This window comes from Nicotiana tomentosiformis, chromosome 1, assembly GCF_000390325.3.
Source record: "Nicotiana tomentosiformis chromosome 1, ASM39032v3, whole genome shotgun sequence".
Classification (NCBI taxonomy): Eukaryota; Viridiplantae; Streptophyta; class Magnoliopsida; order Solanales; family Solanaceae; genus Nicotiana; species Nicotiana tomentosiformis.
This window is the reverse complement of record NC_090812.1, coordinates 20,914,510-20,986,598: the sequence shown is the minus strand read 5'-3', so window position 1 is coordinate 20,986,598 and position 72,089 is coordinate 20,914,510. Positions and strand designations below refer to the sequence as shown.

General features: G+C 35.7%; 4 protein-coding genes across 4 annotated transcripts; 3 read left to right on the top strand and 1 right to left on the bottom strand.

Annotated features, from left to right (window-relative positions):
• The first annotated feature begins 9,394 nt into the window (after nt 1–9,394).
• LOC104110624 (NADPH-dependent pterin aldehyde reductase) lies at nt 9,395–14,616 on the top strand. The gene is made up of 5 exons (XM_009620151.4): nt 9,395–9,713; nt 11,510–11,579; nt 13,132–13,325; nt 13,885–14,057; nt 14,276–14,616. Exons 1-5 carry the CDS (start codon nt 9,459–9,461, stop codon nt 14,343–14,345), a joined length of 762 nt encoding a protein of 253 aa, XP_009618446.1. The 5' UTR covers nt 9,395–9,458; the 3' UTR covers nt 14,346–14,616.
• Nucleotides 14,617–21,859: 7,243 nt separating this feature from the next.
• On the top strand, nt 21,860–22,189 carry LOC138904220 (uncharacterized). Its single transcript, XM_070192728.1, has one exon. It carries the CDS (start codon nt 21,860–21,862, stop codon nt 22,187–22,189), a length of 330 nt encoding a protein of 109 aa, XP_070048829.1.
• A 12,283-nt stretch (nt 22,190–34,472) lies between these two features.
• On the top strand, nt 34,473–40,960 carry LOC104110625 (uncharacterized). Its single transcript, XM_009620152.3, has 12 exons — nt 34,473–34,609; nt 34,695–34,850; nt 35,363–35,536; nt 35,986–36,068; nt 36,188–36,386; nt 36,697–36,818; nt 37,478–37,544; nt 38,184–38,234; nt 38,824–38,876; nt 39,025–39,235; nt 39,502–39,672; nt 40,525–40,960. Exons 1-12 carry the CDS (start codon nt 34,547–34,549, stop codon nt 40,585–40,587), a joined length of 1,413 nt encoding a protein of 470 aa, XP_009618447.1. The 5' UTR covers nt 34,473–34,546; the 3' UTR covers nt 40,588–40,960.
• A 263-nt stretch (nt 40,961–41,223) lies between these two features.
• On the bottom strand, nt 41,224–58,613 carry LOC104110626 (dynamin-2A). Its single transcript, XM_009620153.4, has 22 exons — nt 58,127–58,613; nt 57,309–57,359; nt 57,067–57,187; nt 56,863–56,952; nt 56,362–56,423; nt 56,161–56,275; nt 55,726–56,068; nt 55,285–55,432; nt 52,192–52,293; nt 51,988–52,107; nt 51,043–51,126; nt 50,835–50,962; nt 49,151–49,235; nt 48,851–48,983; nt 48,650–48,726; nt 47,230–47,286; nt 44,033–44,180; nt 43,802–43,950; nt 43,368–43,481; nt 43,227–43,294; nt 42,774–42,946; nt 41,224–41,907 (listed from the first exon to the last, which is right to left on the bottom strand). The coding sequence occupies exons 1-22, from the start codon at nt 58,268–58,270 to the stop codon at nt 41,750–41,752; spliced, it is 2,670 nt and encodes an 889-aa protein (XP_009618448.1). The 5' UTR covers nt 58,271–58,613; the 3' UTR covers nt 41,224–41,749.
• Nucleotides 58,614–72,089: the final 13,476 nt, after the last annotated feature.

Genomic DNA, 72,089 nt, shown 5'->3' with positions numbered 1-72,089 from the left:
ACAGGACATCAACGACTATTTTTTGAAATAAGATATTAAATAGATTATTCTAGTGAATATTCTTTGCACTTGTACTATTAGAGTTTATTAGGGATATGTGTCAAATATATAAGGGGAAAGGAAAAAGAATAAGGGCATGTAATATTCATTTGATAAGAACACTTTTTAGAAGAAGATTCTCTCTCTTGTAAAAATACAAAGATTGCCTTTTTATCAAAATTCTTATTCATACTATTCCACACCTTTCCACCAGATCCGAGGATTGATCAAGCAAGTCTTAGATCTATTTGTCACTCCTCATTGTCAGGAGGAACATTCGTCCAATCCATCAATTATTAGATGAATCATTCCGCCTATTTACTTAAATGTCATTTGTTGTTATTTATTGCTAGTTGCACTTCCATTATTGCTCACACTTTAAGAATATTTTGTATTTATTGTTACCAACCTTTTACAGAATTTGTTTCCATCTTCCACACATTTTTAAGATTTGCATTTAGAGTTATTATCCTTAACTAAATTTAATCTATTATTATACAAATTTAATAGTTTAGCCGAAAGTTACACTTTTTGGTCAAACACCTTTTACCCTTTGGCACATTTGGTTAGCTCGCAACAATAATATTTTTAATCATCTCCATACACTTACTTCCGTGCACAATATTTGCTTTCATCTCATTGAATTCCTCTAGCTCTCTCTTGTGCCCCCCACCCCCTTCCCACACTCAATATATCAAGTGATACCCCTCATCACTACTCATTTTAAGCTTAATATTGATGGTGCATTCCATAGTCTTAACAATCAAGCGGCTGCAGCTGGCATTTTTCGTAGTACTCATGGTCATTGGGTTTGTGGTTACACATTGCCTCTACTTTCCTTTTCCGCTATTGAAGTTGAACTTATGACATTACTATCAGGCTTGCAGCTTGCTCTCTTTTATAATTTTCGTCCGTTAATTATTGAAACTGACTTGCAGGTTCTACTCTCGATGATTCGACATGATAATGCTCTCTACTCACACCTTATTTTGGACTGCAAGTCATTACTGCGACAACTGCAACATGTGAACTTAGGCATATCTATCGGGAGGCAAATTTTGTAGCTGATTCCATGGCAAAGTTTGGCATGACCTTAGCTCCTGTTGATGGCCAACAGTCGTGGCATCCCCCATATTTTATGTTTCCCCCACCCTTTGTTTTACCTGCTTTCAATAAGGACTGCTTTTAGGCTGTTACAATTCGAACAGCCCCCTTTGTACTTCTCCTACTCTTTCTGTTTAATCTAATATAACTATCTTTATTAGCAAAAAAAAGAGAAGAGAAAAAACATCGACTGGGTAAGAAAGGTTGCCAGTAATGGAAATTACTAGTTTACCTTTTCATTTCCTTTAGTTTTTTTGCCGAAATCATACTTCACGGCTCCATCTAAAGGTGGAATAATTTTTCTTCTCAATTCTTTTGCCAATGAAATATCATTAGGTCTAGAAGTTAATAAACTAACATAGAAAAATTAATCTCATCATTTGAGCAATTTCTGGATTCTAGTTGTAGTAGTAAATTCAGTTCATGAGATATATCCATTTCCAATTGGTAAGTCAATAGTTTGAATTTGCAGTTTAGATAAGTGGAAAATCATTATTAATCTTCTTGAAAAAAACAATGGTAAAGAAAAAAAAATTACAAATCTTTTGAAACATTCTTCATTACTGTCCTAACTTGTTGAGGGCAAGAATAGGAGTACACATTCTTAAATTCGAGGCCTAAATTCAAATAACATACATAATCCTCTAGAGCAATACATTTGCTGTTTGTCTACTTTTTCATAATTATCATTATTTAATCTATTTTAAGAATTCATCAACAAAAAGAAATTAGCGTAACTTCTAACCTTTTAGTTTGCGAGAACTCTCAACGTATGTACCTTGCGTTACGAGAAAAGCATTATTTGGTAATGCATGGACGTATATGAAAGTTAAGTTGCAAGAGAACAACTACCGTAACAATCTTGTTTGAGTGCTTCAAGTCACTGACTGTTTAGTTAATTCTTTGATCCACAAAATATTATTTAAAGTAAAATTAAAAAATGTGGATTAAAAAATCAAGATGAAAGAAAAAATAATCGAGGTGAATATTTTATTTTAATAATTAATTTTTTTGAAATAAAATATTGAATGGGAGCCTGTTAGATAAAATTATTAAAATCAACTTATTATGACAAGTATTTGTTATCAAAAGTATTTAAAAATTGTAATAAGTTGTGTTTGACTAAATCATATGGGATGTTAATTCATTAGTAACCTGTATTTGACTAATTCTTTTAAAGAGTAATTGTAGGTTGTCAAATTACGAAAAAATATATACATTTACATTGTCACCTATATATCAATTAGCAAGATAACTCCCAAAAGTTTGTTAAACAATTATATTTATTAGTAAATTAATATTATATTTCATAACATAAAATTTTAATATGTAAATAAAAACGAGTCTGAATGTAGTGATTTGTAATTTCTTATTTACTCTAACCACTCTAACTCTCAAGTCGATCATGCATACTAAATAACAGCTTGTTTGGATGGTTGTTATACATCGTTTCATAATGTATCGTATTGTATTGTATTATATTGTACTGTATTATTGTTTGATGAATACAATATTTGGATAGATTGTATTGTTTGCTGTTGTTTCAGGATATCCTACACCAGCAATATGAAGAATAAACTTACAATATTATAAAGAAAAATTATGATACAGGGTAAATTTATTATATAAAAAGGTAGGATAAATGATAAAATAAAATTATTTAATAATAATGAAGGGTGAGATGAGAGAAAAAGACAAGATAACGATACAACCATACCAAATTGGTCGTTACATAAAGTGACACATTTAGTCGTTACGTAACGACGGATTTAACGATACGATACAATAAAATTTAAGTAACAACCAAAACAAATATCGTATTTAAAGTAACAATACGATACAATACAATAGGTAACAACCATCCAAACAAGCTATAAGAAGCCAAGTAAAACTAGACAAAAAAGAACTTTAAAATTACAAAAAGAAAACCAATTAAAATATATTAGTATATTATTGACACTCTCATTACAGTGATGTCAAAGAAAAAATAACAAAATGTGTTTGAACACTATAATCGGTCGAAAAATAAAATAAAACTTCGTTTGCTTTTGACTAAAGACTATTACTTCAAAATACCGATTTCTTCGCTAAAAACCCGGCCAAATACAATAATAATTCTTTAAAATAATTATTTTTTAAAATAAGTACTTTTCATCTTTCAAAATTTTGCCCAAACAAGCTGGAAATAAAGTAGGTTGAAAAGAAGGACGACTGTTTGGTTTGTTAAGTAACACTTCATTATATTGTGCGGATCATAAAATGAGATTAAATAATAACGAGATTATTTAGTAAATATACTATTATTAATAGATATTTAATTTATCGGAATATAATGGATATATGAGGTATAAATATTAATTATGTACATTTGGTTTAATAAACTTGGATAGAATTTTGAGTTTCAATATTAACCTTAATTTTATTAAAACATTTCGGGGAAGAGATTTGAAAAGGGTAATTGGTAGATATGTTATTTTGATATTTTACCTCGAGATTAATAATACATAATTAGAATGGATATATGAGGTATAAATATTAATTATTGTAATATGCCTATATTGAAATAAAAAAATTAATCGAACCATGTTATAAAATAAAAACTGTAAAGTAAAGACAAGTATAGAGAGAAACTGATATATTATTCAAATTTCAAACTTCTGTACATAATGAACTGAAAACTCCTCTATTTATAGAAGAAAGGAAGCAGCTGCGAGGTTTTTCAGGAAGCACCTGCAAGGCTTTTCTTTAGCTGTTGTAGGAGTGCCAATGGATATTTAAAAACCGACTAAACCGACCAAACCGTACCAAACCGATTTTTAGGTTTATTTTAATAAAATTATTTATTTTTATATAAATCTACAATCGTACCGATAATTAGGGTAGATTTTTTATTTTATGATAATAAACCGAAAAAATACCGAACCGTACCGAATAAATTTACATATGAAAAATATATTTATATATTAAGTTAAAAAATAATAAAGTACTAAATTTTTTCTTGGGTCATGGAATTATGAAAATTGTTACAAGCCAACAAGTAATTAAGATCAAAATCCTAATTCTCAAACCTATTATGCTACTCCTACTGAAACTAAATTATTTCTAGCATATTCACTAGCAAGACACAAAGTATTCTAATGATTATGAGTAGCAAACTACAATGTATTGAATATGTTTCCTTTTGTATGATTTAGATTTACTATCTTTTGAGTATTTAATCTTCTATAGACTTTATTTTTGAATCCCGACTTGGTTAATATCTTTCTACTTGTGCGATTTATCTTTTCTTTGTCTTTGCGTAATTTCTTTTACGCAACAGCAGAGTAGTTGATGGATTTATACTTTGGCCATCTTTTATGTTTTCATAATTCATCACCATTTAAACAGTAAAACTGTCTAGACAGTTTTGCTAAGTCCTATAAAAGTATATGCGTTATTGCATTCTACTTTTACTAGTGACTTTTACATGACATTTAAAAATATATCGAAAATTAACCGAACCGTACCGATAACGAAGAGAAACCGATATGATTGAGACGATTTCAAAAAGTTTAATTTTGGTTATACATAATTGAATAACCGAAAAATTGGTATGGTACAAATTTTATAAAATAACCGACCAAACCGAACCATTGACACCCCTAGCTGCTTGTAAGCTGTCTGCATGAGCTGCTTGCAACCTGCCTGTTTAATAAGAAGTTGTCGCAAATCATTTCATTGAGCTGCTTGTAACCTGCCTGCATCAGCTGCTTGTAGATAAATTTCAAACAGAGTACTAAATGGATAATCTTCTTCAGGAAGATTATCTATAGCGGAGTAATGAATGGACATCCTCAATATAATATTTTCATAACACTCCCCCTTGGATGTTCATTAAAAGATAATGTACCTCGTTAAAACCTTACTAGGGAAAACCCAGTGAAAAAAATCCTAGTGAAGGAAAAAGAGTACACATATTTAGTAATATGTATTTTTAGATGCCTCGTTAAAAACCTTACAAGAAAAACCTTATGGAAAAAAGTTTAGTAAGGAAAAAAGAGTACAGTGCGTATTTCACTCCCCCTGATGAAAACCTTATTTCAAATATTTGAGTCTCCGCATTCCAATCTTGTATACCATCTTCTCAAAAGTCAAAGTTGGTAAAGATTTAGTGAACAAATCTGTTGGATTGTTACTTGAACGGATTTGTTGCACATCGATGTCACCATTTTTCTGAAGATCATGTGTGTAGAATAACTTTGGTGAAATATGCTTTGTTCTATCTCCTTTTATAAATCCCCCCTTTAATTGGGCTATGTATGCAGCATTGTCTTCGTATAAAATTGTGGATCTTTTATCACACTCCAAACCATATTTTTCTTGAATAAAATGAATCATTGATCTCAACCATACGCATTCCATACTTGCTTCATGCATAGCTATTATCTCAGCATGATTTGAAGAAGTAGCAACAATTGACTGCTTTATGGAGCGCCATAATATGACAGTACCTCCACATGTAAACACGTACCCGGTTTGAGATCGAGCTTTATGGGAATCAGATAAATAACCTGCACCTGCATAACCAACAAGATTTGCACTACCTTTGTTAGCATAAAACAAACCCATATCAAGAGTTCCCTTTAAATATCGCAAAATATGCTTAATCTCATTCCAATGTCTCTGTGTAGGAGAAGAGCTATATCTTCCTAGTAAATTAATTGAAAATACTATGTCATGCCTTATAGCATTAGCAAGATATATAAGTGCACCAATTGCACTGAGATAGGGTGTTTCAAGACCAAGGAGTTCCTCATCCTCTTCTGGAGGTCGGAACGGGTCCTTATTCACTTCAAATGATCGGACAACCATTGGTGTACTCAATGGGTGCGCTTTGTCCATGTAAAAGCGTTTTAAGACCTTTTCTGTATAGGCAGATTGATACATAAAGATCCCGTTTGCTAAAGGTTCAATTTGCAGTCAAAGACAAAGTTTTGTCTTTCCAAGATCTTTCATCTCAAATTATTTTTTAAGATATTCAATTGCCTTTTGGAGCTCTTCTGGAGTTCCAACAAGATTTATATCATCAACACAAATAGCAAGTATAACGAATTCTGATGTTATTTTCTTTATAAAAATACATGGACAAATAACATCATTTATGTAACCCTCTTTTAGCAAATATTCACTAAGACGATTATACCACATGCACCCAGATTGCTTTAAACCGTACAAATATCTTTGTAATCTGAATGGATACATTTCCCGAGATTTTGAATATGCTTCAGGCATTTTAAATCCTTCAGAGATTTTCATGTAAATCTCATTATCAAGTGACTCGTACAGATAAGCTGTAACCACATCCATCATATGTATTTCAAGCCTTTCACGTAAAGCTAAACTGATGAGATATCGAAATGTTATGGAATTCATAACGGGTGAATATGTTTCTTCATAATCAACTCCAGGTCGTTGTGAGAATCTTTGTGCGACAAGGAGAGCCTTGTATCTTTCAACTTCATTTTGGTCATTCATTTTCCGCACAAAACCCCTTTTATGACCAACTGGTTTTATACCAGCAGGTGTTTGGACTACTGGTCCAAAGACCTCTCTTTTAGCAAGTGCGTTCAATTCTGATTGAATTGCCCCTTGCCATTTTAGCCAATCAGATCTTTGTCGACATTATTCGACAGATCGGGGTTCAAAATCCTCACTATCTTGCATAATGTTAAGTGCAACATTATAAGCAAAAATATTATCCACCACTATTTCAGATCGATTTAAATTAATCCCATCACCAGTAGAACTTATTAAAAGTTCCTCGCTCACTTGAGTCTCGGGTTCAGTGATTTCTTCAGGAATCTCAGAACTAATCAGATTTTGGGTCTCTTCAGGAGATCCCTTTATAGTATCGTTTTAATCATTTGTCGATTTTCTTTTTCTAGGATTTTGATCCTTAGAACCCAAAGGTCTACCACGCTTCAGGCGTGCTTTAGGTTCACTAGATCTCTTGCTAGTAGATAGTCATGTTGGGACATCAATTCGGATAGGCATATTCTCTGCAGGGATATGTGACTTAGTTATCCTTTTCAAATCAGTAAACGCGTTTGGCATTTGATTTGCTATATTTTGTAAATGAATGATCTTCTGGACCTTATGGTTACATATAGGGGTACGTGGATCAAAATGGGATAATGATAAAACTTTTCATACAATTTCTCTTTTGATTTTCTTTTTTTCTCCCCCTAATTGTGGGAAATTTATTTCATCAAACCGACAATTTGCAAATCGAGCAGTAAATAAATCTCCCGTCAATGGTTCAAGATAGCGAATAATAGAGCGTCCAACATATATTCATAATCTTCTCTGCGAGCTCATCTTACTGCGTTGTGGTGGTGCTACTGGCACATATACAACACATCCAAAAATTCGTAGATGGGCAATATTTGGTTCATGACCAAAAACTAATTGTGACGGAGAATATTTATTATAATGTGTCGGTCTGAGACGGATAAGTGATGTTGCATGCAAGATAGCATGGCCCCAAACAGTAGCGGGCAATTTTATTTTCATAAGTGGTAGTCTTGCTATCAATTGTAGGCGTTTAATAAATGACTCTGCAAGGCCATTTTGAGTATGAACATAAGCTACAGGATATTCGACTTTTATCCCAAATGATAGACAATAATCATCAAAAGCTTGAGATGAGAATTCTCTAGCATTATCAAGGCGAATAGCCTTTATAGGATAATCTGGGAACTGTGCCCTTAATCAAATTATTTGGGCTAATAGCTTTGCAAATGCCAGGTTGCGAGATGATAGTAGGCACACATGAGACCATCTTGAAGATGCATCTATTAGGACCATAAAATATCTAAACAACCCACTTGGTGGGTGAATAGGTTCACATATATCCACATGTATACGTTCTAAAAAGACAGGGGATTCAATGCCAACCTTTATTGGTGATGGTCTAATGATCATTTTGCCTTGATAACAAGCATCACAAGAAAATTCATTATTTGTAAGGATCGTCAGGTTCTTTAATGGATGCCCACTCGAATTTTCAGTAATTCGTCTCATCATTATTGATCCAGGATGGCCCAAACGACCATGCCAAAGCATAAAAATATTTGAATCAGTAAACTTCTGGTTTACGTTAGAGTGTGCTTCAACTGTACTAATCTCCGAATAGTATAAGCCAGAAGATAAAGTTGGTAACTTTTCTACAATGCACTTCTGGCCAGAAATATTCTTTGTAATATAAAGATATTCCATATTCATTTCATTTATCATCTCAACATGATAACCATTTCGGCGAATATCCACAAAACTCAACAAGTTTCTTCGGGGCTTGGAGGAGAATAATACATTGTCTATTATAAGTTTTGTTTCCTTAGACAGAAATATAGTGGCTCTTCCGGAGCCTTCAATTAAACTTATATTACCAGAAATTGTTGAAACATTTGCTTTTTCCTTATGCGAATAAGAAAAGTATTTCTGATATTTGAATATGGCATAAGTTGTTCCACTATCAATTACAAAAATATCTTCATGATTGGTTTTTTATCCAAACATAATTTGAGGATTATCCATATTCTTCAAAATGACATAAATAAAATAAATATGATAGTAAACATCATTATCAAAGCATAACTTTTATTTATGTACAACAATTACATAACCATACTATCTACTACAAATAACAAAAATTAAAATATTTACATCTCTACAGAATCATCACCGATCACATGACTTATTTATTTATATTTTATTTAGCTGTTTGTAAGCTGTCTGCATGAGCTGCTTGCAACCTGCCTGTTTAATAAGAAGCTACTGCAAATCATTTCATTGAGCTGCTTGCAACCTGCCTTCATCACCTGCTTGTAGATAAATTTTAATAGAGTACTAAATGGATAATTTTCTTCAGGAAGATTATCTATAGCAGAGTAATGAATAGACATCCACAATATAATATTTTTATAACAAACCCAAAATAGTTGTATTTCTTTAATCTTTATTACCAAATGACCCCCAAAGAGTAAAGTACTGGCATTCTATCGGTTGAAGATTAATTATTCTACTATTATTTTTTATGAACAGTTTGATATATTGTATTAACCCTGAAATTGTCTATCTTACTACTTTATCCTGAGATTACTATTTTTTTCTGATAAATATAAGTTATCATGATATAATGAGATAATTTATTTTAAAATTAGTAACCAAATAAGATAAGGCCATACGAAATTTCTATCCAAGTATTATTTTTGCTACTGAATATAAGCCGGGAAAGGAAAGTTATTTCAATTCTGCCGCTTTCCTTATCATAAGACATGACACTACCGCCAATGCCGACGACGGCAGGAATTTCCAGTATGCGATTAGCCGGAGGAGAGATTCGTACGGTGTTAATCACAGGCGTGAGCCGAGGATTAGGCAAAGCCCTAGCCCTAGAAATGGCGAAGAGAGGCCACTGCGTCATCGGCTGCGCTCGTTCTCAGGACAAGCTCAATGCCCTCCAACCCGAGCTCGCTTCCGTTACCAATCCTCCTTCTGAGAACAAACACCTCCTCATGAATGTCGACGTGGTAATCCCTAATTTCACATTTTTCTCTTTGCCCCGCCCTTTTTGTATAACTGTATTTGCGTCCAGAATCTTCTGATGGAGTTGCATTTGTATACCTTAATTTTTTTTGTGTCAGTTTAGTTCACTTAGGAAAATTGGTTAAACAATTCAATTAGAGAGCTTACTCAAGATAGTAATTGTCTATGGATTGACATTTGTTCGGAGAACTGGTCTTTTGAAAGTGACATAGTTTGACTCTGGCACGGAATTTAAGAAATAAATAAAACACTTTTGAAATTTGTAATAGCTTCTCATTAACGTTAAAATGATAAGTTCAAAGTAATTGGTTCCATTTATAGAAATATGTCTTTTTGGAACGGATTAATAAGGAAATATTACCACATAAGCTGGTGACATAAGCTGGTGACAGAGAAATACTTTTTCTTCCTCCACATCATTCCACATTTTACCTACTATTATTTTTGCTTTTTTGATTTTGTGAAACTGAAACATGAATTTGTAATGTTGTTAGTTTTGCTGCTTGTTTCGTTGTAGCTACTGTGGTACGAGTGATTGTTGTGGGCTTTCTGGAATATGGCTCCATTTATGTATTAGAAAACTCGGCAATAGTTGCAGAAATTAGAATTTATTTATTCGTCTGGAGTAGGGTGTATACTATCCTGCATGTAGTTTTAGTTTAAGCAACGAGGAGGCATGAATAGAAGAAGATTGAGTCATTGAGAAGACACAAGAAGTTTTTTTTTCTATGAACTGGATACTATAATAGCTTCAAAGCATTATTTTAACTTCTTCATCTGAACAAGACATCATGGGGAATATAATTGGATAAAATCAAGTTCCAAAGTATGCGCAAGTGAATAGGCTGAAAATAAGGGCTGGAGACTAAGGGGAGGAAAAGCTAAAAATACCAAATACTTGAGTCAAAGTGGGGTTTTGGCTGTTCTGAGTGTGGTTAGTTTATAAATAATGAGGATGAATTGAGTGAAGACTGGTAGAATGAGTTGAGTAGAAGACATGGAAAATGTAAAAGCCTATGTCTCTCAGGTGGAATAGAGTGTTGCGGTTACTTATTCGATTTGACGAAGTTCATGGAGAATATAGTTCGATAGAAACTGAGTCTCGAAGCTCAATTGAAGGCACAGATTGATTGACTTCTGCGCTATACCCAGGATTGGACAAAAATGATGTGGGATAGGTAGGAACAAGTTTCTAAGAGAACAAGAATATAAATGACCCGATGTATACTGAAGATATGGAAATTCCTTTAATTTGTTTTTATGTCCATTATCAAGGAAGGGCTTTTATGGGTGTGCTCAACTCTAAAGACCCTTTTATATTTTCTCTTTTTTATGTAAATTTCTTTTTTAATTTTTTATCTAGTGTTTCCATCCACTAGTTTTGCTAAAAAATGAGTGATAAAAGTGTCTCAACATATCAAAAAAGAAAAGAATGGCTTGTAGGATACTACGACTAATATTAAAAGCCTTGTTGGTTAAGGAGAGATAGAATACATGTTTGAAGTTCAGTACAAGCTTTTCTGCACCTCCTCAATCAATACTTTGTACCCTGTTTATATTTCTGAGTACTTGCTTTCCCTATTGCTTGCATCTAAAGCTCAGGTGTTTGTCATAGTTGAATGTTGCTGTGATGAATAAACATATTGGCTGACTGCAAGAATGAATATATCTGTGTTTTTGTGTATATTTATATAGTTTAATTTTTTTTTTCTTCACAAAATCGCTGGTCCGCCTACATGCATCCATTGACATAGTTTGTGTTTCTTCCTTGGCATTTCAGAGTTTAAATAGCAGTGTTGAGGAGTTAGCACGTGCTGTTATGGAGAAAAAGGGCGTTCCTGATATTATTGGTACTTGGTTGTATACAACCTTGCTGCTGCTGTACATTTTGTTCTTTTTATAAAGGATATAGTGATCTTAATAACTTTGCTCCCATTACCAATATTAAAGTGCAATCCTACCCAGCCTCTCTAACAACAGCACTCAATTGACTTATTTACTATTTAATAATTCAGATGAGTTTTTCCTGAATCTTGGGATTTTTTTTAAATTTAAACGAAGAATATCTCGAAGGAGAAAGCATTTCTGCGATGGTTCGACTAGAAATTGGAGAAAGTTTCTCCCATTAATCTTATTTAAGGCTGTTATTTCTGAGTTTCCTGTCATGTCTCACAGTGATAGATGAAAGCATATTTGTCCTTGAGGATCTGAAATTAATCCTCACATACATACTAATTTAGGTACTGGACTTGATTATACATCACTAACTGATGACATCTTTACTTTGAGAATAGCCAAATTATTCTGAAGATAATCAATTTTTCTTGGCATAGATGGAGCATATTGGTTTTGGTTTCTACTTAGAGAAGAGGGTAAAACAAGTGCTTCTCATTTTACAAGTGGCTTATATTCTCTATTTGTATTTCCTGAGCTGTTTCAAGACTGCACAGTGTAGCCTAGGCTTTGTGCTGTTCATCAGTCTGTATTATGCCATATTGTGTCATCATTCTTTTGCCATCATTAAGCATTCGGTGCATTATTTAGTATGGTATTGTACACTCCTGCACTTATAGTTAAATCGCAGCTTCCAGCTGTATGTGCATGCACCGCTAGTTGATATGTCTGTTGACACTTGCTTTAGAAATTTGTGTTATCATTATAAGGTCTCAAGTCTAGTTACTGGGATTGGTGAGCTAATTTCGTGTTTTATAATAAATTGAGAATTTATAAATAACTGGGGTCACTTGCAAGATTCTGATGGAGATGTAGTTGATTGATTGACTGTAAGTTTTTTTGGGTCAAGATGGCTGTAAGTTTGTAGCAATAAAATAAAGGTAGGAAATCCAGATGGATATTTACTCTTAACTAGGAGTGTCAATTACGTATAATGGGTCGATATGGGTAGAAAAATTGATTGAATCATTAAATGGGTCAATGATCCTATTTGTTCAAAGTCTGTTTGGGTCGAAATGAGTAAGATCAAGATGGGTTGACCAGCGGCTCATGACCCAAACCGCCCAACTCAACACTACTTTCCCATTTGTTTATGTTTTTCTAGATTATATTGTAATGTTGAGTTGCTTAAAAATGCTTCATTGTGCAATAAAGTAAAATTATATCATTCATCAAAACCATTTGTTTGTCTTTTTCTTTTGGGTGACAGTGTGCGCAGCTCCATGTTTGTATGGGCTGGTATGTAGCCCAAGTTGACCCAGTCTTTTCAATGGGTTAATTTGGGGTTAACCTAATTTAATCCTTGAATGGTTATGCCACTTACCCAACCTGTTGAAGTTTGCTGAATTGGCAGGTTACACTTTTATGGTTTTAAATTGACACCCTATAGTTTGTACTGGTCTTTGTTATCTCGCATTCAGAAAGACCTAAAATATGAACCTCGTTCAGTGAACAGCGCAGGAACTATTAATAGGAACAACAAACTATGGGAAGTGCCAGCTGAAGAGTTTGATTCTGTCATTGATACCAACATAAAAGGAACTGCAAATGTTCTGCGTCACTTTATTCCCCTAATGCTTGAGAAGAAGCAAGGAGTGATAATAAATATGTCTTCTTCTTGGGGAAGATCTGCCGCTGCACAGGTAAAACTCAGTTTCTACTGAAATTACCAGAACTTTATCCATAAGTTCTCATAGTTCTACTCTAGTCTGTTAATCATATTGCTGATGATTTGCAAAAATGTTGGTTCTTCTATGCCAGCTGTGCATCGGATCTCATATTTTATGTCCCTAGAGTTCCCCGTAATAAATTCTTGGATCTTTTCCTCAATAACTGAGGGATTTCAAAATATGCAAAGAGCCAATATGCTTGATGAGCTTCATTTTGCTAGGTTAATTTGGTGACAGTTGAGAACATTTGCCCTAGAAGACATGTAGGGACCATGGAACTCAAACATTGATCATTTAAGCATTGAAGAACCTAAGTTGCTTTTTTTTTGGGGGGTCTCAAATGTGAACTTTTAAACTGACTTCAAATTTGGAAGTTAATGAGGAAGGAACTCTATGAATGCGAATCATCACCAGATTAATTATACAAATGGGTGATGAAAAAGCCAATTTATTTGGATTTCCAACTAGCTTAAATAACTTCTGGGGGTTCGAGTTTGGCCAATATTGTTGTGACCTGATTAGATCTTCACAGGTGGCACCATATTGTACTTCAAAATGGGCAATAGAGGGTCTGACAAGGTCAGTTGCGAAGGAGTTGCCCCCTGGAATGGCAGCTGTTGCACTTAATCCTGGTGTCATTTACACGGACATGCTTCAGTCGTGCTTTGGCAGTTCAGCTTCCCTCTACCAGACACCTGAGTCATGGTACTTAATACCTTCCACTTCACCCTCATCTCCTCAAACTGACTAAGAACTACTTACGATTTCTTTGGCTGTCTAGATGCAACTTTGACATCTTTATTCAATTGGTATTTGGGGCTTTTGTAGGAATGCTACAGTTATGTTTCAAATTACACATTTGCTTCAAGATGAGTTTCATACTCTAGAAGCTTGCTAATGTTTAAAAATTTCTACCTTGTCAGGGCTCCAAAGGCAGCTAATATGATACTGAATCTAACTGCAGCTGATAATGGGGCATCTCTTTCGGTGTGAATTTATGCAGCCGAGTGACATACTACCTTTTGTAGACAGCAGAATGACGGATATTACCAGTTTTTAACTCCAGCGATTATGATAACATCCCCCCCCCCCCCAACCCCAACCCCACCCCCAAACCCCCCAAGAGTTGTCTTATGTTTTTGTGAGTTTAGGAGGTTTGAAACAATTGGAATGCTTTGAGCAACTAAGACAGAGTCAGAAGGGAGTTTAGGCTTCTGTAAATTTTGTCTATTTGTTTGATAAAGTAGATCCTATTTTCCGAGCATTTTTCTTGTTTTCATTGCTAATCATCTTCAATTAAGTACAAGATAAGATAAGATCATTTCAAACTATTTGTTTGAGGAATTTTTTTGTGATCAATATCTGAAACCTTGTACTTCTGATATTTCTGCAAATTTTTTAAAAAGACGAGTTAATTCTGTACAAAAATTAGTAAAATCAATCCTTGAGAAACAAAAAAGTAAAGTCTTGAATGCGCTAATCTTGTAGTCGTGTATAAGGCTGGCAAGTGGGCCTGTCCAGGGGCGGTCTGTGTATAAGGCTGGCAAGTGGGCCGGTCTAGGCCCGGGACCGCGGGCCAAACGGATCAAACGGCTAAACGTGCCAGGACCGTTTGGTCCGGTTTTAGCGGGCCTGGTCCGGTCTCGTGGGCCGGTCCTATGTTTGGGCCCGTCAAGCTCGGGACTGTTTGGCCCGCCAGGGCCCAAGACCGGCCCGGTCCTGGGCGGGCCCAACGGCTATTTTTTACAAAAAAAAAATAATTTTTTTTTATAGCCATTTAACCCCCCAACTTTGTTTTAATCCCAAACTTTTTATAATTACACTTTTTTTCTATTTTCAACTATAAAGATATTGCCATGATTTTTAATGCTATAATAAAAATATAACGCATTGATTTGAATATCTCTTTACAATATTTTTGTCTTTTTATATATCTTAAGCTATACATATAGTATAATATAGTATAGTATATATATATATATATATATATATATATATATATATATATATATATATATATATATATACATCTCATAAGATATATAAGCTATATTCGATATACATATATATATAAGCCTATATATATTCTATCGAATACGGCTTATATACTATACTATAGTATATATACATCTTACTATATATATATATATAGCTTATATATCTTAAGATGTATATATATCTTAAGATCTACTATACTATACTATATATATATAGTATATCTTAAGATGTATATATAGTATATTTTAAGATGTATACTATGTATATATAATATAGTATATATATATTTTAAGATGTATATATAGTATATAAATCGAATATAGCTTATATATCTTTATTACTATTTTTTTCTCTAACTTCTATAAAAAAAAAATTAAAAATAGAAAGTTTCTGTTGGGCCCGTTTAGGCCCGTTTAGGCCCGGGACCGGCCCACTTAACCCGGAACCGTTAGTTCGTGGTCCTGGTCCCGAGCCGGTTCCAACAATAAGCCAGCGAAACCCGGGACCATTTAGGACCGGACCGCATAGGACCGGCCCACTTAGGACCGGGCCCGCAAAGTCCACTTAGGACCGGGCCCGGCCCACTTACCACCCCTAGTCGTGTATAAAAGAATAAGCGACCTTCGTTCTCCTTAATCGTATGATTACTCTCCTAAGTTAAAGGTTTATTCTTTTTTCTTTCCCCGAATTTTTCTGACAATAATAATAACATGAAAATAAAATAATTTTAAAAAAAAATGGACGATCAGAAATTGGTATTTACTGTTTACGTTCAACATCATTCGAATTCGTTAAATTACTCAAATATTAAACTTTTATAGGAGAACTAAACTTTCAACTATTTTTATTAGTATTAGTAATATAAGTCTGATAAATATTTTAAGCTTCGAATCACGTATTACGAAGGACTATTCTGAATTTAGTTATTTTTATCCTGTTTACTCTTTACATTTACTTTGACCCTTACATATAGCGACGGTTTTCTTCGTTCAATTTCTCGATTGTGCACCACGCCGGCCCCTTTCCCTCCCTCTCTCCAACACTATGGCTGAAGTTCTGAAGGTTGTGGAAGAAGTAACAGCTGAATCAAAAAAATTGACGACCAAACTGTTATCTCTAAACGAAGACGAAAGTCTGGTACAACGTGAACTTCTCAATCCCTTGAAATTCTCTCTAAAAGCTGTTGCTTTTTTCTTTGCGATGAATTATTTTTTGGTGTTTGCCCTAACTTCAAACAAAACTCTACAATGTCCCGTATTTTACGTTACGGTTGTGAGTGGTTTGGTCCAAATAAGTGGGACTTTTGTTTGCTGCTATCTTGCCTTTATGAAAATAAAATATGTGAAAGAAGTTGAGGTGAAATATCTAGCTGAAAAGCTATCAGCTTTCGGGGATGAAATCAATGCTGAGATACTTAAGTTGAGCGGGCTGGAGCAGGAAATGGATGCTGATACAAGGAAGAAAGTGGAGAAGGTCAGAGAGAATCTCGATATGATGGAGAAGAGGGTGGTGCAAATGCCAATTTCTGCATCTGTTCCTATTTTCCATCAGTTCTTCATAGTTTATTTCGCATTTAATTCTCTTGTGGCTGCCGCCTTTTTATCAGGTGTCTCCCACGCGGTTTTTTGCTCCAAGTGAGCTAATGAAGACCCCTGCCAAGTAACTAGCTTCGTAACTTCAGTGTGTAGTTGACCTGACTAGTGGATGTTAGTAGTTATTGTGTTTAGTGACTGTGTACTTAGCCAATTGACTAGTATTTAGTGCTTTGTGTGTAGTTAGCCAAGTATCTAGTATCTGTTACTACTTTGTAGTAATGGTGTAATGACTAACTTTGTCTGTTACTTTTTACTATTCAGTTCTTTTAAAACCTTTCGATGGCTTGTTTCGCGCTTAAAAGTCTTTTCAATTCTGTTTTTAATATATATTTTATAGCAATTCTTGAATGCAGTGACTGCATCATGGATTTGGCAAGTATTATGGATTGGAAAATTGATGTTTATCCCTTGGTTTAAATGGGGCTTCCTTTAGGGACAAATATAATAATCAGGGGGTGTGTGGCAAGGTGTGATTGATTAATGTGTTACGAAGCTGGTCCATTGGAAGAAACAGTTTCGATCTTTTGGTGGTAGACTTGCACCGGTGAATAGTGTGTTCTGAATGGGATGCCCACTTATCTGATTCACTTGTTCTTATTCCCAGTAAAGCTGAAAAGAGGATAAATTCTCTAAGGAGCAAATTCTTATGGGAAGGAAGTGCTGATAGGAGAAATTTCATATGGTGAAATGGCAAACAGTAATGTTGGATAAAAAAAGGAGGGGGCTGGGGGGTTAAAAATCCAAAGATACATAACAAGAGCTTGCTTTTCAGGTTGTTATGGAGGTTAAATGGTAATGGTAGGGAGTTATGGAAGGAGGTTGTTAAGCAAAGATGATAATTGGTGCCCAATCCTTTGTTAATACCTGACAGATTAGCAATTTGGAAGCAAATATGCGGATTATGGTTTTAAATTGACACCCCTATAGTTTGTGGTCTTTGTTATTTCACATTCAAAAAAACCTAAAATATGAACCTCGTTCAGTGAACAGCGCAAGAACTATTAATAGGAACAACAAACTATGGGAAGTGCCACCTGAAGTGTTTGATTCAGTCGTTGACACTAACATAAAAGGAACTGCAAATGTTCTGCATCACTTTATTCCCCTAATGCTTGAGAAGAAGCAAGGAGTGATCCTAAATATGTCTTCTTTTTGGGGAAGATCTGCCGCTGCACAGGTAAAACTCAGTTTCTATTGAAATTACCAGAACTTTATATTTCTACTCTAAATCTGTTAATCATATTGCTGATGATTTGCAAAAATATTGGTTCTTGTACGCCAGTTGTGCATCGGATCTCATATTTTATGTCCCTAGAGTTCCACGTCATAAATTCTTGGATCTTTTCCTAATAACTAAGGGATTTCAAAATATGCAAAGAGCCAATATGCTTGATGAGCTTCATTTTGCTAGGTTAATTTGGTGACAGTTGAGAACATTTGCCCTAGATGATTTGTAGTGACCATGGAACTCAAACATTGATCCTTTAAGCATTTAAGAACCTAAGTTGCATTTTGTTTTTTTGGGTCTCGAATATGAACTTTTAAACTGAAACTTCAAAATTTGGAAGTGAATCATCACCAGATTAACAATTCAAATGGGTGATGAAAATGCCAATTTATTTCGATTCCAATTAGCTTAAATCACTTCTGGGGGTTGGAGTCTGGCCAAAATTGTTGTGACCTGATAAGATCTTCACAGGTGGCACCATATTGTACTTCAAGGTCAGTTGCGAAGGAGTTGCCTCCTAGAATGGCAGCTTTTGCACATAATCCTGGTGTCATTTACACGGACATGCTTCAATCGTGCTTTGGCAATTCAGCATCCCTCTACCAGACACCTGCCCTTCTCTCCTCAAACTCGTCATGAACTAAGAACTACTTATATACGATTTCTGTGGCTGTTTGAATGCAGTTTTAACATCTTTATTCAATCGGTAATTGGGGCTTGTCTAGGAATGCTACAGTTATGTTTCAAGTTATGCATTTGCCTCAAGATGAGTTTCATACTCTAGAAGTTTGCTGATGTTTAGAGCCTTCTACCTTGTCAGGGCTCCAAAGGCAGCTAATATGATACTGAATCTAACTGCGGCTGATAATGGGGCGTCTCTATCGGTGTAAATTTATGCAGCTGAGGGACATACTTCCTTTTGTAGGCAGCAGAACGACGGATACTACCAGTTTTTGGCTCCATTGAGTATGATGATATCAGTTTTGTCTCCAGAGGGCCAAAGTTTTCTTATGATTTTGTTAGTTTAGGAGATTTGAAACGTTTGGAATGTTTTGAGCAACTAAGATAGAGTCAGAAAGGAGTTTAGGCTTACGTAAATTTTGTTTCTTTGTTTGTTAAAGTAGTTCACATTTTCCGAGCATTTTTTTTTTGTTTTCATTGCTAATCATTTTGAGAAATTTTCAGAAATCACTATTGTTTAGTGGCTATTAACTTTCTATAGCTACCATATACTTAATTACTTCCTATAGTCCTTTTCAGTTGTTATGGTAATGTATTCAATGTATTCAAGCTACTGTATTCATGAATACCGTAGCAAAACTCGGCGAAAAACAGGGCAATCCAGCTATACGGCGATGTATTCATATGTATTCTCGCACTGTATTTATGAATACAATAACGACAATCTGCGTAAAAATAGGTCTCTCCAGCTGTTTAAAAACGGAAAGTGTATCAATTAACGTGATACACTTCTAATATAACTCAACAAACACAATTATAACACGCAACATTATCAATCAATAATGAGAAGATTTATCAGACGACAAACACCAAAAAACAGAGCCTTCTTCAGAGTTTCAATTCCTTTTTTTTTCCTGGTATCGTTCAAGGTTTTTTTTTCACTGATATTGTTCGAGGTTATGCTAGGAAGTGATACAAGTATCTACTGAAATAGTTTGAAATTCGATTTTCTAGATGGCAAGTTTAACTGTGCTACTTCGTCATTCTGGCAAGTGGAACATTGAGAATAGTTATGTCGATTATTCGATTGATGGGATACTGTTAAAGGAGTATGTGTCGTACAATGATTTGGTTGCTTCAATTTCGAAGCAACTTGCCATAGATTTGAGCTCAAAGTCAATTAAAATTGAAAACAAAGTGGAAGGAAATTGCACGCCTATGGAAATACACAACGACATGGGTTACAGGATGTATGTATAGTTGAAAAAGGAGAACAGAGAATTCGGGATGTATCTATTGTGTATAACTACAATGGATAAAGAAATTATAGCTGGAGGAAGTTTAATTCAAAGTGACCTAATGCAACTAGACGAAACAGATGGGGTGAGTAAATTTGATACAATTGATATACTTGCGCTTGAGTCTTTAAACTCAAGTGAACCAATTGAGGTTTTCGAATCAGAAAGGAATTTGATTATTTCAAAAACTAATCAAAGAGAGGTCATGGCTGGACAAGTATATAAGGATAAGGTGACATTGAAGGCGGTGATGAAGCAATATGCAATTGCTGAAAGGTTTCAATTCCGGGTTGATAGGTCTAATGCAATCAAGTTTGAATGTTATTACTTACAACCTCTTTACCAATATGTTGTATTCAACTATATAGATATGTATCCGTAATAGTTTTATAAAATATTCATGGCAGAATTTTATAAATACAACAAGTATAATATTGTATTCATAATATATGCTTTCCTTCATGCTAAGTTTCTGTATCAGTGTTCTTGTAATTGAATGTTGTGAAACAGTATATTAATGTATGTTTAAACAATATATTTTATAAATAGGAGAATTGAACTATTTCTATTAATGTATGTTTATACATTGTTTCATGCAATGTATTCAAAAAAAGTTGTATAGTATATTCATGTAATATACATTGTATTTCGTTGTATGTTTATATATTCAAAACTTTATTGGCAAATGAAAATATTGTGTCTGTAGCCGAATCAACTGTAGGATCTGTATATGTTTTATCCATACATAACCAGTCGTATTTATAACATAAATATATTTGCAGCTATACATTGTTATGTATTTCTGAGGATTGTGAATGGAGATTTAAGGCTTCTAGTATTAGCAAATCACAAATGTTCACAGTGAGGGAGTTCAATGATAAGCATACATGTTCGTTGAAGGATAAAGTGTATGAGCAATGTCAAGCAACCAGTATGTTGATTGGGGGAATGATTAGGTCCAACTTTACTAATCATAAAAGGAAATACACGCCAAAGGATATAATTGATGATGTGAAATCGGACTTTGGTGTAGATGTTAGTTATATGTTGGCGTGGTGCGCTAAAGATAAGGCAATAAATTTTTTGATAGGTGAACCAGCTGATTCATACAATAAATTACCAGGGTACTTATATACATTGGATATGACATATCCCGGTTCACATATTAGAATGGAAAAACTACCTAAAAATGAGTTCTTGTATTTGTATATATTGTTGTATGCTTTTATAAAGCGGTTCAATTACTGTAGACCCATAGTGGTTGTGGATGACAGCCACCTAAAATCGACATACACAGGGACATTCGTCTCTGCTAGCACGTTGGATGGTGCAGGCTAATCAGTTAAAAAAAATACATACAAGTTTGATTAACATAAAATATGGTATTTTGACTTTTTAATACATCTTGAATGATATTTTTTTTATCTGTATGCAATTGTATTTACAGGACATATATTGCCACTAGCATATGGTGTTATTGATTCAGAGAATGATGTTGCTTGGCTGTGGTTCTTTGAGCAATTTAAGGTAGCTTAGGGCGAGCGGGAAAACATGTACATTGTTTCAGATAGGAATGAGAGCATCATCAAATCTCTATCGATAGTGTATCCTACGGTACCCCATTTTGCTTGTATATGGCATCTATGGAACAACGTATATAAGAAATTCAAAAGGAGCCATGCAAAGTTGAGCGAGGTATACTTTTCGATGGCAAAAGCATACACTCAGGATGAATTTGACAGTCTAGTGGAAAAAGTGAAGAAGGTAGATATTCGGGTGAAAGAATACTTGGAATTAGCTGGATACGATAAGTGGGTTAGGTTGTATGAACCTGTTAACCAGGGATGGACTATGACGTCAAATATTGTCGAGTCAATTAATTCTGCACTTGTATCTGCAAGAGAATTGCCAATATACGACTTCCTAGAAGAAGTTAGGAAGATGTTTGGATGTTGGAATTGCAGCAATCGAAAAGAAGCTTCACACATGTACACAACGCTTGGAAAAAAAATACCAGGAGATCCTTACATTGAATAAGACATTGTCTACACGTATGACTGTAAGTTTTTTTTTGTTGCTATAAGTACTTGCATTGACAAAATTAAAATATATGAATACATCATGTATTTATGCCTGATACAACCTCTATTATTAACCTGTTGCCTGCCTTTTTTATAATAACACTAGTGCATGTATTCTGTTGTGTAAAAATATTGTATTAATTGCATATTATATGTTGATAATACATGTTACTACAACTGTATTTCATTGGTTGTATTTAGTGGTTTTATTTTTGTATTGACAATATTTTACTGTATTTCACAAATAAAAGTATTCACTTTAATATTCTGTCAGATAAATAGTGTTTGTATTCAGTGTATTTTAAATATTTTTTCTTATATACATGTATACGGTATTTAATACGTTTAATCATTGACAGATACACGACTTGTACAAATATCCACAACTCATATTTCTCCGTTTAATGTAGGTTGTACCATCGACTGAACACTTGCACATGGTGAATGATGAAGGAAGGCATTACAACATTTTTCTCCTAGAGAAAACTTGCAGTTGTGGGCGGTTCTAAGTTGACGAATTACCATGCTCACATGCTTGGGCTGTCTTGAAAAGCAAGTTTCTAATGCCGGAAGATTATTACTCGGACTATTACAAACCAAAGTCTGTTGTAATGACATACGAGGTGCCCGTATATCCACTGTCTGACCGAAGTGAATGGAATATACCAACACATATATCAGAGGAAGTTGTCTTACCACCCAAATGGAAAAAACCTCCTGGAAGGCCAAAGAAGAAGCGCGATAAGCCGTTAAGTGAATTGTTTCAGAAGAAAAATCAACATTCGTGTAGTATATGTGGGCAGAGAGGACATAATAAGCGTACTTGTAGAAATGTTCTACGTAGGAATTAGTTCATATTCTGATTTTAATTACTGCAATAACTATATGTCATAGATTTGTTCAAGTTTTCTATTACATATTGATTTATTGGTGTATTGGATTCTTACTGGATGATTTTTTTAAGTTTAGATTACTAAATTGAATGCTATTATGTTTCGTGATATCTTTATAAAATGATTTATATACAGGTATGAGGTATAGCATGACATGTATACATAAAATACATGAGTGTACATTCAAAAAAGAAATTGAATACATATGTAATTCAATTTCAAAAAAACTTCTGAAAACATGATACAACTATGTGGAGGATTAAACTAATACATAAATATAGCATAATACAAATGTAGGAAATAAAACAGAATATAATCACTGAATATAGTTAAGTTCGAAATATAATAAATACAGTAAAATACGATGAATATAACCATTGAATACAACACTATCTATCATTTAAATATAATAAATACAATAAAAACCCATTGAATACAACACTGCCAATCATTTAAAATATAGCTGGATTATAGCAGAAATTTAAAACCATTGAATTATGTTGAATATAGCAGGGCATGTAAATAGCAGGACATTTATACAACCACTGAATAAAACATTGTCTATTATTGAAATATAATAAATACAATAAAATACGATGGATACAACCATTGAATACAACACTGTATATCATTTAAATATAATAAATACAGTAAAAAAACCATTGAAAATAATGCTGCCTATCATTGAAAAATAGCAGAATATAGCTGGATTATAGCAGGGAATTAAAACTATTGAATTATGTTGAATATAGCAGGGATATGTATCAGCATAATACAACTATATAAATATATAATAGAACTATGTGGATGATTATGCTAATACATATATACAACATATTATATGAATTAATAGCACAACTTAAAGACTGTTACGGATTCATTCATTAACATCTTAAAAACAAAAGACATTCATGTATTCAAAAACAAAAAAGGATTGAGTAAAACCATGATGTATTCAGTAATAAGCTGCAAATACAATTCGTTTTACAGAAAATTATTTTAAAACTATCTTCACAGAACTATCTGAATCTATGAATTGCCTAACAATCTTTGTGGGTACTTCATTGTCGCTTATGGCATCGGCGTCTATCTTCTGCACAACATAGTCCCAAAGGAGGTCACTATATTTTTGATGGAGTAAAGTGGCATCAAAGGTTATTTGTAGAACCAATCCATAAGTGTTCAAATACTCTACGTATGCTGCGACATACAACCCACAGTCCCTGAAAAAGTAGATTGACATAGTTAAATACAATTTATATATATAAGATTATAAATGATACAAGAATCAGAAAAAGGATTGAATGCATACATGCTCCCAGCTCTTTGTTGAGGTACATTTGAAACAAAAACAACATCAAAAGGCTCAGTTTGTGCCTTGTCATTGTATCCTGGTTCACGGAACCGATCTATACCTTGCTTATCTCTGTAAAAACCACTGATCGATAGTTACAGAGGTACAAGCTTACCAAGCTTATCTATCTCAGAACTCACATAGGCATCATGGCCTGCTGATCGGTAGGAGTCATATACATCGATACATCTCTCCTTAAATGAGACAACTGCCAATATCCAATGAAGTTTGTCTTTCAAATTAACTGGTATCAAGACATTATCGACTATATGTCATGGTACATTAGATAGCAATCTGTAGCCCCTTATGTATTCACATACAACATCTTCTTCCTTGGCTACACTTGCATTGAATACATTGATCTATAAAACAGTCAAAGATAGCTGAATACATAATGCTGGATAAAATAGTGAAACCCAGAGAACTGTCAGATAAAGTAAAGACATTGAATATAGTGAATACAGTGAAATACATTTAATACACTGAAATATAGTAAATACATTGATCTATAAAAAAAATTGAATACAATACATACAGTGAATACAATGAAGTTTGAATACATATTGTAATAAAGTGAATACAGTGATTATAAACCTTTGATATATATTGAATACAACAGCAACATGTATTGAGAATAACTTAACTACTGTTAATATATAATACATATAAATATAATGAATACAACATGGTAAATGCAGTGAATCCAAAATTTGAATATGCTGAATAAAACAGTGAAACACAAATATTGACACATCATGAATAAACACATGTAAATAAACTGAATGCATATTTCAATACATTGAAACCAAACAATGAAAAAGTTGAATTTAACTAAATTGAATGTATAAGGGATATATCTTACATTGTCATTCCATAGTTGACCGTCAAATGATAGAAGGTAAAACTAATTTTTTGAAGTGACTTCATGAACTCCAAAATCCAACAGTATAGGCAGTGTTGACTTGTGTTTCTTGTAATGGTCTTCCTTATCCTTTCTACAAGGATTTGAAAAAAAATATTATACTTCACATTATAAAGGGTAAAACCATACATTATAGATCGAAAGAAGAAACTTACTTTTGATCATGTTTAGCAAGTAGACCATCATGAACCCATTTCTCGAATTCTTGAATGACTAAAGTATGATGTGACCCCGATATTAAATCATCTTTAAAGGGATATTTTTTGTCAAATATGGGAGTCAACTTTACTGAAGTACCTACAGTTCATTGAAGTCATTAATAACGATATCTAATTAAAGTTAATATGGGGATATAAAATATAGCTTTATAAAATATAGTTTTTGTATAAAAATTTACTAACCGGTTGAGTCGAAGTTTGTCTCGTAAGGTGAAGAATTCCATAAACTTGGACGTCGAGTCCTATGAGAAGGTAAATGCGGTGAATTAACAAGTTTTGCTGATGGATGTATCACAATTCTAGTTTCTGGAATTTGACTTGGAAGGTCATCATCCGCCAACTCAAATTATGACACATGTATTTCTCCGGTACATCCTCGCCAGATTTGGGTGGTATAACACACGACACCTCTGATGCAGTAGGTCCCTCCTTTCTTAATTCACCACAGACAGAAATATCCCCTGTAGATGCATTTAACGTGTCTCCAGTTAAAATAGCATGTGGATGTCCATCGGCATGAATATCGGTATTCAGCTTCCTTTCCATAGCCTTAACATACACCCAATTGAATATATTAATATATCACATATTTGAAAGAATTATATTTAACATATTAGAATAAACATAAAATATCAAGTTCAGAGTAGGTGTACACACTTGTATTCTATAAATATATTCACTAATATAACACTGTATTCACATGTATATAAGTATATTCTGAATTATGTATGTTGTTGTATATATGATTAGACTGAAGAATAAAAGCTGATTAACAATATACAACAACAACATACCTAGTAAAATTCTACTAGTGGGGTCTAGGGAGGGTAAAGTGTACGCAGACCTTACCCCTACCCCGGAAGGGTAGAGAGGCCGTTTTTAGGAGACCATTGGCTCAACACAAGAGACTACTGAATAATACTAAAAGCTGATTAACAATATACATTCAAAAAATCATGAATACAAATACAACACTGTATTCACATGTATATAAGTGTATTCTGAATCATGTATGTTGTTGTATATATGATTACACTGAATAATAGTAAAATCTTATTTACAATATGTATTTGAAAAATCATGAATACAGTTATAGCAACATATAAATACACTGATTACACATGTATCATTATACTATATATATACTAAAGAGGTTAAAAAATTTTAGCCTTTGAATTCTTCCCAACAACTATATCATGCTTTGTTTGGCCTTTGGGATTATCATGTAAGTTGGCCTCGGTTGACATTTGAATACCACCATCATGTCTCCCAGTATATTTCTTTCTTTGATATACCCTTTCTATATTCTGATTTGTTTTAGCATGTTCAGAAAGTTTTTTGAAATTTTCATTGATCAATGATCATAGAGCAGTGAACTAACTCATCACCTAATAATTACACAAACAATTGAAGAGGGGTTAGAAACATATAAGAAAGTTAATACATAACTGTAAAGTTGAATATGCATTAACAATACTTACATAATCCTTGAATGAATTTAGATCATGCCTCAAAGCAGACAAATCATCAAATTTAGAATCAACTGGCTTCTTAACACTCAGTACAGTTTCCTTGATTTCAAAGCAGTGGGAGAAATCTTGGCTTGAGGTATTGCGGACACATGTGGTATTGGACTCTCTGTAGTTGAGGAATCAATTAGCTGTTGTTTGCGCTTTTTGTGAAGTGGTGATAAAGATGGACCAACACTTGCATCATATTTCTTCTTCGGCTGAAGAGGCGGTGTAGGACTAAAGTTATCAGAATCATCTTCATTGGTGTCTGTATAAAGAGGACTTTTGACTACATCAACACCATCCGGAGGCACCTGAATAACAGCAAGCTCGCTAGCGGTTGGTTGAATGTTGTTGTATTTCATCTGAAAATAGAAATACACTCCATGTAAATCACACTTGCTGTATGATTACTACTATAATATGCTTTATGTATATGGGAAATTATATATACATATGTATTCAATTGTATTGTATAAAAAATATCCAACATTAAATTAAATGTGTAGCTATAAAATTGTATTATGTATTCTGCTGTATTCCTGTTAATTGTGAAAACATGGACATAGATGTATGATGTATTCAACTGTATTAATTTTTTAAGTTTAACACTGTTTTTAATAACATAAACATATGTTGAATAAAATACCAGTCAATTAAATAATACTCCATTCGTTTCAATTTATGTGAACATATCTCCTTTTTAGTCTGTGCAAAAAAGAATAACCTCTTTCCTTATTTGGCAAAAATTTACCTTTATGCAATGAATTATAACCATACAAAATATATGTGCCTCATTTTACACCACAAGTTCAAAAGTCTTCTCTCTTTTCTTAAACTCCGTGCCCAGTCAAATTGGTTCACATAAATTAAAACAGAAGGAGTAATAAATTACCACATTTCACTGGTCGTTGAACATGCCATTCATCAAGTAAGCATAAGTTAGCTGGTTGACAGTGGATTTCCAATTGAGCATTCTGGGAATCCGGTTATCAACTCGGAGTGTAATTTTGGGGTCAACCTTTAGACAATACTCGTACAACCATACTTGCATAGAGAGAGGCATCCCAGCTATCCTGTAATACTTATTCTGGGAATCCATCTTCTTGCTAATAGATTTGATAAGGGCCTGGAATGCCTCCTTACCCCATGGGTAATCAGAATATCTCCGCTCTCGATCAAGTCACAATGTAGTCTTGGGATGGTTGTGCAGTTCTTCTCAGTAGATAATATGAATGTATGTATGAAATACAACACAAATATTTTAATGGCATCTTCAGCATTGTCAAAACCCTAATTCTTGTCATCAAAGCATTTCAACAAATCTTTCTTCTTGACATTCTTTGCACCACCAAAGTATGTATTCACAATCCTGTTAGGCATCCTTGTGTTAAACTCAATTCTTCAGCGTCATTAACACAATTGAGACCAGTAACTACCGCAAACTCCATGATTGAAAAACATAATGTTGTACCTTTCACATATATTAAAAATGAATCAACATGACTTTCTTCCACCTGCAGAACCATGAAGCACCTGAACAGTTGATGTTGAACCTCACAGTGCTTCATATCGAGGAACTTTCAAAATAAGTAGTACTAAATAATTTGTACGGAGTAAGCTTTTCTTTGAGGTCAGAGATTATGTCGGTGTTCATGTAGGAATTGATATGCGGTGATAAAATAGGCGGGTGTTTAACAAAGAGTTTTATTTCATGCATACAAAAAAAAAAAAGAATTAAAAAGATAAAATATATGGCTGAAAATATAGATGAATACAGTTATGTTGAATACATAACTCATTCATGAAATACAACATAATGCACTAATAAATACCACAAAAACTGTGAGTTATGGCAATGACTGTTATTTTAAATATTACAGAATACAGTTGGCTTGAGAATACATATGAATAAAGTTAGGGCGAATACATAACTAAATACAAACAACTGGCGTATTTAAAAATGTTGTTGAATGAACTTAAATACATATAAATACATCTAACTACAACAGTCAAAAATCACTGTAAAAGTAAAAATCAGTGTAGGCTATATACGGTCAAAATCGGGCTTACCTAATTTCTTATGACTTATCGAGACCGGGGTGACAGACCAGAGGTCCGACCTCATATTGTATCGAGCCACATCACGAAGATGGATTGCAGAGTTCATGAACCAAAGACCGATCGAGGTCGAGACCAGCCAAGATCGAAACCGAAGCGGGATAAAGATCGAGCGAGATCGAAGGAAGCCTGTTAAGTCGAATAACAGAAAGCCGAGATATTCGCGATCGGGCAAGGATCGTAGCGAAAATCTCGGCACGTATCAAGTCAGCACCGGTTAATTAGCCAATCATGAGATTTCCTTCTATATTTAGAATTGTACCATAAGTAGAATTCCTCTACTATATAAAGGGCGGTTCTAATCATTTGTAATCATCACATTCACGCATAACCAAGCGATATAATATATTTTTTCTCTTAAGCTCTCTTATTCTGTTGCAGTTCATCCTTTTCAATTATATATTCATTTGGTTCGAGGGTGATCCAGTTCGAGGGCCAAACTGCATTTCATATCGGTTTGCTTTATTTCATAGTCAATTTCTAACATTAATTCTCATATTCATCACTTTGTGCCAAGTGAAATCACATATCCTTAAAATTACTTATAAATTTAATTGTTATCTAATTTTAAGGGTAAATATAGGCAATATCGAATACATATAAATACATCTACATACAAGAAGAGACAACCACCGTACAAGCTAATAATCAATGTATGCAGACTCGAATACATATAAATATATCTACAATTACCTTGTCATTTAGTTCCTTTAGCGACCTCTTTTCCCTTACTCCCTGAAGCATTATCTATGAGTTTTCTTCTCTTTTCCACATCAGGAAGTGTTGATTTTTTCGAAGATTTCTCAACTTGACCTTGTTTCGTAGGATCATTGTGTATTTTTGTTCTCCTTTCGGCTTCAGTGGTTACTGATGAACCTGCAATACATGTTCCGCTTTAGTGATTTGCAAATCGAAAGATGGCCCATCGAAATTTAGTGCTTTGGTGGGTATACCTCTGGTAACCCTCTTTTAAGTTGTTGAATCAGCCATTGAAAAGGAAATTTCAAGTTTTCTGGTGAAAACTGAACAATGGTGAATATTTTAAAAAAATAGTAAAGAGAAAAAGAAGAAGCTTTAACCGGCCAAAAGCTAAAAACTTTAACACTTACCACAATTTTTTGGAGCAAAAAATATTAAAAATTGAGGAAGACAATGACGCTGATAAAGAAGAATCGTGGTTCAACAATAAGGAAGACTGGCGTTGTGAGAGAGATCATGGAGAGAGAAATAAGATACTGGGCGATAATTTTGGGAGAGAATAAACTGAAAGAATGTGAGAGAAAAATATTAGAAAATAATATTTTAATAATATTAGAAAAATATTAGATAGCGTATTTAATGACTTAATGATAGGAAGTGACCATAAATACATATTTTGCTATAAAAACTAAAAGATAACTATAGAAAATAATATTTTAAAATGGTTTTTATTTATAATAAATAGGATGTAAAGCTTTGCCGTAGGAGGTGAAAATTAATTTTATTTTCTAAGGACAGATAAGATCATTTTAAGCTATTTGTTTGACGAATCTTTCTGTGATCAATAGTTGAAACCTTGTACTTCTGATATTTCTGCAAATTTTCTTTTTAAAAAAGACGAGTTAATTCTGTACATAATTTAGTAAAATCAATCCCGAGAAACAAAACAAAAAAATAGTAGTTATATTGAGATGTTAAAGTCTTGAATGCGTTTTTCTTTTCTTAATTTTATGATTACTCTCTTAAATTAAAGGCTTATCCCCCCAAACCAAAAAAAAAAACAAAACTGATAGTAATAATAATAACACGAAAATAAAATAATTTAAAGAAATTCGTTAAATTACTCAAATATCAAACGATAGTATTAAATTATATTATTAATAAAATGAGTCAAATAAACATTACATAAGCTCCTAATCTTTGTTATTTTATATCACGTGGGACCCTAGGTCTTACCTGGCTATATATGTAACGAGGAATTGCTCATTTGAATTGCTCCCGTCATTCCATACTGTTCCAATTCTCTTTTCCTCCTCCCTTCTCTCTAAAACTCTCTCTTTTTCTTCCAAAAATTACTATGGCTCAGGTTATGAAGAAGATTGTGGAAGAACTAAAAGCTGAATTGAAGAATTTGAAGGAAAAAGTAGACTCTCTACGAAAAGACGAACGTCGGGTACAACGTGAACTTGACCATTCCTTGTATTTCTCTCTAAAAGCTCTTGTTTTTTCGTTCGCAATGATTGTTGTTCTGGTGCTTCCGCTGTTTTCAAACAAAACTCTTGAATGTACCTTGTTTTACCCTATTGTCTTGACTGGTTTGGTCCTAATAAGCTTGTCAGTTTTTTGCTGCTATCTCGCCAAGGTGAGATGAAGGATCAAGTTGAAAGCCTATCAGCTCTCCGGGATGAAATCAAAGCTGAGATGATTAAGGTGAGCGGGCTGAAGCAGAAATTGGATGCTGATACATTGGAGATATTGGAGGAGCATCTTCATATAATGGATGAGAGGGTGAAAGAAAGGCCTATTTGTGCATTTTCTGCTAATTACATCCAGTTCCTTATAGTCTATCTCACATTTAATTCTCTTGTGGCCTGCTGCGTGATTTTCTGGTGCCTCCCACATGATTTTTGCGTCAAATGAGTGAATGAAGACCCTGTCAAGTATAGTGATTGTGTTTAGTGACTGTGTAGTTAGCCAATTGACTAGTATTGTTCTGATTGTGTTTAGTGACTATCTCTATGTCTAGTTAGCCAAGTGACTAGTAAATCTGTTAGTACTTTGTAGTGATTGTGTAGTGAATAGCTTTGCCTGTTGCCTTTTTGCTGTTCAGTTCATTTTAAAAATTCTATAGCTTGTTTTGTAGTGATTGTGTAGTGAATAGCTTTGCCTGTTACTTTTTACTGTTCAGTTCATTTTAAAAACTCTATAGCTTGTTTGGCGATTACAGTTTTATTTTCAGTTCTGTTTCTTATATTCTTATAGCAATTCTTGAATGGTTTGTCTGTATTAAATCTATCAATGCCAATGACTGCATCATGGATTTGGCAAGTATTATGGGTTGTAAAATTGATGTTTATACGTCGGTTTATCTGGGGCTTCCTTTAGGGCCAAATATAATAATCAGAGTTATGTGGCAAGGTGTGATTGATAAATGTGTTAGGAAGCTGGCAGGTTGGAAGAAACAGTTTCAATCTTTAGGTTGGTATATTTCCACAGACGAGTAGTGTTTCGGATGGGATACTCACTTATCTGATTCACTTGTTCTTATTCCCAATAAAGTTGAAACGAGGATAAATTCTTTAAGGAGCAAATTCTTATGGGAAGGAAGTGCTGATAGGAGAAAATTTCATATGGTGAAGTGGAAAACGGTAATGTTGGATTAAAAAGGAGGGGGACTGGGGGTTAAAAATCTAAAGATACATAACTAGAGCTTGCTTTTCAAGTTGTTATGGTGGTTAAATGGTAATGGTACGGAGTTATGGAAGGAGGCTGTTAAGCTAAGATGATAATTGGTGCTCCAATCCTGTGTTAATACCTAACAGATTAGCAATTTGGAAGCAAATATGCGGATTATGGAATGAATTTCAGCAGTCTATCATTCTAATAGTTGGAAGTGGGACTGATATCTGGTTAGATGGTGGCAGGTTGACGGATAGATTTCCTACTTTGTATCTCAAATTCATCCCCAAATTTCCTCAACCCCACCATTCCCAATTCTCATCTTCAGTTGCCTTAGTCTTTCAGTAGCCAAACCCAATATCAGCTTATGAGTTATGACATCTCCTTTGATACTTTAACCCATTTATGCATCTCAAAGCTTGTGCCACAGATACATAAAAAATCAGATGAGTTAAGGAGAGAAGCCCAATGGGTATCCAATAATGGCGACATAAGAAGTGTTTATCCTTAAAACGTGAGGGGTTTGCTGTTAAGTTGGCAAAGCCAGTGAATTAGAAGGAGAAGAAAACAAATCTGGCAACCGTTCCATTGTGCATCATGTGGACTGCCTGAAATAACAGATGTTTTGAAGAAAAAAGGCAGCATATTTCTTTTGTGAGAAATAGATGCTTACAAGAGTTGATTATACCTTGCATTTGTTATTTAAATGTCCAATATTAGAAGTCAGCTGTGCCAGCTTGCGGTATTAGACTAAGGTTTGTGTCCCAGGTTCAGTCGACCTTTCTTTTACTGAATCAGGAAACTAAAATGTTAGCTGTCTAACTGTCTTGTATGCTTGGAAATCTCAATCATACACTTTCTAAGATTAATGGCTCACTGAAGTTTCTAAAGGCAAGTGTCAACCACTTCAATTCTCTACAACTTTAGCAAATATCCTACTGGGTAAATGCAGTCTAAATCATGGTCTAGGGATCAATATCCAACATAGTTCACCAGAAGGCACATATTTGGAATTTCATTGATTCTTGCTATTGTGTATCATCGGTACTATGTTGCTGTATTTGAAAGCTGTCATTCACCTTTGATCATGGTAAAGGAATTCCATTTTTGTTTTTGTTTTTATTAGGCAGTATATTGTCACATATTAAACGCTGGAAAACTTTCAAAGATTTTGTTTGCAGAGTTTACAGCCATCAAACTTGAACTTCAATGGTATATCGACACTGGAGTTAGAATTCGTAGAAGCTGATTATTAGCCTCTACGGGCATCTTGTGCAGACATTCTTTCTGGAAATAAAATAAATCACATGAAAAAAAAAGAATAAAAATTCTTCTTCAACGTATAAAACTTGTCGACAGAGTTTTTGGTACCTCGATATGAACCCGGCTTGTGTTGAAAGAACAACAAAATTCTTTGTTTTGAGTTTTTTTGTTTGTTTGTTTTTATCAGCAACAAAACAAGCCTGGACAACTCTTGTTTAATTCTGCAAAAAAGGTTGTAACAAAATTGAACAAGTTTTTTTTTTAAACACAAAATGCGAAGAAATGAAAGTTTTTCAAGAAGCATCTTTTAAATAAAATTGAAGTATCTGGATATTTGGTTTTCATTTATAAGTTCAACAAAATAGAGGACTACTTTTATCTTGTTTATTCACTTCTAAAATAAATTTAAAAAGATTTACGAGATCATAAAATAAAGTAAAAATAAACAATAAAACTCTATTTTAAAGACATGTCATATATTTACACATTTGTCCTCAATCATTTTCCTTTGTAATTGACGTTAGCTACTTTTTAGTGGTTACAATTTCAAGCAATAAATAGGAGTATAATATTTCATTTTACTTATTTATTGTTTTGGCAAAAAGTAATATCAGTGGTCAGTCAGTCCACCTACTTGGTGTTAAAGAGACGCTATGGCCATTGCAGGGACAGCTCCTTATTCACCGTTTCTCGGAAATACTATTCCTTTCCACTTTGTAATCTTCTCTACTTCTGTTTTAGAAATTGACTACTTTTAAAAATGAAGTATCTTTATTCAAGCTTCAATCTTTGTAATTGTAGGGGAAATCCCCGTCCGTACAGTTTACCCACAACAATTCAGTTTGCATTTTTAAAGTCAAAGCATTGTTTTGGGGTTCTAGAAAAACTGTGCAGCCTGCTGCTGATAACGTTCTTTCACTTGGGCAATTCACTTTATCAGGTGCTGCGGATTCACAGGTAGTATTTCTTTGTTTTTTTTCCCGTTTGTAGATAAACCTGTTAGTATTAACATTATCAAGAATACAACGTACAGATATACTAGTATTTAAGTCGTGCTCCTTTTGACAGTTATGGTAGGTAATCAGCGGCGGAAATTAAAAAAAAATGTAAATTTGAAAGCACTTAATTTTAGGGGATTCAACAATTTATATATATACCGAGAAGTATGTTTTTTACCCTCTTTATGTTCTGGAAGGGGAGCATTGGCTTAACTAGTAAAGTTGTTGTCATGTGACCAGGAGGTCGCGGGTTCGAGCCGTGGAAATAATAAGGCTGCGTACAATAGACCCTTGTGGTCCGGCCCTTCCCCAAACCCGCCCATAGTGGGTGCTTAGTACTCCAGGCTTCCCTTACCCTCTTTATGTTCTGGATGAAGGGGATTCAATTGAAACCCCTTCGCACTGGAAAGTTATAGTGACAGTTTCTTGTGATGTTAATTCAAATGTAATTGGGTTTCTATTTTCTTTCAGGGGGACATGGGAGCGTCTGAAAAGATATCCATTTCTGTGGTTTCCTCAATCTCAGCAGTTTCACCAGACGAGTGGGATTCCTGCAGTCTGGATTCCACAGGAACTCAACAGTTTAATCCCTTTCTGTCACATGGTTTCCTTTCGAGCTTAGAGGACTCTGGCTCTGCGGTGGAGGTTATAAACTATCACTTTGATGACTTCTGCTTAGAATCCTTTGCTTGATTGTTTATTTTGTTGCATGGTTAAAAGAAGTACACCTGCCATTATTTATCTTCTCTCGCTGTCTTTGCGTACTAGTGTTTGTTTATTTAACAGTTGATTTTGTTTGTTAGCTTACTATTAGCTATTACAGTGAATGCTCCTGGTTTAGGTTGTTTATTCTCTCTTAGTATCTGCAATATTTTGGGGGTAATTATGAATATCGATTACCATTCTTTGGATATCACCAATACTATTTTTGGGACAGATTTGATGCTAACTCTTATTCAACCAAATTCTCTTGAAAGTAACAGGGCAGCTAGCTAATTAAGTATCTTTTCTATCTTCGTGATCATCAATTTAGTGCTGCCTCTGTCATTGTTATGACCTTTTTTGATGGAAGAAAAGCTTATATTCTTTCTCAGGGAACTGGCTGGATGCCACAACACATCATTGCAAAGGATGAAAATAATAATATCTTAGGTGTTGTTCCCCTCTATCTCAAAAGGTTCAACATCTGCCATGCTATTTCTGGACCATGCTTTTAATTTGTTTCCTTTATTGTATAATATCTCGACTTTTTTCTGATGACATGCTTGGCTAACTCCTTCTGATCCAAATCTGCAGCCATTCTTATGGTGAATATGTGTTCGATCATTCTTGGGCAAATGCCTACTACAATTATGGTTTGAGCTATTATCCGAAGCTGCAGTGCTCGGTACCTTTCACTCCTGTTACTGGCCCGAGGATCTTGGTCCGTAACACATCAACTGGAGATCAAGTCTTTGACATTCTGGTCTCTGCAATGAAAGATTTGGCAGTCAAGGTATGCTTTTCTTCATGTTCATCATACTTCATAATACTTTGAATTTCGTAAATACCTTTTTTACCTCGTCCATTTGTAAACTCTATCTGATTCTTTTTATTTTTATTAACTGTTGCTCATTGGGTATGGAAGATCCTGCATATTAAAGCCAATTGTTTCTGTTATCCTTATTTAACGGAAGGTGTGATTTCTATTAGTCTGACTTGATAAAGATTTGTGAGTTATAAGAATCATTGTTTGGAATGCACTATATTTCATATGCATAAAAATACTCCATTTTTCTGTATTGTGATGACATTTACCTTGACAGTTCAACGTTTCATCTCTACATATTACTTTTCCCACCGCAAATGAGTGGCACAAGCTGAAGGAGAAAGGTTTCCTGCAAAGGATTGGAATGCAGTATCATTGGAAAAATCGTAATTATAAAAGGTGAGTATGTAGATCTACTTCTTACTTGAGATAAGTTGCTCTGAGATTTAGAGGAATGGATTTCACATAGTTGTAGCTTGTAGTTTATTCTTTTTCTTCTTCTTAGTAGGCGATCTTATTTCATTTGGTCATATTACATTCTATTGAACTATAGATTCCGAATGCCTCATGTGGTGGTTGATGTGTGGAATGAAGGAGCTTGATGCTTGTGGAGATAAGCAAAGTCTTATTGGTAATTGGGTTAAATAGATTTCCTTTGGTAGTACCTCTAAAGGAAACACAATGGAAGGGGTGGCCTTGCTATCTTAGAGTTGGAGTAACAACCTTGGGAACCAAGGTTCGAATCTCCCACATGCGACACTAGGTGAATTGTTTTCATCTATCTAAATCTTGATAGGTAAGGTTACCTTGTTCCTGTGTTGGTTGGGAGGTAGAAGGTACCTAGTGGATTAGTCGAGGTATGTGCAAGCTAGCTTGGACACTACCATTAATCTCCAAAAAAGAAAAAGCCATCAAAGTAATTGAAACTGCTTCATCTGAAGAACATCAGATAGATCTTTGAATTTTGTCCGCAGTTTTATGTGTTCGGATTTACCACTACATCATGATAATGAGTTTTTGTTTCTTCTTGATTGTTATAAGTTTGTTGCATTATTCAGCTTTGATGAGTTTTTGATGGACATGAAGCAAAGTAAGAGGAAGAACATTCGTCAAGAGCGCAAGAAGGTTTGTAGAAGTAGTTGTTCCTTTTTCTTGAAAATTGCTTGGCCAGTCAATAGCTCTAGAAGATTCTCTAAAAGAGGCTGTATAAAGAAAAGAATTTGAATCTAAAATATCTAATTTAAAAATGAACGTGGTGTATAATAACAATTAGACGTGCCTTTTAGTCACACATGCCCATGCTGAAACTTGTATCATAGAGCAGTTCGTTAGAATATATTGCAGAGAACCCGTCTGTGGTACACGGAACATATAAAGTTCCCTGCTTCAGAAAACCAAATGACTGGAGCACTTTGGTCTTAAATCTAAATTATATCCAATCCTACTGGGAACATGCTTATATTGGCTCTCGTAAAATCAAGAACGAATCTATTATTGTTGTATAAACAAGGCTTTACTATTGTTTATTTAGTTGTGCTGCATCTGCAGTGTCGCTTTATTGCCATGGCTGTATGGCTTGCTGCAGTGCCATCTTTTCTTCATCCTGTGTTCTTGCTTATTTCTATCTATTACATCAAGATTTTTCTTAGAGGAGTATAATATTTCCTTTTAGTTTCATAATTAGCTATATAGTGCTTCTACCTCCTCTCGCTTCTCAATGTCTTCAAACTTGCAAAATACTGATAAGATCTTTTCTTATTTCAGGTATCGGCTCAAAATGTGACCATGAAACGCTTAAGAGGATATGAAATCAAGGTGTGTTGTTGAAGCTTTTGACTTCCCATTTAATTAGTTACTTGAGCTGGGGTGACTTTGTTGGAATAGGGTATATTTTTCTCGAGAGTCGTAGCAGCAATTTGTTGTGTCTATCTTCTCTTTTAAGTATGTGGTGTTTAACTTTATTTTCTAAACATAAATAGACTAGTTGTGCAAATACTCAAAAAAGAAAAAAAAAGGATTGGTACCTTTACTAACTTTATCTGTTCATATGTTTAATGTTTTTACTTATTCTTTTTATTGGGATAAATTACCTGATTGTGATCATGTCATCTACTATTATCCTTTTCCTAAAGGTTTAAATATTGTGTGTATATCATTTATCTCTATCTTTCTGCGATGGCCTGGTGTAATCTGCTCGGCACTTTTAAATCACATTATGAACAAGTGAGGCCCTTTACAGCTGGACTCCCCTCCACCCAGCTTCACCCCAAATTAATTATGGTTTTTTATGTGAAATGCTAATTTCTTGTTTTAAGGCACATGAACCGCCCGTCACGTGCAGCTATAATTATGTCCTTGAATAATATTGAAATTCTCATTTCATGTTTGTCTATTGTACTGGCAGGCTAGCCATTGGGACACGTTTTATAAGTTCTACAGAAATACAGCCGACAACAAGTAGGAGTTCTTTTCTTTGGACCATACATTTTTTCTCTTCATAATACTATCTTAACTAAACTTTATCAGCTAAATTATTCTACTTAGTGTACTTTACAGCTGTATTTTTGTACCTGCATTATCTAATGTGTGTTCTCTGTCTCTTTAGGTGGGGTACTGCTTATTTGACGAGAGATTTTTTTCATCAAATGGGTGCAAAGATGGATGACAATGTACTGCTTATTGTTGCTGAAGAAGGTGATGAGCTTGTAGCTGCAGCCCTTAATCTTATTGGAGGAGATACCTTGTATGGACGACTATGGGGATGTCTCCCAGGAGCCTATTATGCGAATTTGCATTTTGAAGCATGTTATTACCAGGTATTTTGAACCATCAATTAGAAAAAAGAGAAGAATGTGTCTTGCCGCGTGCAGGTGTTCTTTACTTATAACAATATTGTCCCCAGAGATAACTAGTTGTGTTTTTCATAGTGTAGAATTTCAGTTTGATTTGCAGTATTGATTGCAGAAACTCGTATGTTTCAAGAATTAGCTTGTAGAGGTTCAGAAGTAAATCAGGCTCCTCTAAGTCTTAAATGTTTCCTGCTTGAAAATTGATATCTAATTTCTCTTGATCTGCTTCTCAGGCCATAGAAGCGGCGATTGAACTTAATCTTGGCACAGTAGAGGCTGGTGCTCAAGGTGAACACAAAATTCAGAGGGGATATATGCCAGTGACTACTTACAGCTGTCACTATGTTCTAGATGAGGATTTTAAGCGAGTCTTTGATGATTTCTTGGTACGAGAATCTACTCAGGTGACTATTCTTCCCAATGAAAAGCATTTCAGATGACAGTTACCTTTTTCTCAAAGGATTTTTTTTCTCCTCAAAGGAAAATTAGAAAAGAAAAACTTATTTCGCATAATAGGTAAGAACATATTTTACGAGCAGAAGCACCTAAACGACAAGGTCACGAGGTTGTCTTGAACTTAGAAAAATGAATTTTCATAGCTTTATAAGACTTCTTTCCCCAACCGAAGATCCAGGAAGCTTGGAAGGCGCATTCTTAGTGTCAATATAATTTCCTGTCCTTTTAAGCCAATAGGTGCTACATATTCCGACCAGTTTGTAGCCTCATATTATGCTAACTGACCATCTTGGATCATCTTTCACGGAGAAGGTATCGTCCAGATAAATCTGCCAAGGTTAGATTTGAAGGACCACATAAAGAGCTCTGCTGACAGTCCCAAGGCAGTGAAGCTCTCCATCAGGATATGAGTCCGTAAATCAATTACAAAACACTACTTTATCGTGGTTGATGGGTAACAATGTAGTGGTCAATATGCGTTTCTCAGGGGAACGCCATATAATCCTGGGAATATATCAGATGAAAGAGTCTGACAACAGACCCATATGGGTACTCTTTAATGGACTCTCCCCGTCAGTCTGAACAATTTTTTTTTTTGTTCCCCTCCAAAAATCCTCCAGCCGTAGCCTAGTTTAGATTGTTATACAAAAATCTCTACATAATCGGTTAAACACTATCTTGATGTGCTGATGAAATAAAGATGTTAAGTTGCTTTTCAAGATTATCTTCAAATATTTGAAGATGGAACCACTTCAATATGGCGAGTTTTCACTAATCTGTCTGCTTGCATTTTCCTACAGGTTAAACTTGTTATGAAATTATTACAGGATGATGGTCCCTTCAAGGAGAATGTATGGAGTTGATTACGTGTTTAACATTCAACGTTTATAAATCGCCAGCTGTTCCCTGTTGAAAGGTTCTCAAAAATTATATTTCACCAATCAGAGTGGCATAATCATCTTCTGAGGACAGAAAAGATCAATTCAAGCTGTTCTGCAGCATATTCACCAATATACAAAGACTAAATTTGGAGAAACTGTAAATATCTAATCAGAATGCAGTAAGAATCTTCTTAGCCATGTACAGAAAATGATCAATGTTCATCCTGTATAGAATAGTTCTTCAAAACCTTAGTCATACACGTACCATAAGTTCTACTTACTATTTATCTTGTTTAGGCGTTTAAGAGATGAATTATTACCGTATTCATTTATGAAAAGATCAGTATTAGAGAGATGACAGTGCATTTTGAGGTTAAATTGCCTAAGTATTTAACATTTTGAGTTTTTCTTTTCGTGCTCAAGTACAATTACCAATTTTAAAAGCACCACAACTTCATGTATTAAACACTTTCTTTAGTCGTATATAAATTAAAGTTTCTGGGAATATCTTTGTCTGCACCTCAAATAAAAAAGAGACCAAGAGACTAGATGATCCAGCACAGCAGGAGCAAATTGCAATCGCTCAAAACTTGGGCAAATCATAAAAAGCTATGAAAGGAGAAGAATACAATGATTTAATTATAGAACCGTGACAAAAAATCTCACTTCAAAACTTATATCCTGAAGTTTGATCAACAATGCTGGATAAAGGTGTGGAAAGTTTAAAGCTAAAGGTCAAATCTAAGGATGCAACTGCAATCTGATAGCATCAAATAAGGTTATAAATCAAAAGTATTATCCACGGCAGAATTGTTTCACCAACTTTCCCAAGCAACCTTGTCAAAATTTAAGCCCAGCTGAAGCTCAACCAACAGTAGAGATACCCACCAACCCAACAAGATTATACATGAAAATTGTCCTGAAATTCCTAAATTTGAAAGCTATGTGTAGTTAGGATCAAGCAGCAACTGGAAAACTTTTTCTTTGTTGAGAAGAGAGGCCGCTGGACCAATAGCTAAACTTTACCTAAAAATGTAAAAGCTATGTATACAAAGATCTCATGACAAAATGCGAGCACGTCAAGAGTCCAAGAAGAGAGCAGGAACCAAAACATCCGCAGCTGCCAAGAATATGAATCAAATGCCTAGGATCTAAATCCAGAACCAGGAGGTGCAGGTGGCAGCCGGCTAGGTGTTCGTCGACTTCTAGACCCTGCATCACCATTTTGGGCGCCATTCGCAGCATCAAATGCGGATCTCCAATCATCACCTGATGACTGTCCTCCAGATCTTGGGGTGCTTTCTGCAGATGTCAATATAATAGAATGTTGGTGATAAACTAAGTTTGTAGAAAGCACTTCATGTGTATTGATAAACTGGGAGAGAGAGGACGGTGGTCTACAACGTCCAATTTGCAGCAGTTGTTATTTGTTAACAAAAGGATCATAAACAATAAGTTCAAGGCTCTCTAAGTTTCAGAAATTTCTCTTATGCTGCTTATTCATTGACAAGTTTGCAAATTACTGATGCTTCAACCATTTATCTTTCACAGTATAAAAAGTCTAAAATCTAAATATTTCACTGCATTTACTTCTGCAGTTGTTATTTAAAAGCCCGCAAAATTAGAAGTCAGCTATATCAGCTTGCGGTATTGACTAAGGTTGTGTCCCAGGTTCACTAGACCTATCTTTTATTGAATTGCGGTCCCGTGGAACTAAAATTTCATCCGTCTTCTAGGGCATAATCTTAATAATATACTTCCTTAAGTTTCTACGGGCAAGTGTCAACCACTTTAATTCCGTATAACTTCAGCAAATGTCCTAGTAGGTAAATGCACTTTAAATCATGGTCTAGGCAGTGATATCCAACATAGTTCACCAGATGGCACATCATTGGAATTTCATGTTTCTTTATATTTTGCATCAGCAATACTATGTTGCCGTATTTGAGAGCAGTCATTCAACTCATATGAGCATACATATGCTAGGTCATGGTGAATTACAAATTAGATGATTTCATTTTTATTTTTATTTTTATGGAGGCCGTATATTTTACCACAGGAGTTCGTTTTGATACTTTAAGATGGCAACATTAAAATGATGGAAAACTGTAAAAGAATTGAAGATTAAGGCTTCAACTAAAAAAGCTATCAAAGGATTTGCCAAATACCAGCTCCATCACTATCTGAGTAGCTAGACACAGCAGCTGCTCGATTATCATGAACACTAAGCTGCTGAGTGACCTTAGCAAGAAAAGAGGATTGTTTCTGATAGTGCTCCCTCCTACGCTTCACATTCTGGTCTTCCAGGAGTAGCTCTTCGATCCTTGTTCTACTTTGCGCACTACAGTCAAATTTTGATACGTAGATGATAGGAGTGCAGTCAGAAGACAATTAGAAAGAAGCAAAGATGATAAACAATAAAGAAACTTTTGTTAAGACCACAAGGTTGTATGCATGACACTTTTCATATGCCAGAGATATTCTGGATTGATCAGTTTCAAGTAGAAGTAAAATTTGTGAGATTGGTTTCTTATATAAAACATCCTCAGTATATATATTTGGTCAAAATCAGAGCTCCTAATATCCATGATTCCTCAAAAGGAAATACAGCTGCTGCTAACCTGACAGAACTGTACAACTTATTAAGCATATCCTCTCTGGCCTTTTCTACTTGGCAAAGAACAACTGCCTGAAAAACCAGTTAAAGTTAAACAGGGTATGGAGAACAAAAATGAAGGGCATAACGATGACATTAAACTGACCTTCGGTACATTAGCAGCAAGGCTGTTGAGAACAGCTTCAACATAACCACGTACTTCTTGAGCCATCCAACGGAGTTCTTCTTCTGGATCCGCAGGTTTCCTAGTCATCGTGTCCTAAATAGAAATTGATCCAAGTATTTGACATGTAACATGTTTGAAAACAGAGATTGTGGAAAGAGAAATATTCCATAAAATGCTGGCGTACAAATTAAATGATCTCAAACCAAGAAGTCAAAATTTGGAGAGATTCCTTATAGGTAAGACAAGAAGAATACTTTTGGCAGTAAAAATCAGCTGTGCAGTAAAAACATTTGAAAACATTGGTGGTAATGAAGTGAAGACGTTTTTTTCTGCTGAAGTAAATTGAAGGAACAATTATAGGCCGAATCAGCAAAAGAATTTTTATGTGAGTATAACCGTATTTTGCTACTTACAAGTGACCCCTCAGACAAATTTTGCCTCACAGGTGGACCAGAATCAGCAATAACCTGACCTCCTTTAGAACTTATGACATTTTTCAATTTGTTTATCCATTCAATCTTCTCAGCCAAACTTTCTGCCTTCAAAATAACAGCACTTTGGGCTGCAATATAGCATAATTTAGTTGTAAAAAATGTAAGAAGAAATCATATAATTCCCTTACAAAGAGTGTAGGAATGCACCACCTTTAAGAACAGTCTTGTATTGAACCCTGCTTGTTAATTTAAACAAGAGACTAGGTCCTTTTCCTCCATCAGGCCCATTTGCCTTTTTGTCTTTCAAACTTTTCGATGATCCTTCATCTTCTTCAGAAACCTCTTCAAGATTACATTCCTGAAAGTTTTGGATAGCATGTTACACGATAAACTAAAGGCACAACATATCCACAAGATGAATGTAATAGAAATGTTAATATTAAGATGGATATGCAGCCAGTCCCTCGTACAAGATTGGACAAGATTACAAATTATCATATTCAACTGAACACAAGCAGCACACACAGAAGATGAAGTTTTTGGCCATTTCCCACATAAATCTCCATATGAGTAGGTCCATAGGTGCAACATTATGATAATTGAAGGTGCTAAGGGAATGGGGAAATTGTTTCAGACAACCTACAATCTTTCAAAATGGTTTTAGCTAAGAACAGATACAGTGGAAGCAAAAAGATCATACAAGTGATACCATCTACTTGGAATGAAGGCTTAATTGTTGTTAATGAGGATAAGTGTGAGATTTAGAAAACTCCTAGCTTTAGAGAACCTCTAATTTTCCTTAAAAGACAGGTTATTTAGTATTGGAATAAAATGAGGTCAAATAGAGCGAAATGAATACAGAAGATTCATATAACCATCCCCTACTAATTTTGTATTGAGGTAAAGTTATTGGTTGATGTTACTTGATAAGCTCCGCAAACTCGGTACACCAATTTATATTTCTTCATGAAATTTGACAACAACAATCAGAACCGAAGCCAAATACAGGTATAGCTTCTCTAATAGACCCAAAACCCTTGTAAAAATGCAGCCATCCACTGTAAGTTTTTAAGGAATACCAATAGATAGAATGCAATATCTAGCATGAAGAAATACTGATTTGGGTCATTTTATGGTCTTTCAATTTAACCTGTTCATGCACAATTAAATCGTCTCTTCTCTGCTCCCCATGTCCCAGAGTGAAAGGTCACGAAATGTGGTGACCAGTGCATCATGTTCAGAATTCTCGGTGAATATGTACCAAGAATTACTTCTGTGAAATATCCTTCCCAACCAGAATTGAATTTTGCTTCAAGTATTTCCACTATCCTAAGGAATCGAAAAATCAAAATAATAATGAGATGTTTATTGGGCATTTCTCCCTTAACTATGCTTAAAGCAGTTTTGAAAATTGTTGCAACACTGTGGCAGGTAATTAGATAGAAACGCATTCAACTACTGGTACCCTAGGAATCAAAGAACATAAACCACATAGATATACATGAAACTACATTTGCCAAGTGAGATCATAGATTCATAGGTGACCCATCAAAGAACACACCGCATCAGCAATGACTACTACACCCCCATGTCATGTCAATAAGGACCATATGACCTGTATGGATATACTTTATTGACTGCTAAAACTCGCACATGAATTGTCTTTTAGCCCTTGTCGAAGATCTAAAATAACAAAATAGAATTGTTTCTTTGCTAATAGTTTAAACTTTTACAACAGGTGGTCGTATACGTCAATAAAATATCTTTACATGCTTGCACCAAGACCCCCACGTGAGGAGCACGATGTATATAAAAAATAAGTAGTATATAAAAGTGTTCACTCTCGAACAACTTAAGCTGTTAGGTGGCCACACAGTTCATTAACTCTCTTTCATTTGACCTTTTATTATTTTTTCCTTTACCACCCAACCCACCTCTCTAACTAATATATAAGGGAAAAAAGAAAAGCAAATCAATCACACTTTTAGCTATAGTTCCGTAAAGACTTGCTAATCCTACCTGGAGCGCCGAGATATTTAAATCACCTAGGGGACTTCGGAAGGGTCATACTAGATTGAGAGATTTTTGTCTTGCTGATAGTAAATTAACTAAGTTGAGACTCCATACAAACTAAGGAATATTGTACATATCAAACCCAGGGATAAACAGCACCAAGTCATTAATAGGATGAGGTAAATAATCCATATATCAGCAAACGAAAGACCACGACAAACCAAGTCAACAATAAAAAATTTGAACTCATTCCCTGCAATCTATACAAGAAAAGGAAACGACTATCTATTTTCTCTTCAGATTCTTCCTTTGAGTGGGATCACTTGATAACTCTAACACCAGCAGACATGAGTTTCAAATCAATATTTCTGGATTCTCTTGCACATGATTAAAAAGACAAAAATACAACTATAATATTCAATCTTGAAATGTAGATGACAGTAAATAATAGATGCAATTTACAGAAAGAAAAGCAGAGAGATGTATATAAAGTTATGACAAGTGCAGCACCACTAGGCTAATAGGTCCGATGATTTTAATTCATAAGCTTGAGAGTTGTGAACTTCAATGTTTGGCCCTTGAATTTTCTTATACCTGACTTCAAAGAAGATACCTGGACTCTATGATCAAACCCATTTTTGCAGCTTGTAAGTTAATGTGCATTTTTATTACTGCTCTGGAAATTCTATAGGGGTGTCTCAATCTACTATTCAAAGAAGCAATGTGCGCATAAGACTTGATGCTTAAACAGGTGCAGACCCTAAATGTTACTCATATATCTCTAGAGGGGGCTCATCTAATTTTCTTGACTTTGATATGCCAGGTGACTCTAGCAATATTTGATTTGCACATGCTGTGGCTCCTAGATCTAGCACTACTGTACATGTAATGCACAAAAACTTTTGTAAAGTTACTCTTTTTTTCTTCTGACAACTAAAGACAGCCTTTCTGGGCCATAAGAGAGCATAAAAAGGAAAAAACCCTTCAATAATGTACACAACCATGAAGCATAACATGCCCAAACACTTATAGCAAGAGCTGTGTAATAGGTGTTTTTAGTTTGTTACATAAACTTTAACATGGAAAGAAACAATCTAGATGAAACAAACTGAAGCCAGAAAACATATCTATGTACCAAATGAAAACGAGAAGCGGCGCACAAGTGTCAAAACAGCTGGAAAACACTTTCGGTATTTAAATACCTCCAATTAAGGCGATCACCTAATTGTCAAGGCTTACCCAGAAAGCTTAACCGAGCAACAATTTGAATAAACTAAATGAACTCACTAAAGGCTTTCTAATAAAGCTATAAAAGAGACGAATGCAAATTACTTGTCCAAAATTGAATGTTAGGTATTAAAAGCACTCAAAAACACCAATTAGCAGTTTGGTACCTCCAACGTAATTACACCATGGAAATGCCGCTCTTCTTGCTTCTTGGTGTATCCAAGCTGCAAAAGCATAACGAAAAGCTATGAGACAGTAATAACTAAAAGCTATGAGACAGTGGCGCGAACTAATTAGTATGATATCTCATATATTTTAGAGAATGTTTTAGTTTTGATTTACTTCATGAGGCACAAATATCCAAAATAACATTCTAACTTGCATATAAATACTACTTAAATCGATGATATTGCCTTGTACATAGCCATCTAGTATACATCCTATAATGATATAAAAGGGTGAAAAGCTACATCTCACCAAAAAGTAAAGAAAAGCTATAATCAGCTTATTGTTAACTACACACTAATCTAAATAAAAATGATTCTTAACTATTCTAAAAAAATAAAAAATGTTCAAATGTTTCAATCCCCGGAGCTACTTTTCATTCTCTTTTTCTACCACATAATTTGTCATTGGGTTCGATTATACTTGTTCTTTCTTTTTTCTTTTTCTTTTGGTTATCTTCCACTACTTATATAGACATGGATACAAATATTGTACAGGTCTTTAAATTACTAGTGCATGCTCAATTTTAGCTTTTTATTTTTAAGGGGACAAATCTCATGTATAAGAAATTTATAAAGGTACCAACAAAGAGAACAATATTGAGTCATCTTATATTGGAAGATCTAAACTGGTCGTACACAGGTACATTAGTATCCAACAAAACGGTCCAGGAAAAGTCTTCCAGCTTTTCTCTGTTCACACTCTTACTGCACAGATAATACCCTACTTGGGAATGGTTCATCTTCCAAATTCTTCCTATTGAAGTTTGAGTTTGGACATATAAGTTTTCTTCTAGGGTTTCGAACAAAATATTTTATGAATTTTGAATTTGGAAAATTGGAAAGATTTAGAAAGAGAAAAGAAATCCTTCGAAAAAGTAGATTTTCCATTTAAATAGGCCCAAATACAGCTGAAGAGAAACTAATCATTTGGTTTGGGATACAAACAGCAACATCATTTCACCGCTTAATCGGATTTAAGCAACCACAAATAAGACATTTTTTTCTTCTTTTTTTAAAATTCCCTCCCAATTTAGGAGTATGTATACCACACTTCCCCTACAACGTCACTCGCACCCAGGACCTAATGGTCGTGGGTAGAGGTGCTTTACCAACTAAGCAAGCCCCACTTGTCACAAATAAGACATTAATTTGCAGTAAAACTCGGAAGTATTGTACTTCTATTTTTCCTTTCTACCATAAGCAATTGACTCCACTATTGCTCTAAAATAACTGGTAAGTTACAACATTAAATGTTGACAGGAAATGCTATAAAAGGATCACATACATAAAATTAGTTCAAGTAAAGCAATGGATTATCACCAGCTGATGTTACAATGGCTTAAAAAACTTCAATACTGACCTTTCCAGTCTTCTCATTTAAAACAAACCATCGCTTGCTCCAGCCACTTTTTTTATCACTTTTCTTTAGTAGAAACCCTGCATGTACAGGAAAATTATGTGTGAACACAAACAAAACTAGCACTTTGGTTCCAAAAAAAATTCAGCTTAGTTATCTTGTATTGGATCAACAAAAATTGGAGACAAACTCAGCAAGTTAAACCTGCTGTGATTTCTCCATCGGGTCCTGCAGTCTTCAGGACTGGTCCTTCTTGTGAATCCTTATCTTGCTGAACTGATTTATCCTTCGCTGACTTTCCACCACTTTGTTCACCTCCAGTTTGGGAACTGGATGCCTATATAGGAAACTAGTTGCAATCAGGAGAGGTTTTCAACTCAAATAGCCATGGAAGGAAAAAGAAAAATAAATGAGAAAATCCAAGAAGTTCCAACGCTTCAGGACAGCAGAAGGTAAAGAACTCGAGCAATCAGTACACTGTACTCATTGAAAAGATTGGCCTACCCTATTCGATATGGATTGCTCTGCCTCTGCTGCCTTCTTGGAGGGTCGGTTCTTCAGGTCATCCTCTCGCCGCTGCCTATCCATCCTGGAGAAACCAAAAATGTAGCATTCACCAAACAGCAAATAATTGGGAACAAGGAAGTTAAGGACAGAACATCAGAGAAAAATGAAAAAATGCATCATAAAAAGAACAAACATCTCACTCCCAGTATTTTCCAAAAAAGTAGTCCTTGATTTCTCATTTTTGTTCCTCTTTTGGTTATTCACAGGGAGCTCCCAGTGAAAGTATGAGCGTTCTAACATTTCTTTTTCTTTCATAATCAGTTTGTGTCTCAAAGCAATTTTTAACGATGAGATAACATCAATGTGAAACAGCACATCAATGATGTTTTATTTTATTTTTATCAGATAAAGTGACGGTATCCTCATGATGATAATAAACATAAAAAGGTCAACTGCACTTGAGATTAAATACTCTTGGAAGCACAAGAGAACTCCTGTTCAAGCTGTTCTATTTAACCACTTTATGTGGTCTGCATCAACTATTTTGCTTTTCTCTTCCCAGCAAGTAACTTAAAGTCTTAAATCTGTGCAGGTTTGGGTCATTGCGCCACTGCAGTTAAGGCGAATAGAAATTCATCTACCTTACCCACTTATCTCATGAATAAGTAGTATCATCTCATGGATTAAGGAACCCCGACCATATCCACCAAAAAGAGAAGAAAATGAATAAGAATCCAAAAATCAATGATACAGGGATATTATGGTAGCCTTGTCTCAACTGCATGGTAAGGGTTCCCTAATCCACGGGATGCAAATTTAATATGGTTAACAATTGGATTTTTTTTTCTGTTGGACTAATCGAAAAACTGTTTCTTTCATAGCACACCAAGACAGCGTCAAAAGTATCTATAAAAGGTGTGGCTCGCCCATAGTCATCTACCAAGCTAACCCAACTATGTATTTTGGTCATCAGCCTAGAGGAAAAAAAGAATTACCCGAGGAAAATAGAAGGAAAACAATAATCCTTGAAAATAAAAACAGCACTAGAACTCAAATAATCATTTTCTTGGAAGATTTGCAGCGAAGATATTGTTGCAGTCCAACGTTAGTTGAGTATGTATGTTGTTGTTTCCTGATATTGTCTTGGACAATCCTCACCTCATAAGCTAGTTTTTGAGGTTGAGTTAGGCCTTAGGTCTATTTTCTTTACATGGTATCAAAAGTCAGACACATCCCTATTGTTGTGAAGTTAGATCCCGTATTATGTTCACGCTCCAAATGTCCAGCCAGGAAGTGCGGGAATATGTTAGAGTCTCATATTTATTGAGCATAGGTTTAGAGTCTCATATTAATTGAGCATATGTTGTTATCTCCTGATATGATCTTGGACTATTCTCATCTCATGAGCCTTTTGAGGTAGAGTTAAGCTCAATGTCCACTAGCTTTACAAATACACTAGAACAAAATCGACAGGCAATAACAGGTTGCAATTAGTAAAACCTGTAGATAAGGCTGTGCTTGATTTGTCTCACACTACAATATTTTGGAAACACAATTATTAAATATTTTGACATAAACCAGATTACTTTACATACAGAGCTAACAGAAGAAAATACAAACCAAAATGTGATAACAATACATCGGAAGGAGACCAATAAAAGGAGCTACATTATGAGCATACCGCCTTTGCACCAAACGGATAAAGTGCTGTGGGGGAACATACACCCGCTCCATGTCAACAAGGGCAATAACCATATTCTTCGCTTCAGTTCTAAAATTATCCAAAGCAGTAGTCGCAATTGCAATTACCTAAAATGAATTATTTCCATAAGAAGCCAAGAAAATCACAAGATTCAACTTGTAAAACAACAGATCCACTTAATGGTCACCTCTTGCTTAAAAGGAGGATACTTTCCAAGACCTGGTGTTGAATTAGCAGCTTTTGAGACAATATCAACAAGTACTCGGTGCACCTACCAAAATTTTAAAGCGGCTTAGAATGTAGAAAGAGGAAGTTCAAGGAAACATAATTCTCATTAACTGTCTCAGGTGGCCGATAAATGTTACAATTAACTTGGGTTCATTTTGCATGAGAGTATTGCCAAAGGCCAGCCAAGCTATTGAAAGGAGAAGAACAAAAACAAGATACTTCTGCAAGACAATTGTATAGTGCCATTGCATAATTTCTGATTAACATTACTGTCTCAGTCACAGATAAATGTAGCAATTAACTTGGGTTCATTTTGCATGAGTGTATTACCAAAGGCCAGCCAGGCTATTTGAAAGAGAAGAAAAAAATCAAAATGCTTCTGTAAGACAATTGTATAGGGCCAAAATTGCATATATTCTGATTAACAAGTTGACAGGAGTAAATTAATATTACCAAAAAATCACCTAATGAAACAATGGAAGGATATAATGAACTGCAGGCAGTGACTGTCAACAGGTCCTACTAACCACAACTGTTCCCTAAATAGTATCATGTTTACAGGAGCTATGATGTCCATCATGATATTAAAAAAAATCATTTTTTCCAGTTAACCAAATTATTGAGATCCACGAGCAAAGAAGCTCAAGGACCATAAAGGGAAGGGGAAAATACTTGAGGTGTTGCATGCAGCCAGGAAAAAGACATAAAAGTTGCAAGAAGAATTTCTACATGTTTTCCCTTTTGGTGATTGTCAATAAGTGGGGAAAGAGATAACAACCACTATGACTCAATAAGAAACTAGTTGGAGAAGAGGGGAAGTGAGATACAATGAAAACTACCGAATAGGTCAAGCAAAAACAAATAACTCCCTTGATTAAAGCATATAATATTGGATAGGGATCACCTCTTCGACACAAAGTGTTGAAGGTTCTTTAGCCAGCTCCAATACACCCTTTATTAAAGACCTTAACCCTTTTTCAGGAGAAATAAGGTAAGGTTGATAGCCATCTGCTTCTAGCACAACCTTCAATTAACATGAAAGGGTCACTTGAAAAGATGAAGAGGTAATATGCACTTGACTGAAGCCATGATGGAGTAAGAAATATACCCTCTTCACATTTTTTAACTCAAAGTGTCTATCCAAAGGAAGCTGCTTGATCCTATCAGGGAATTTGCCTTCAAAACTTGCAATTACTTTCCAACCACCTCCCTACAGAATTAGTGCACAAGCAGTATGTATGTATCCAAAGAAAATACACTTTTAACCAAAATAACAACTAAGTAGCACATAGTTCTGTATACTAATCACAGATCCCACTTGCCAGAGGGGCCTCTAGGCTAACATGATAAAGGAAAAAATGAAACGGGAAAAGGTGAAGTGGCTAAATTCTGTTGTGCACAAAAATCTAGTCATAATTATCTCATATTGGCATAAAAAACCTAGAGGTTCTGATGAACAACAAAGTGAAAAGAATCTACAAAAGCACGAAATCACTTAAATGAAATAGAGACAAACTCTTTTACACATACTAACCCTATACCAAAACAGCTAGGAATTATACCAAATGATTTTACGAGTTAAAGATACGCCTTTTGCTATATTCAAAATCTGAGTGAAGGGTTTGGGGACTTAAAAGCAAGCAGAAAGAAGCTTTTGATTTTTGTAAGGGAGAATCCACGACATGAGTTCTTAAATTATAGGGTGGAAGAATTTATTTGCTAAAAAACATGAACTGAAACAAAAAATGAATTTTCTCCAGCAACCAAAAATGTACATGTTTAAAGCGATAAACACACCTCAAACTCAAGAAAAGAGTACGGCAAATTTTAGCAATGAAGCGGTCTTGCTCACTCATCGGTTTCAAGCAAGGGTAAACAAAATATTTTGTTCCCCATAGAGGTGCTTTTTCTTTAGTGCCTATCTCTTAATTTCTGTCTAGCTTAAATTAGCTGTTATTCTTTCATGGGATGCTGTACTGCCTTTGCTCCCTCTTTGGTAAGAAAACGATAAGAAACAAGACTTTCTTCCTCATTCACATCCTCTTTGTTAATAATTGTCAGTCACTACAAATTGAAGTAGATACTTTTATTGGACTAATATCTTTCATTGAGATTTCAACAATATACTGAAATATAGCATGGAGTCCAATAGTAGGGGAATTTGAGAAGGAAAGATGGAACTTCAAAATTCTAAGTTGGGGAATTGTGCAAGTTCAATGTAGATAAATCCTGAAATGAACATCAACTAAACGCACATGCATTATCATAAAACGTACATTACAATACCGACTAAAGAACATCAGAATCTCAGAATCCTCTCAAATTTATTTTAGGGTAAATTACATTAAACACCCCTGTAATATGACTCATTCGCAATAAATTCATTATTTTCAATTCGTAGAGCAACTGAATATATAGAACAAGGAAATCCCCTTTTTTGATAGTTCTAACTAAGAAATTTCTATAATAATTCGAGTGTGAATCTCCTCCACCCCAACCAACTATTTACCTTGTTTTTCACCTTAAAACTCGAATGAAACAGAAAGTTGCACTCATGTCATAATGATATTCACGGTATGCTTCATGAGCCAGAAAACAACTTGTTCCAAATTTTAGACCTGGTTAACTACAGAAAGGAGACTGTGGAAAAACTGAACAAAGTTAAGATTTCAAGCCATAGCCTGGCGTATGAATTCATGGCTGCAAGGTGGCTAATTTTCGATTTCACAGTCGAGGATGCCTCTTGGGGAGATAAATATAGAATGCTGTGGCAACTAAGTAATCAAGAAATTCAGAAAAAAACAGGTGGATAAAGGAGGTCGTCTTTGTCTATAGGAGGGGATATAACATTATGAAGTCTACCCTCTCTAACATTATTACATGTCCTTGGTTAATATGCCTCTAACTATGCCCAGATTGTAAAAAGATGATGAGAGACAATTTTGTGGAAAGTTAAGGAGGAGAAAAAGAAAATTCAATTGGTAGAGTGGAAAGGATAAAGATCCTTATTGCGGAAAGGAGGCTGGGATTCAGAGCTTGTCCACCTCTAGCATGTTGGGGAAATGGTTCTAGAGATTTGCTCAAGAGAAAGGCTCTATGAAGAAGGGTTTTAGGGAATTTCAAACCATTAATGGTTCTCTAATTTGATGAGCCTGTATAAGGAGATAAGAGGGGGAGGAACAGATCCACTAAGGGTATCTGGTGGTGAAGGAGGCATGATAAGCTTCTAGAAGGGTATATGATGCAATGAGACTATATTGAGGTGTGTACCCCCACTTTGGTAAATGTTAGATAGCTATGTTAGCCGTTCTTTAAGAGAGGATGACCAGGAAACCATGTGAATGTTAAGTTTCGGCTAGACCATATAGGATTAGGAATAGGATGAGGTTGAAAAGTTCCTAGAAAAGATATGACAGCCCAATAGGGGGAGAGGGCAAACAAGGTGATATATGGAGGGGTGGAGGAGGAATCATTCATGGTGTAATCATACTACCTGGAGCTATTAAAGGGAATAAGATGAGGGGGTGTAGGAGAATATTTAGAAAGCTAATCACCCAAGAGAAGGTTTTTTCAGTTGCTGAGCAGTGTAGGAATTCTCCTTTGTATAGGTAGTTGAGCAAACTTGACAGATGAAAATGGATGCACCGCACTCAATCTGGACATATTTTGACACCCTCTTGGTATTCCATCAATAAAATAATTTTGACTTATCAAAGAAACGAAAAGGAAAGGTTTCCCACCGGCTTGCTGATAAACATATACTAACAAGAAGAGGAAAAACTACTCCCTCTGTCCCAATTTATGTGGTATACTTTCTTTTTTAGTCTGTCCAAAGAAGAATATCATACTTCCTTATTTAGAAACTATTTAACTTTGAACTTCTCATTTTACCCTTAAAGAGATGGCTTGTAGCCAAACAAATGTCTATGGCTTGTTTTAGACCACAAGCTTCAAAAGTCTTTCTTTCGTACTTAGACTCGATACTCAGTCGAAAAATAAATTGGAAGGAAGGGAATAATAAAGAGAGTGGAATTCACTTCCAATAACACATAGTAGCACTTGTTTTCTTGAAGGATAATTGACTTTGAAATTGGCCAAATTGTTTTTACAGAAACACTTCAAGCAACACTTTAGCATTATCATGATTATAAACTGTAAGAGTGTCATTAGCTTTCATTCTCTTTCCTACTCCAAGGCTCACCTCTCCAGTTGTAAGATGTTCGAGAAACTTATCCTCGAACTCACGGCAAAGCTCAAGGGCTAAAGCTTTTGTACCTTCAGCACTATTAACCATTTGTTCGCCATACTTTACTAGCTCGTCCTTTACTGCTTGAGATTTTCCCTGGAGCCTGCAGGAGTTATAAAGGAAGGATTAAATGATGTAGGTCTTTACAGGTAGCCGATGAAAAAAATTAATTAAAAGGGAAGAGACGGTGACTAGAAACTCGTGTTCTATACAACAGTGAGCAACTTGCTGCAACTTTTACATAATTTGTGGTGCCTAAGTATGTAAAAAAAGAAATCATTGAAATGTGTTGCTTTGTAAACTAAATTGGTACAAAACAGAAACATTTGCTTTTGAAACTAATTGACCAAATGTAAATCAAGTATGGGAAATTAAAACAATGGAATAGGACATCACCCTGAGAGGAGATTCGGAAGCCTGACTTTCATTCGATTACGGATCTGTTGAGCAAGGGTCTCCACTAGTGCTAGCCTACCAAGCTTGCTTTGAGGAGCCTTTGTTAAAATGGATTTAAGACTTTCACTCTCAGCACGCCATGCTGTTTCTAGCGAATTATCATTGCCTACATTTCCTGACTGTGCTGAGGCTATAGAAACAGATTGACCAATCAAAGCAACCCATGGTATATCGGATGTGCTTGGTGGTCCCTGATTTAACAAAAGGGCCTGGGTAGCTGCAAGAACTTTTGGATCTGAAGCTGCTTGATCTACCTTGCTAATAACGCCTACAGTTCTTGTACCTGAAACATTAGCGAAATATGCTTTCAGCGATTTTGAGATAGGGAGAAGTGAAACTAATAATTGAAGAACAAAATTTGATAGTGCAACTCACATTCTCCATCATGCTCTTTTGCAATTCTAAGCGCTTTATACGAGGAAATTTCTGGTGCTAGAGCAGCAGGAATCACAACAAGTAATATGGCATCACTGCGTGCAACATATGTACTCTGTAAGGAAAAAGGAACAGCCTTTAAACTCCTATAAGAAAGTGAATTTCATAATTGGAATCCATGATGTTTATTTTTACACTAACCAATGCATCATCAAGATGTCCCTTATCTACTCCAGGTAGATCAACCAACTTCAATGGAGGAGCTGTACGGCAAGAAAAAAGAAAAACACAGTTGAAACAGACAATATTTCCCACAGAAACAACTATGAAAAGCAGAAAACCAGTTTGCTCATGCAATCTGGACAGAGAAGCAACAGTAAAAGACAGTCCAAATTTCAGAGATCAAATATCAAATAAATAAACAATATAGGAAAAAATAAAAAATAGAAAAAGATTTTCTCCAGTACAATTAAAGTGCAGAGAGAAACTACCAGGTACTATACCGAAGTTCAACTAAATCCAACAACAAATATCAGCGGAAGAATCCTAGGATTGAAAAACTCCAATAGGAAAATAATGTCAACCCATATTGGGGTTAATATCCTACTAAAGTGTGGAATATTATTACTAGGTTAACACGGCAACAAAGTGAACATCCATACCACTTCAAAAGTATCTGTAAACATCAATCCCAAGACATACCTGTACTAGTTCGAAGCTTCAAATATATCTCGTCTCGGCTCTTGCTTGAGATTTTGCTTAGTCTATCCTGTAAAGAATGGCGAAGAGCACCTTTTGTTGGGCCAAAGAGTGAACAAGTATGATCAGAGTATGCCCTATTTATAAGCTTTTAGTGAAAATAGAATCGTAGAGAACTGTACTATAATAACTGGGGAAAGGCCTCACTTGCAGAGACTTGTTGGGATTTACTGTCAATTTGCAATATAATTGACTTGCTGCTTAAGGAACTATCCTTTTTAAGGTCAATGCATATAGGAGCACGAGTAGCACCTCCTTCCCCAGTTGGCTGGCCAAATCAAGATAAAAGAAATGGAAACATGAACAAAGAGTTGCAGCAATATCTTACATATGAATCTAATTTGTACTCTCTGAAACTATAATGAAAAATTTAAGCAGAAGAAACTAACCAAAGCAGGATGTCCTATAAGACTATTCAATACAGCTGATTTACCAGCACCCTGAGAAATTGTCAAAGATTAGAAATTGTCAAAGATTAGATATATTACCAGCACCCTGAGAAAGTGAATGAAGAATTAAGCTGAAGATTCATTTCACAATATTGGGAATGATTCAACAGTCATGCTGCAAATGTTTGGTTCTTATACAAAATTCTAACTCAGTTTGGAACCTAAATAGAGTGAAAACAATTAAAGCCAATTGTTTAATTATGTAGCTGCTTGTTTAAGGTAAGTTGACTGTCACCTTATCATGAAAAAAATCTCTGCGTGTCTGTTTATCTCTGTTAAACTTAACAAGAGGTACCAGCTCCAAAGGACAAATGCTCACAAATTTATTGGACAATTATAGCTTGTCATTGTCAGATAATTATGTAACTGCTTGTTCCATGAGCAGGTGAGTGCAAATACTATAAGAGATTAAGTTCTATACACTGACGTCATAAAAAATATTTACACAATCAGGTCACTTAATTGATAAGCATTAATTGGTAATCCGGTAAAAATGGTAACTGACCAGATGTCACGGTTAAAATTCATTGATAGTATGTGTATAACTTAAATCCAAACTATAGGATGTCGCCATTCTCAAGTATGCGAAACAAGTGCATTTGTACATCAAGTTGACAAATACATATCCTTTCTAGAAAAATTAGGTATGTAGTACTTCCAAAATATGTTGCATTGTATCTAGGGAAGAATAACATAACACATATCACAGAACATACAGAAGAATCACAAATCACGTGGTAATTGCACAGAAAACTTACGGTATTGCCAAGCGCCACTGCATTGAGGAACGTTGAAGGCCGTTTAGACGATGCCGCAGCGTCATCGACATCCTCGTCGGCTAACAGAGCAGCCGCTTGCCTCATCGCATCGCCGAGCTGTTCCAATTCCTCGATCGCCTCCATTGATCCGCTTCACCACCAAATCAAACAATCTCGGATACAAAAACAATACCAAAACTACACCGCTTTTTTCACCAATAACAATCAGATCATTCGTACGCCAAAGAAATCACGCATTACATGCATAAATACGTTTACAAAAAATTAGTATCACCGAATCCTACAGAACAATGCAGTTGCTAATTGCGAAGAATTAATGCAAAGAATCGTCTCAAGATTCGCGAATGCGAAAATTTGTTGATCTAGAGCTGGTTGATGGAATTTGCCATGACGTTCACGGCGATGAAGGGGTCAGTTGTTGAGATTTAACAGATACCGAAAATGGCGAAAATGGGAATGCTTTTCTGATTTGGTATTCGGTTTTTTATATTTTATTTTGTGAAAAGAAAATTTTCTTTTCTGAGAATTTGATCGTTGGACTGTCATCTCGGCAGTTACTACATATTAAATATCAACCGACTAATATGCGCCTGTACGTAAGGGGGAAACACCACCTGCATTTTGCTTTTACGATTTCCAAAACTTCCTTTGTTTGATTTATATTTCAATTAATTACAATGAACCCCCACTACTTTTTAAATTATGCTAACGGGCCGTCTGAATTTCCAAAATCGCAAATGTGTTTTCTTGGAAAAACGTAAGTGCTTCTAAAAATTAGTATTAATTTTTTTATCTTTTTTTTTTTACAGAGTTAATATGGAAAAATGAAGACTAGTTGATTCAAGGTGGCATTGATCTTGATACTAAATTTAAACTCATAGCATTATGATACCGATTATGAGTTACAACGTGTCAATTTCTGGTGATAGTCTACAAGGTTCATAATTACTTCTCTTGCTACAAAATATTTGCCTAATCAACGCTAAGTCCAGCTAGATCACACTTTTCTGGTTTACCCCAATATTCCCATCTTGCTCGATTATTGCTAAGCCGTTTTTGGATATCAACTAGATCAACCAATCTTTTTTTTTTTTTATCTCGAGAGAATCAGATAAGGAGGAGCTAATTCAAACCCCTCCAGTAAATATGAATAGCCACACCAAGTGGAAGGCCAACCAACATCGAATATAGTTGGTTTTCCTTAAAATATATATCAATAGAACTATGATATCGACGACCCGAGGTAGATACTCAATGAGCTACAGTAGTCCAATTCACCTTATCAATCCCAAAAAACTTTGAATACAGTTGTAGGCATGCAAAATTTATTGAATTTAAATTCAATAAAATTATTTGGACTATATTTAAATATATTATCCAAATAAATATTATGCATTAATATAATTGGATGAATTGCTTAAGTCAAATAAATATTGATTGGACTAGCCCATTTAGTTGGGCTACAAATGATGAGCCCACTTCATTAGGTCCAATATGTCATCCTCCTAGAGGCTCAATTTGGTGCCACGTGTCAAATGACGTGGCACGCCAAGTCAAACGTAACCAATAGGATCATGCCACGTATCAAAATGGCAAGGCATGCTAAGGTAAATTAAAAGGCCAATAAAACAGTGCCACGTGTGCAAGTGACATGTTCTGGCCAATCAAATGCGGCCTTATCACACTTCAATTTGATTGGTCGGAAAGAGTTTATTCTTATCATAACTCTTCCTTTCCACAACTATAAATATGGGTCTTCATAACCCAGAGAAGATCAACGGAAGTTATAACAAGAAGCAAGAAAGAGCTCGTGGATCAAACGCTATAAATTCCTCCATAAGTTTCAAGCTTCAAGCAATCAAGTTCAAGTTCAAGTTCAAGCTCAAAAAACGAAGAAGAAATCAAGATTCAGGAGTGCGAGTTCAAATCAAAGTTCGTGCTAGTTGAATTCAAGATCATCGTTCGTGGAAACAAATTCAAATTTAAGATCAAGCTCAAAGGCCCTTGAATTTATATTGAAAAAGTAGAATCAGAGGATTCATAGAGATTGTAACATTAAAACTATTTGAAATCAAATACTACGATTGTTGTAATATTTTTCGGTTTTGATTTAATTTTTACGACGCAAATTTATTGTCTACAATTCTCATACGCCCAGTGGGACAATCTCTACCTCTCATCTCAATTTTTCAATCACCAAAGTTCAAGAACATCGAAATGGCTTCAAAGAAAATCAACTCCAAACCAACTTCCACCAAGGATGCTAATTCCAGGTTCTACATTGATGTGGAAAGCATCCTCGATATTACCTTTGGAAGCTTTGGACTAGTTACAAAGAGTAAAGCAAGCTCTTTAGGACAACAAGCACTATAAGTGCTGTCCGTATCAACCCCTATTTTCGGATCTTCATCTTCAAAAGGAGCAAGATCCTCCACGATCGCACCTGAAGGAGGAAGCGATGTTGTTGAAAAGATTATGAAAATTCTTTCTCTGCTTGACCTCTCTAGATCCGAGAACTCTGTTGTGAAGGAAGTTGATGATATTTCAAGCGATGGATCATCCCCACTTGCACCGCATAGAGTGAGCCATTCGAGGATCAATCTGTGTGACAATCCATGCTACTCTCCATCGTCCACAACAATCATGCAAGCCATGGTGACAAACGCTTCATCTGTGGAGGAGTAGTTGGCAAACTTGACGGAAGCAATCGCTGACTTGACTAAGTGCATGCAAAATCAAGATGCTAGAATTGACAATCTAACATGCAAGGTGGGAATCTTGATGGAAGAAGAATCTACCCATGCACCTGACAAGCTCCCAGAAGTTCCAGAGAGTGATTCTCCCCCAAGAGAAGTAGCATCCGCTAAGGCTATCCCTGTCTCATCTGAAGAGATGATTCCAATCGTCAACTGAAGGAGTTCATTGAAGAAACTATTAAAAATAAATATGAAGTTGCTGCCAAGTCTTCTCTTACATACGCAAAGCCGTATACTGCAATGATCGAAATGTTGAAGATAAGTATGAAGATGCATGTTGGCTATCAAACTCCAAAGTTTCAACAGTTTGATGGTAAAGGTAATCCAAAACAACATGTGGCACACTTCGTTGAGACGTGCAATAATATTGGGACTTATGGAGATTACCTTGTCAAGCAGTTTGTCCTCTCGCTAAAAGGAAATGCTTTTGACTGGTACACAAACCTCGAGGATGGATCTATCGATAACTGGGATCAACTAGAGCAAGAGTTCCTCAATCTCTTTTATAGCACGAGACGTACTGTGAGTATGATACAACTTACAAATACTCGTCAACGAAAGGGTGAACCAGTTATCGACTTTATCAATCGTTGGAGGAATGCAAGCCTCAACTGTAAAGACAGGCTTAGTGAAGCTTTTGGCATAGAGGTGTGCATCCAAGGCATGCACTGGGGACTACGCTACATCTTGCAAGGTATCAAGCCTAGCACATTTGAAGAACTTCGACTCGTGCCCATGACATGGAGTTAAGCATGGCCTCTGTTGGAAATGAAAGGTTGCCCATCTATTAGCCTCGCAAAGGTAACGACAAGCAAGAAGTCAGGAAATTGAGCAAGTTTATACCCAAGTCTGAAAACAAAGAAGCTATAAATGTCAACACATCACCTGTGAAGTTCACAACGAAGGTAAGCAAGAAGAAGAGTACGAAATCCACTTCTTTTCAAGATAAGCCAAGTGGAAAGTTAACTCTAAAAGAAATGCAAGAGAAGGAGTACCCATTTTTGGATTTTGATGTGCCAGCCATTATTGAAGAACTCCTCGAGTTAAATCTCATTAAGCTTCCGGAGATGAAGCGACCAAATGAAGCTGGGAAAACGAATGACCCAAATTACTGCAAATACCATCGACTTGTGAGCCACCCTCTAGAGAAGTGCTTTGTCTTCAAGGACAAAGTTATGGACTTGGCTCATGAAAAGAAGATTGTGCTTGAAGATGAGAAAGCAAGCGCAAACCAAGTCTCTATCACCTTTGTCTCATTCAGTCCAGATGAATTATGTGATTTTAAAAAGAGTAAAGATGAAGAATTACGGGACAACAAAGTTGAAGTCGATCAACCTGATGATGATAAATGTTGGACGTTGGTGACTCGTCGTAGGTGCCACAGAAGGAGCCCACAAAAAGAATCAATAAAACAACCAACAAGGAAAATGATGGTAAAAAAACTAAGGAAACAGAATACAGTTAGGCATTTAAAGAAAGCAAAAATGGAGGTGCGCCACCCTCAAAAGCCACGACATCCAGTGACCTTGGAGGATTTCTTGCAATATTGGTTCCGTATGAAGATTTCCCATGATGGTATTGAGGCCTCTGGTTGCAATACTGATAAAGAGGAAGAAAAGAGTGATGACCTATCATTGGCACCATCTTCAGAGAATCTCATCGACTCTATTCCTCAAGAACTTAACACGTGCGAGGAAAAGGTTACGTTTAGAAATGACGATCTTCTACTAGGTGACACTCTTCATAACCGCCCATTGTACCTGGTTGGCTATATGCATGATGAAAGGGTAAATCGAATTTTGGTTGATGGAGGATCCTCAGTGAACATCTTGTCAATTCACAATGTGAAAGAACTTAGTATTCTCGTGAACGAACTCTTGGAAAGTCATGTGATGATCCAAGGATTCAACCAAGGGGGGCAAAGAGCCATAGGTTCGATTAGGATGGGAATCAATATTGAAGATATGCAATCAAGTGCATGGATGCATGTGATCGATGCAAAGACTTCATACATCGTCTTGCTTGGAAGGCCTTGGATACATGAGAATAAAGTGGTTCCATCTACCTACCATCAATGTTTGAAGTACTACGAGGGAGAAGTCGAGAAGAAGATAGTTGCTAATGAAGAGCCGTTTACCGAGGCTGAATCACACTTCGCCGATGCAAAGTTCTACCTGAAGAACTGCATTGTGAAGGAGCTAAAATCTGATGATATCATGAATGGAAAGAATGACGAGTCCACGACTAAGAGAGCTGAGGTGGTTGCCGACAAAACCAAAAATGTTATTGAGGAGGTGCACCCTAGCTCAAATAAATCTCATAAGGGGAGCATTGTGTCTCACGGCAAGAAAGTAACTCATGCGCTTCGCTATGTTCCTAAAAAGAAGTAAGATGAGGGAGAATCGGCCAAACTCCAAACCAATATGCTAGGGAGTTAGCTCTTCCGATCAAACGAATTGAGGCAGTAAAGTTGCCCTCAACGCTACTTACCGGGTTTGTGGCCCAAAATCCTTTGCAGAATGTGGCACTCTCTACGAAGCGTATAGATGAAGGCTTTGATCTTAATGCTTACAGTCTATTTGCAAAAGCTAGATACAATCCCAATGAGCCATCAAAATTAGGGAGGCTCCCATCAGAAGCTACTACAAGGCAACCACCTGAAGGTTTGGGGTACAAGAAACCATCACCAGTTCGCCTCTCCATAAGAAGGGCAAACAATAATTATATCACTGTAGAAGATGAATCTGCCACTTCTAATAGACCTTCAGTCTTTGACCAACTTGGAAAATCAACTGTGAGGACTTCTTTATTTGAGAGATTGGGTCCATAAAAGAAGGGGAACAAGTTCCAGAGAAATTATCAAAGCATAAGAACACCCGTTTTGCCTAAAATCCAGAAGATCTCTAAGGATTTTCAAAGTTTGGTTCCTTCTAGAATGAGGTGACAAACAAAACTTGTGGTTTCGTGTAAAACATTACTAAAGGTAAAGCCATATATTGTTGTCTACACTAACCAACGTGATGAAGACAAAGAAAGTGTGGGTTCTTCGTGTCATGTTACTGTACAAGGCGAGAATGGTGTTTCATCTCTAATGGAGGATGATGCAGAATTGGAGGATGTTTTACCGTGTTATCACATATCCTTCAATTATGAGGACCCTCAAGAAGATGAAGATGCAAAGGATGCTCCGCATGAAATTGAAGAAGGGGTAAAGACAACAGTAGATGCTTTGAAAAAAGTAAACCTTGGCATTGATGAAGAACTGAGGCCCACTTATCTAAGTGCTTTACTAGCAGCCAATGAAGAAAGCACTTATATGGAGTTACTCCAGGAGTTTAAAGATGTCTTTGCTTGGAGTTACAAAGAGATTCCTGGCTTGGACCCTAAAGTAACAGTCCATCACCTTGTTGTCAAGAATGACGCTCGTCCTGTTAAGCAAGCTCAAAGGCGTTTTAGGCCGGACTTGGTTCCCCTGATTAAAACCAAAGTTAACAAACTTATCGAAGCTGGCTTTATCCGTAAAGTTAAATACCCAACATGGGTTTCAAGAATTGTCCATGTAAGGAAGAAGAATGGCCAAATTCGAGTGTGTGTTGACTTTAGGGATCTCAACAATGAATGTCCGAAAGATGAATTCTCGCTTCTTATTCCAGAGCTGATGATCGATTCTACTACTAGGTATGAGGCAATGTCATTTATGGACAGTTCATCTGGCTATAACCAAATTCGCATGGTACCAAAAGATGAGGAGCTTACCCTTACCCTAAGGGTATTTATTGCTACAAGGTAATGCCTTTTGGCTTGAAGAACGCTAGTGCTACTTACCAAAGGACTATGCAGAATATTTTTGATGACCTTCTCCACAAGAATGTTGAATGCTGTGTTGATGACATAGTGGTAAAATCAAGAAAGAGGAACGAATACTTGAACGAAAGCTAGTGCTACTTACCTTAGGAGATTCATCTACTTAGCTGGGAGGTGCCAACCATTCAGTAGCCTCATGAAGAAAGGCATTCCTTTCAAGTGGGACCAAGCTTGTAGAAATGCCTTTGAAAGTATCAAAACTTACTTGATGAGGCCTCCGGTTTTGGCAGCCCCTATACCTGGAAAGTCGTTGATACTATATATTTCAGCATAAGAAAGATATGTTGGAGCGTTGTTGGCCCAAAAAAATAGTGAAGGGAAAGAAAACTCCCTTTACTACTTGAGCAGGATGATGACACAAAATGAGCTGAATTATTCGCCAATCGAAAAGTTATGTTTAGCACTAGTCTTCTCAATACAAAAGTTGAAGCACTACTTTCAAGCTCATGTCGTTCGTCTTATTTCTAGAGCAAATCCCATCAAGTTTGTGATGTAAAAACCTGTCCTTAGTGATCAACTAGCAAAGTGGTACCTCCAGTTTCAACAATTTATAATTATGTACATCCCTCAAAAGGCTATAAAAGGACAAGCGTTAGTAGACTTCTTGGCAGATCACCCTATACCTGATGATTGGGAGCTAACTGACGAACTACCTGATGAGGACGCAATGGTCATTGAAGTTCAAACTCCATGGAACATGTACTTTGATGGTGTTGCACATCGTGAAGTAGCTAGTGTTGGCATAGTATTTGTCACCTCTCAAGGCGAATTTTTTCCCTACTCTTTAACGTTGACACAACTCTGCTCTAACAACATTGCTGAGTATCAAGAACTAATACTTGGGCTTGAAATGGCTGTCAAAATAAAGTGGTTGCAATTGCAAGTATTTGGTGACTCTCAGTAAGTGATCAACCAGCTTTTAGGCAGTTCTGAGGTCAAGAAACCTGAACTGTGACCATATCATGATTACGCAAAAAAAAATTAATGGGGTGGCTCGGTGACGTGACTATTAAACATATGCCTAGGAAAGAAAACAAGAAGGATGATGCTTTAGCTGCCCTAGCTTCATCGTTAACCTTGCCAGATCAGGCTCAAGTTACTATATGCCAAAAATGGGTAGTATCGCCGCCAAATGAGGGTGAAAGTGAAGAAAATGAACTCGAGCATCTTGTCGCTATTTCTGAAACTGAGAAGGAAGAATGGCGACAACACATTATCGATTACTTGAGCTACGAGATACTTCCAGAAAATCCGAGGAGAAGGACTGAAATACGCCGTCGTGCACCACACTTCCTTTACTACAAAGATACCTTATACAAAAGATCATTCGAGGGAGTACTCTTGCGATGCTTAGGGAAAGATGAAGCACTCCAAGCTTTGCAAGAAGCACACTCTGGGATATGTGGATCACATCAGTCTGGACCAAAGCTCCACTTTCATATAAAAAGGATGGGATATTATTGGCCAACGATGGTAAAAGATTTCTTGGACTACACTCGAAGATGCAAGGCTTGCCAATTCCATGCAAATTTTATTCATCGGCCTCCCAAAGTGTTGCATTCGACTGTTGCATCATGGACATTTGACGCTTGGGGACTGGATGTTGTAGGACCACTGCCAAAATCATCTGGTGGGCACTTATATATCTTGGCTGCAACTGACTACTTCTCAAAATGGGCTGAAGTTGTTGCTCTTAAGGAAGTAAAGAAGGAAAATGTTGCAAGTTTCATCCGAGTAAATATTATCTATCGCTTCGAAATTCCTCGTTACATAATTGCGGATAATGGCAAGCCATTCGACAATAGGTTAATGAACAAGATTTGTGAACTCTTCGGCTTCAAGCAGCGTAACTGTTCTATGTACAATGTTGCCGACAATGATCTAGCCGAGGCATTCAACAAGACTCTATGCAACTTGTTAAAGAAAGTCGTCTCCAAATCCAAATGATATTGGCATGACCGTATGGAAAAAATTTTGTGAGCATATAGGATAACTCACTGCACGCCAACACAAGCGACCCCTTATGCACTCGTTTATGGAGTCGAAGTCGTCTTACCACTCGAGCATCAAATACCTTCATTACGATTAGCTATTCAAGAAGGGATCACTAATGAAGAAAATGCTCGACTTCGATTAGCAGAGTTGGAGGCTCTTGATGAGAAGAGGTTGGAAGCTCAACAGAGCCTTGAATGTTATCAAGCTCAATTTTCTCGCGCCTTTAATAAAAGAGTTCGCCCGAGATCCTTTCAAGTAGGAGATCAAGTCCTTGTTGTTCGAAGATACATTATTACTTCCCATAAACCTGTAGGGAAGTTCACTTCAAAATGGGATGCGCCATATGTCATGCAAGAAGCTTATTCGAGTGGGACTTACAAGCTGGTTGATGCAGATGGAATGAGAATCGTCTCTATCAATGACAAGTTTTTGAAGAAGTATTATCCTTGAATTTGCAACGCTCCTTGATGCATGAGCCTAAACTGCATGTTCCTACACTCCTGGCCTGCATGATTCTAAACTCTGTACGGCCCAAAAAAAAAGTTCGCTAGGTTGAAAACCTCGAAGGAGGCGGCCTAGGCAAACGTTAGGACATAAAAAAATAAAAATAATAAAAAAAATCACCCATTCTGAACTACAGTATGACTTGATCCTCTTTACCAAGGTACGCAGGCAGCTTAGAGTTTCATTCTGAGTTCAGTCTCATAAATTCAAAAGATACATAATCCCCAAATTGTTGTCCGAATGAAGTACGATGGAATGTAATCCATTCAATCAGCACTTGAAAATCGAGCTGAGATACCATTTTTCTGTTAAACTTTGGATCCCATTTGATTTAAAGGGGGCAAGATGCTATGGTAAATTGATGTCTTCAATAAAATAATTAATATCTTTTAGGAGGCTGCCAAGCATTTGCATTAAAGTTCGGGGATTCGCTTTGCCTTCATGTTCACCAAACCTTCATGTTTTTTTGGTGTGCATTGACAACGTTTCAAATTAAGTGATACTTGAACCCAAAATATTTGGTGAGAATGAAGCTCTTTAATTTCAATTTCTGGCAATTAAAAAGGTCTTGCGATCTCGAGGCTTCCACACCAAGATACAAAATTTTTGGTGAAGTCGTGCTAATTTGGAACTGTCGGCATATCAGAAACCAAAGTTGACTTCGAACTATCATCTGAAACTATCCTTAATGCATTAAATTTTATATTTTGGATATGTTTTATATTTTGAAGTTTAGTTTCCATGAAATCAAACGGTTCATGATTTCAACATTCCTACATCAAGATACAAAACTTTTGGTGAAGTCGCGCAAATCGCAAATCATCAGTGTGTCAGAATTTAATATTGTCTTCGAAATATTATCTGAAACTATTCTTAAGGCATTAAATTTTTTATTTTGGATATGTTATAGATTTGGAATCAGTTTTTAATAGATCAAACGGTTCGTGATTTCGGCATTCCTACATCAAGATACAAAATTTTTGGTGAAGTCGCGAAAATATAAAATCGTCACCGTGTCAGAATTTATTATTGATTTCAAACTATTATCTGAAACTATCATTAAGGCATTAATATTTTCATTTTGGATATGTTATATATTTTGAAGTTATGTTTTTAAAATATCAAACGGTTGGTGATTTTGACTTTTCTACACCAAGATATGATTTGTTTGGTGAGACTGCGAAAATCTGAAATTTTCAACATTGTGGAATCTAAAGTTGGTTTCAAAATGTTATCTGGGATGATTTTGAAGGCGTTTGATTCTACGTTTTGGATATGTTTTAGATATTGAAGTCTAATCTTCAAGAAATCAAACGGTTCATTATTTGGACTCTCCCACGACAAGATATGAATCTTTTGTTACAAGAGCGTAAAGCTAAAAATTATGCGACTAAGATAAAAGTCGGACAATGTAAAACAAAAGATAAGCAATATTATTTATTATGAAATAAATATCCACTAGTTCAATCTAACATAAAGATAAAAGGGGAAATAATTCTAATAGTCTAATCTAAACAGAACTTGTAGTTGGTCAATTCTTGACAGCTGGTCTCCAGGTTCTTCTTCTTCTCCTCCAGATTGGTCGAATCATCAACAGTCAGCAAATTTACGTTGTCATATGAAGAGACCTAAGTCTCGACAGCTGAAACTTTTGCTTGAATCTCTTCAATCTCCTTTTGAGTTACTTCTATAACACCTTCGAGGTTCTCTCTCTCTTGTTGTAATATCTGCAACCTCTTCACAACTCTCTTTAATTTCTTTTCACTAGAGGAAATTTTATTGACTTTCTTGCTTGCTTCAACTTTGAACGATTCGAGACGCTCCTTAGCTTTGGAAATCAGCTCTAGCTTCTTATCTTCACTCGCCTTATCAGCCATACTGGATCGCTCTTGGTTATATGATGCGGCAAGCTAAAAAAAGAATCCAGTAAACTCTCTAATAGAGAAAGATCCAAAACATTCATCTTCTTCATATCCTCAAAAATCTCAATGATTTGCTCCCTATAAGATGAGAGCAATTCTTCATGAGTTTTGGAGAGTCTATTGCAAATATCCTCCCAAAGTACCAAGATGAATTCCTTTTTGCGATAAAAGATAATATTCTTTCCTTAAAAAATAGATATTGTTGCATTTGTCATTGGTGGAACGCGAGTTATCCCATTTGTAGTTTGTCTTTTTAGGGCTTTGCCATGAGGAAGAGATGATGTTTTTAAAGATGACTTCACTTTAGACGTAGGCCCTCTAATAGATTCATCACTCACTTGCAGCTTGTCATGTGGGGATACCGTCGGATGCCCAATGGCATTTAACTGCATAAGGAAAAGGCAAAGAAAGAAAGTAATTTTTTAGTGAATTTATTCGTTCAAGAAAAAAAAGGAAGGAAAAAGGCGAGGTGATTGTATTTTACCTCTTTGTCACAAGTTGTATGCATTTTTAAGGGACTATCAACACTTGGAATCTGTACGATCTCTACTGGGTTAGGCCGTTTCTTTTTCCAATTTTGATCTCCATTGGTACTCTGGCTTGTATCTTGAGGAACTCGCATGCTAAATGGAAGAACTAGATGGTGTCTCTTTATATCTGTTGAAGTGCACACCACCTTTTTCAAAGCTTCCTTCATCAGGTATTTGACTTTTGAGAGCGTCTTTCCAACACCTTGATCTTCATCTCCTAAAGGAGTATTAAATTTTAGCCCAACATTGTCTACCAGAGCGTGTAAATTATCTTTGAGAAACTTTCCATGCGCTTTCTCCCACCAAGATATATAATTGGTGGAGAAAAGCTTCTCCACAGGATCTCCCATTAAGGGAAAAGCCGCACGTGACATAGAACGATACAATGTGAAAATCCTCCAAAATCTGAGTCCTTCATCTAGAAAGGCACTACAGATATCATTCTCCAAAAACCCGGGGAGGTTCTAGTAAAACCCAAATAAACGACCAATACGATGCGGGCTATATGACTTGATGATGAATGAGTTATCATACCTCAAAGGGAGGTAATTAAAACGTAAGCTCATGAAGTAATTTGACTCCAACTCTTGAGGGGCTTCGTTATCCACATAATAATAAGGACAAGAATTAGTTAACATTGTTGGTGTCCAACTATATCCTCTCCATTGTGGATGTGTTTTCTTGCATCTTTCTTGTCAAAGTATCTCGCGGCTCCCTCTCATGAGTATGCCACCATCAAAGGAACAGACGGATCCTTAGCAAGTGGATAATGGGTTTTGAGGTAATGTGCAATCCAATCGTAAACATAATGAATGGGAAACAAACTTTGACCTGATCAAGTTGGGAAGAACACGAAATCTTGTCAAACCATGATAAATACTCGCCAAAACTGGGACCGCAAGGCTAATCTTTCGCCCGCTTGCCATCATGCTTGTCATCTTAAAAGTCCCGGGAAGGGAAACACAAAAGCACATAGTCAACATGATAAGAAGGCTGCTATATATGTTTCATCTTTCTTGTTAGACCTCACCCTAAGCTTGGAGAATATAGCTTCTTGATCACTCGACCACCTAGTTGTCTCGGGAATAACTCCGTTAGGATTGTGTGTCGACTTTAGGTGCGCAGATTTCTTTACCTTTCGCAATAGGTCAGGTTTATATATTAAAGCTTTCTTATACCAAAATTTTGTCCACTTGCTCAAGGAGGCCTTTTGGGTAACACCCATACCTTCCTTAAGGTGATGGAAGGCAGCAAATAAATACTCGCAAGATCGAGGAATAAATCTCATCTGTTTTTCGTCCAAACCGATGAGTTCTCTTGTCTCAGGTACCACTTCTTCGTACGGAAAACCCGCAATGGGCAGACCTCCAAGGATATGTAAGTCCCAAATAGAGATAGATAGTTCCCCAACTGATGTAAGAAGCGTGTTCGTCTTGGGGAACCAAAACTTACAAAATGCTTGCAAAATGTTCGAGTTTCGATCATAAGTGAAAAGTGAGGTATAGATAGCATTATAAATCTTTGATGTACTTAGGGTTGTTATCTTCCACCAAGTACATCTTCAGCCCATCTCCAATATTCTGGAATATGACGATACTCACCCTCAATTGTTGTTGTGTTTCCCCAACGTACTTCTCTTTGAATTATGTGACGCCCTAAGTTTGGAAGGGTGCTAGCAATGTTTATGTGGCGATGGATTGGCACTTGGAGAGACCACATCTTGGACAATGGATTAGAAGTAGACTTGTGCTCAAAGGTCCAGTTTTCTACATGAAGCGAGTTCCTCAAAGAAGGCCATGAGGCTGCATACCGGCCAGCTTGTGGAGTGTGAACCAAAAGCTTGGTTTGTTCTATGCTATCTTCAGTCTCGATTACGAGATATCTAAGTTTGGAGCAAGGTGAGGTATAGTCTCTGAAATTTTCCATCTCTTCGGGCTGCAAAGGACAAAAAAATGTCATCAAAGTCCAAATCAAGAATATTAGAATGGGCACAAAGGTCTAAATGGATGAAATGGCCTCCGATATTCGGGCCACCTTGAGAGTAATCTCTCCGATAGTTGGGTCATCTTGAGAGTAATTTCTCCGATAGTCGGGCCACATTGAGAGTAATCTCTCTGATAGTCGGGCCACCTTGAGATTAATCTCTCCGCGGTTCATCTTGAGAGTAATCTCTCCGATAGTCGGGCCATATTAAGAGTAATCTCTCTGATAGTCGGGTCACCTTGAGAGTAATTTCTCCGATAATCGGGCCACCTTGAGAGTAATCTCTCCCTCCCATATTCGGACGGGGATAAGTATCCCATGGATTAACAAGAATATATCCTTCTATTCTTGGTCTACAAAAAAAAAAGGAACAAGCAAAGAAAACACA

Bases quoted from the DNA above. Each gene is read 5' to 3' on its own strand.
- LOC104110624 (XM_009620151.4), top strand. From the start codon at position 9,459: ATGACACTACCGCCAATGCCGACGACGGCAGGAATTTCCAGTATGCGA. The intron at 9,714-11,509 runs GTAATCCCTAAT...TTGGCATTTCAG, and splicing joins TCCTCATGAATGTCGACGTG to AGTTTAAATAGCAGTGTTGA. The intron at 14,058-14,275 runs GTACTTAATACC...CTACCTTGTCAG, and splicing joins TACCAGACACCTGAGTCATG to GGCTCCAAAGGCAGCTAATA.
- LOC104110626 (XM_009620153.4), bottom strand. From the start codon at position 58,270: ATGGAGGCGATCGAGGAATTGGAACAGCTCGGCGATGCGATGAGGCAA. The intron at 57,188-57,308 runs GTTAGTTTCTTC...TGATTTGGCCAG, and splicing joins TTATAGGACATCCTGCTTTG to CCAACTGGGGAAGGAGGTGC. The intron at 49,236-50,834 runs GTATGCTCATAA...TGGTTTCTCCAG, and splicing joins ATCCGTTTGGTGCAAAGGCG to GATGGATAGGCAGCGGCGAG.
- LOC138904220 (XM_070192728.1), top strand. From the start codon at position 21,860: ATGGCAAAAGCATACACTCAGGATGAATTTGACAGTCTAGTGGAAAAA.
- LOC104110625 (XM_009620152.3), top strand. From the start codon at position 34,547: ATGGCCATTGCAGGGACAGCTCCTTATTCACCGTTTCTCGGAAATACT. The intron at 36,387-36,696 runs GTATGCTTTTCT...TTACCTTGACAG, and splicing joins TGAAAGATTTGGCAGTCAAG to TTCAACGTTTCATCTCTACA. The intron at 37,545-38,183 runs GTTTGTAGAAGT...TTCTTATTTCAG, and splicing joins TTCGTCAAGAGCGCAAGAAG to GTATCGGCTCAAAATGTGAC.